The sequence below is a fragment of the Phyllobates terribilis genome, unplaced genomic scaffold (genome assembly GCF_046119375.1).
Source record: "Phyllobates terribilis strain yellow unplaced genomic scaffold, ASM4611937v1 Scaffold_1__5_contigs__length_1240528914, whole genome shotgun sequence".
Lineage (NCBI taxonomy): Eukaryota > Metazoa > Chordata > Amphibia > Anura > Dendrobatidae > Phyllobates > Phyllobates terribilis.
This window is the reverse complement of record NW_027362761.1, coordinates 329,798,486-329,870,574: the sequence shown is the minus strand read 5'-3', so window position 1 is coordinate 329,870,574 and position 72,089 is coordinate 329,798,486.

Genomic DNA, 72,089 nt, shown 5'->3' with positions numbered 1-72,089 from the left:
CAGAGACTGCCCGGTCACTTGCCGTGACCATCTGCCCGTTCATCCAGAGACTGCCCCGGTCACTTGCCGTGACCTCCTGCCCGTTCTTCTAGAGACTGTCCCGGTCACCTGCTGTGACTGCCTGCCTGGTCGCCACCCGCTCCCTTACAAGGACCGCCCCCTTTTATAGTAGCTCAGAGGTTCCGCCTCCCAGACCCGTTACAGTTTGCTCGGGCCATGGAACCCGGTGGCACCCAAGCTCCCTCGCTCTCGGACCTGTGTCTTGAACTGTCCCATCAGAGGTCCCAACAGGAGTCCATCCTGGGTCACCTGCGGAATGTCAATTCTCGCCTGGACACTCTGACTGCTCCGCCAGCAACCTCCGCCAGTGCCATGACTCGCAATCCGGCAGCTCCGTTGTCCACTAATACCATGGTATCCAACCCCGGACCCCGGCTTTCTGCACCTCCTCGCTTCGGAGGCGACTCCGCCCAGGCTCGGGGCTTCATAAATCAGTGCACCCTGCACTTTGAACTCCTGTCCCACCAGTTTAACTCCGACCGGGCCAAAATTGCCTTCATCATGTCCCATCTCACCGGGGAGGCCCTGGCCTGGCTAAATCCTCTATGGGAGAGAGGAGACCCCCTGGTGTCCGACTTGCCTGCCTTTCTCATGGCTTTCCGGAAAGTCTTCGACGAACCCGGACGGAAGACCTCATCCGCATCATCACTGCTACGCCTCCGTCAGGGAAGTCTCACCGTGGGCCAATATGCCATACGGTTCCGTACCCTTGCCTTGGAGCTGGCCTGGGATAACGACGCTCTGGTATCCGTCTTCTGGGAGGGTCTGTCCGGCCGTATTAAAGATGAACTTGCCGGTCGGGACATTCCTACCACTCTCGATGACCTAATAACTCTTGCCACCCGGATTGACCTACGGTTCCAGGAGCGTGCCAAAGAGGTCACCCGTGAGAGGAGGTTTCCACGTCTAGCTCCTAATTTTCAGAAATCCGTCTCTCCCCAGGTACACTCTCCTGAGCCTATGCAGGTCGACCAGACCAAGATGGTCAAAACCCGTCAGGACTTACGCCGTGCCGAGGGGAGCTGCTTCTACTGTGGCAGTAAGGAGCACCGGATCCGTGCCTGCCCGGAGAGGTCGGGAAACGCCTGTGTCTAGGTTCGCTCAGAGAGGTCGACCTAGACAAGAATAAATCCTCTCCATCTCTGCTGCTGTCAGTCTCAATCGTCTGCGGGGAGAACCGTTATTTCGAACTAGTCCAACTTGACTCTGGAGCAGCCGGGAATCTTATTTCACAGTCCCTGGTAGAGAAATACCGCATCCCCACCAAACCTCTGGCTGTACCCTTGTCTGTTGCTGCCGTGGATGGGGGTCTCTTACCACGCCCCATCCAACTCATCACCGAATCCATTACTCTGCAGGTGGGAATGCTGCATTCTGAGAGTATCTCCTTTCATGTTCTGCCTGGACTCTCTCACGCCCTCTTGCTAGGTCTACCTTGGCTCCAGAGACATGCACCCGTGCTTGACTGGCAGACCGGAGAAGTCCTTCGCTGGGGACAGGACTGCCATAAAACCTGTCTGGTTCCCGTCCATCCCGTCCGTCCTTCTCCTACCCCAGCTAATCTACCTGGACTTCCGATTCCTTATTGGTCTTATGCTGATGTCTTTAATAAAAAGGAGGCAGAGACACTACCCCCTCATAGACCATACGACTGCCCTATCGACCTGTTACCTGGTACTACTCCTCCCCGTGGGCGTATTTATCCATTATCCGCTGCTGAGACCCGGTCGATGTCCGAATATATTGAGGAGAATCTGGCCAGGGGATTCATCCAGAAATCTACCTCCCCGGCGGGAGCAGGCTTCTTTTTCGTCAAAAAGAAGGACGGCTCTCTCCGTCCCTGTATAGACTATAGAGGCCTTAACCAGATCACGGTGAAGAATAAGTACCCCCTTCGGCTCATTCCGGAGTTATTTGATCGTCTGAGGGGGGCTAGAATCTTCACCAAACTGGACCTCCGTGGGGCGTACAACCTGGTTCGTATCCGTCAGGGGGATGAATGGAAGACGGCATTCAACACCCGGGACGGCCACTATGAATATCTGGTAATGCCCTTTGGTCTCTGTAACGCTCCTGCCGTCTTTCAAGAGTTGGTCAATGACATCTTCCGGGACCTTCTCTACTCCTGCGTAGTGGTGTACCTGGACGACATCTTGGTCTTCTCTCCGGATCTCCAGACTCACCGGAGGGACGTTCGTCAGGTCCTGCTCAGGCTCAGGCAGAATCACCTCTTCGCTAAATACGAGAAGTGCCTCTTTGAGCAGACCTCGCTTCCGTTTTTGGGCTACATTATTTCTCAGACCGGCCTACGAATGGATCCAGAGAAACTGTCTGCCATCGAGAAATGGCCTCGACCGGAGGGGTTGAAGGCCATTCAGCGGTTCCTGGGCTTCGCCAACTACTACCGCCTCTTCATACCGCACTTCTCTTCCCGGACTGCCCCAATTTCCGCGCTCACCCGTAAGGGTACTAATCTCAAAGAGTGGCCGCCCGAAGCAGAGGAGGCCTTTCTTTCCTTAAAACAGGCCTTCTCTTCCGCCCCGGTGCTGCATCGCCCGGACGGCAACAAGCAGTTCTTCCTGGAAGTTGACGCCTCCTCCTCTGGAGCCGGAGCGGTACTTACTCAAAAATCATCTTCCGGGAGGATGGTAACTTGCGGCTTCTTCTCTAAACTCTTCTCCTCCTCAGAGCGCAATTATTCCATAGGAGACCGAGAGTTATTGGCCATCAAACTGGCATTGGAGGAGTGGCGTTACCTGCTCGAGGGGGCTCTTCACCCGGTAATAATTTACACTGACCACAAGAACTTGGCTTACCTCCAGCATGCCCAGAGACTTAACCCGCGCCAAGCCCGGTGGTCCTTGTTTTTTGCTCGCTTTGATTTTGTTCTTCATTTTCGCCCGGCTGACAAAAACGTCAAGGCGGACACCTTGTCTCGATCCTTTCTGGTGTCTGATCTTGAGGAAGATCCGAAACACATCATCGATCCCGCCAGAGTAATGCAGGCGTCTCCCGTGAGTCTAAATCGTCTCCCTCCCGGAAAGACGTTCGTATCAGTACCTGATCGGGAGAAGATCCTTCACTGGGGTCACTCGTCTAAACTGGCTGGCCACGCCGGTCAGAAAAAGACCCTCCAGCTTATTACCCGGCACTACTGGTGGCCTACCCTGCACAAGGACGTAATAGACTTTGTTTCTGCCTGTGTGTCCTGCGCCCGCAACAAGGTTCCGAGACATCTGCCAGCCGGTCGCCTCCTTCCGCTTTCTGTACCTGCTGCCCCCTGGCAGCATATAGCAATGGACTTTATAACTGACCTCCCAGTCTCTGCCGGTTGTACGGTCATTTGGGTGGTCGCTGACCGCTTCTCCAAGATGGCTCATTTCGTTCCCCTGCCAGGCCTCCCGTCTGCACCCGAGCTAGCTAAAGACTTTATTCGTCACATCTTTCGTCTTCATGACCTGCCCCTCCACATCGTGTCGGATTGTGGGGTACAGTTCACCTCACGCTTCTGGAGAGCCACTTGTAAACTGCTAGACGTCACCCTGGACTTCTCTTCCGCTTACCACCCACAGTCCAATGGTCAAGTGGAGCGGATCAATCAGAACCTGACCAGTTACCTCCGGCACTTCGTTAATGCCCATCATTCAGACTGGGTGGATCTCCTACCATGGGCCGAGTTCTCTTATAACAATCACGAGAGCGAATCCTCCTCCAAATCCCCGTTTTTTGTAGTCTTCGGTCAGCATCCTCGGATTCCTTTTCCTGTCTCCACCTCTGTGGACAACCCGGCTGCGGAATCTCTCGTTAGCAAATTTTCCTCCATTTGGGAGAGTACCCGAACCGCACTCCTTCAGTCGTCCGAACAGATGAAAAGACACGCTGACAAAAAACGCCTGGATCCTCCACAATTTCGTCCTGGAGATAAAGTCTGGCTCTCATCTAAATATGTCCGACTCAAGATACCTTCTTACATGTTAGGGCCTCGGTTCATCGGTCCTCTGGAGGTCATCAGTCAGATCAACCCGGTGGCCTATAAATTGAAACTCCCGGCCAACTTACGGATCCCTAACTCCTTCCATGTATCTCTCCTCAAACCTGTGGTACTTAACTCTTTTTCCAAGTCTACAGGTACGCCTCCTGCTCCGGTTTCTGCTGAGGACGAGTTTGAGGTAGAGAACATTCTTGCCACCAAAAGGGTAAGAGGAAAGACCTTTTTTCTAGTAGATTGGAAGGGGTTTGGTCCTGAGGAGAGAACGTGGGAGCCCCGGGAGAACATCCATGCCCCGCTCATCCTTGCTAAATTTCTGTCTGGCCTAAAAAAGGGGGGGCCTAAAGGGGGGGGGTACTGTAGCGCCGGCGTCCCTGCCCTCTGCTAGGCAGGGACGCTGTTCCACTCACCTCTCTGCTCCGTGCCCGGCGTCCTCCTCCCGCTCTGCTGGCAGCGCGCGCTCCTTCCCGGCCACTGTGCTTATGGCGCGCGCGTGCGCTCTCCCTCCCTCTTAAAGGGGCCGCGCGCGCCGTCCTAAGGAGTCCCCGGCCAATGGCCGGAGGACTTCACCATATATAAGGCACCTCCTCCAAAATGGAGGTGCCCGAGCAATGTTGTTGCACTGTTCACTACTCTGCTTCAGCCCTCAGGTCCCGTTGCCAGTTACCTGCCAGATTCCTGCCAGCTTGCTGTCTTATTCCTGCCTGATATTCTGCTACCTGCCTGCTAGCCTGAGGTCCGACGGTCTGCCTTACTACTCCTGTCAGTCTGTCTAAGGACCAGCTTGCCCGCTCACCTGGGAGCGCACATCAACTACCTGCCTGCTTGCCTGAGGTCCGACGGTCTGCCTTCCAACTCTTGTCAGTCTGTCTATGGACCAGCTTGCCCGCTCACCTGGGAGCGCACATCTGCTACCTGCCTGCTAGCCTACCTGGAGGCTCTGCCGTCACGTGCTGTGACCACCTGCCTGTCCAGTGACTCCTGCCCACTCACCTGGGAGCGCTCATCTGCTGCCTGTCTGCTAGCCTGCCTGGAGACTCTGCCGTCACGTGCTGTGACCACCCGCCTGTCCAGAGACTTCTGCCCGCTCACTTGGGAGCGCTCATCTGCCGCCTGTCTGTTGATCTTCCTGGAGGCTCCGCCGTCACATGCTGTGACCACCCGTTTATCCAGAGACTCTCGCCTGCTCACCTGGGAGCTCACGTCTACCATCAGCCGCCACAGGTCGTACCAACCCTTTACCCAGAGACTGCCCCGGTCACTTGCCGTGACCATCTGCCCGTTCACCCAGAGACTGCCCCGGTCACTTGCCGTGACCATCTGCCCGTTCACCCAGAGACTGCCCCGGTCACTTGCCGTGACCATCTGCCCTTTCATCCAGAGACTGCCCCGGTCACTTGCCGTGACCTCCTGCCCGTTCTTCTAGAGACTGTCCCGGTCACCTGCTGTGACTGCCTGCCTGGTCGCCACCCGCTCCCTTACAAGGACCGCCCCCTTGTATAGTAGCTCAGAGGTTCCGCCTCCCAGACCCGTTACACCAGGCATGTTCATGTGTGGTAATGGCCATAACCTGGTGGCGGCTGTGAAGCTTTGCAAACTCACTCAAGTATAATGCTTGGCACACAAGCAAAACTTGGTAATTCAGCGGTTTCTGAAAACCTAACAGAATTTGCCAGAGCTTTTGGTCAAAATAAGCCACATCAGCGCCCATTTCCGCAAGTCAGATATAGCTGCCATCGCTCTGTCGGTGCAGCAGCAGCAAGCGCCAGCTCACCGACTGTTGAGCGACATCACCATGCACTGGAATTCCACACTGCACATGCTGGCAAGGCATGGTGAGCATCAGAGACCAGTTGGGGAATATTAGCTCCAACACTCCGGTTGGTATTCTAGTCAGTCTCCGCACATAACAACTGAAGAGTGGGCATGGATTTCTGACGTTTGTGCAGTTCTCCAAGACTTTGAAGACTTTAAAAGGATGGTAAGCATCGATGATGCCATAACCAGTGCAATGATTGCACTTTTTTGCCAACAGTCGCTGCTCACAATTAAAGCTGAACCTTTGCATGCACACCAGGTGGAGATGGAGGAAGACATGAGACAGGGAGATACTATCCAGCGCAGCCTCATCTCTTCTGCTCAGCGTGGATTGTGTAACAATTAGGAGTTAAAGGCTGTGGAGGAAGAACAGGAGCGGGTTGCTAGGCGCAACAGAAGCTAGTACCCACACAGCCTTCATCCCCTCTCTCCTATGTGGATGGGCTGAGTAGGGGAATGAGGAGGAAGAGAGGGAAGAGGAGGAGATGGAGAGTTGTCATCATGGTGAAGACAAGGAAGTGTTGGGTGTAGGTAGTTTAACACGTATGACCGACCATTGTAGAAAATTTGTTGAAAAAATTCCCATCAGACAAAGATAGCGGCAGGGGGCAAACTGCATTGTCCAACCAAGGAGATGAGGCAAGGGAGGCACACATAAAGTACAACAGAGGCATGGGTACACTGTCAAAGGCCTGGGCCAATTTTATGACACCCTCACAGCGTCGATGCCCTCATGATAGGGTATTTTTAACAAGGAGGGAACGTTTTTAAAGATAGTCAAGCAATATCTGGCCGACCAAACCAGCGTACTCTCTAATTCCTCTGTGACCTTCAACTATTGGGTCTTAAGGCTGGACACCTGGCATAAACTGTCCCTCTATGACTTGGAAGTGTTGTGCTGCCCTGATGCTAGCGTCTTGTCTGAGAGGGATTTTAGTGCTGCCGTGGAGAGGGTCATAACAGACAGACGCTTTCGCCTGTCAACAGAAAATGCTGACAGGCTCACTATGATAAAAATGAACAAAGACTGGACTAGCCTAGACTTTTCCACACTACCAAATGACAGCAGCACATAAAGTACTTTTAAACTTCATTATTTGAATGAGGCCCAAAAGTTGTTGCCTTCAATGTTCTATGGATGACTGTATTACCATCTTTATAATCTTTTTCTGGCTTTGCACTGTGTGCAAAGTCTTTATGAGTGTAATGGTAACACAACCACACTTTTTTTATGAGGCACTCCAGTTGCTGCCTTCAAGAGTGTATGGATGAACCTGTTTGTAATTTTTGCCAAGCTTTTCACTGTCTGCAGAGGTTTTAAAAGTGTAGGATTACCACAACAACACTTTGTTCACAATATCTGAATGAGGAACTCCAATTGGAGCCTTTAAGGGTGTATGAATTAGTGTTGAGCCACCCCCGTAGTGTTCGAGTTCGGTTCGGTTCGTCGAACACCCGTGTGTTCGCCGAACTGTTCGTCGAACTGTTCGTCGAACACCTTCGAACACCGTTAAAACCAATGGCAGGCAAACAAAAACACATAGAAACACATAGAAAACACCTTCAAAGGTGTCCAAAAGCTGACAAACTGCTCAGAAGACATAACTAACACATGGAAAAGTGACAAGTACATATAGTCATGCGAAAATAAAAGAGGTGGAGGAGTAAAAGGAGGGGGAGACACAGATATAGGCATGTCATGCCCTTCTAAAATCCAAAAAGTGAGAAGCCGACACGGCCAGTCCGCTCCTGCCCGTGCCACCTCCGTGTCGCCGGGTTTGTGCCAGAGCCGCGGTGAACCCTGACGGCCAGCCCCCCTCTCCCAATACTGGTGCCTGTCCGCTGGTGGGTCGAGCGAGCCCCCCTGTGGTGGAGGCAGCTCTAAGCTTTTTAATTTAAATTGTCTCTCTAATTTGAATGAATACACTTTAAATCCATTTAGAAGGATCTATTGGAGGGCAAGTCTCATGCCAGCAGCCGCGGTAATTCCAGCTCCAGTAGCGTCCACTAAAGCTGCTGCAGTTAAAAAGCTTTTATAAGGATCGAGCTCGGCTGTCCACCGCAAGGCATCCTACTGCCAGTCCCAGCCCCTATGCCTTGGGTGCCTCCTGATGCTCTTCACTAAGTATCCCATGGTCCCGAAGCATTTCCTTTGAAAAAATTAAGTGTCTAAACTACAGGTGGTGCAGCTTGCTTAACAGCCGGGATAATCCGCTGACTAGCAGACACTGCTACTAGGCACAAAGTATTTCCTGGGCTAGATGCAGTTAAAAATTTGTAATTAGATACTCTCGTTGGATGCTGAGAAAGCATTCCATAGAGTCTCCTGGCACGCCATATATGATTCTCTTAAAAAGCTTGGGGTAGGGGTCTAGGGGACCCTTTTATAGCCAAAATCACGGCCCTGTATCGCAATACGTCACCTAGGCTGAAGATAAATGGAACTGTAGCACCCTGAGGGCTCAGTTGCTACAGACGTATTGCACCTCACCCAGAGGTGTGATATCTCACTCTCAGGTAAGGATGGAGTGTGGATCAGGACCCGACACCTGCATGCATTACACCACATTGCCGTGGGGCAGGGCGACCAATATGCCCCTGAGATGGGCACGACAGTCCCTGTCCCTGGCTGGAGTGGGGGGAGGGAACACTGAGGAAGGGGAACCCTGTAGTGCAGGAGCAGGGAGGAAGCAGTTCCTGGGTGCATTGAGAAGGGAGTATAAAAGGTGGGCACCATCTTAGTTCAGTGCAGAGAAGTCTGAGCAGAAGTGGCAGGGAGCAGGGGCTCTGCATGAGCTCTGCTCCGGAGGCGGGCCTAGTAACAGAGGCCCAGGCCTGGAAGAGGGAGAAGGAAGGAAGAGGAGCGGAGAAGGCTCCAGGAACGAGGAATGAAGGGATCCCAGGGGTGCGGACGGGCGAGTCGCCACCGCACGCCCGAATCCACCTGCGTGGAGGGGTCAGGCCAAAGGGGGAGACCGGTCCCCAAACTAGTGGAGGCAGGAAACGACCCTCAGCTAGAAACCGGAGGCTCTGACATTTTATGTGGCGCAGCCCCTCGCTACACCCGCTAGGAAGGCACCACATAGGGTCAGGGAAACTGGCGCCAAGTTTACCAATAGGAGGCCCGAGGCAGCCGGACAGAAGTGTTGGTAAGAAAGGCCAGACAAAGGACACACAAAGGGGGTCCTGTGAAGTGCTCCAAAGTTATCTGGGAGTTGTCTGAGCCCCTCACCTGGTGAGCACAGTACGACGTGGGCAGCCGTTACCTGCAGACGTGGTCTGGATAATAAGAACTGTGAGTAAAGGCCCTGAACTGCATCACTGACTCCGTGTCGTTACTGCTGCTGCCCTGCACCATCACCCCCATCCTCCGCATACACTGCCCTGAGGCTATACTCCTCCCGTGGGGAGTTATGCTACGCTCTGCTGCACCCACAACACCAGCCTCAGCGGTCTGCCCTGTAGCGGCGGTTCACTCTGACCGCAATCCATGGGTGGCGTAGTCGGACATTTAAACATCAAAACCACATAAATAGTTCCGCCACTGGTTTGACCGCCCTGAGCCACGGAACCGGGTCGCCGCCACGAAGACTACAACCACCAGCATCCACCAAAAAGGGTCCGGCTCCGGGTGTCCCAAGGCCCAGGGCGTGCGTCAGAACATTTTCATCACCTTTCACAATCACCAATGGGACAAGGCAGTGATGTCCTCTGTCCCCTCTCTTATACATCCTAGTGACGGAGCACCTGCTCTCATCAATTCGCCATAACCCCAATATTAGGTGGATTGAGGTGGGAGGCACCGAGTACAAGTGCTCTCTATTTGCTGATGATGTCCTAGTATATATCACTCAATCACATATATCCATCCATGCTGTTATGGCTGAAATAGATCACTTTGTTACATGGTAAAATTTTAAAATCAATGCAGCGAAGTCTGAGGCCCTCGATGTCTCCCTCCCCAAATCCATATAGGATTCCATCCAGTCCAACTTTCCCTTTGCCTGGCCTTCACAGGGTATCAAATACTTAGGAATTCCTATTCATAGAGACCTCTCCCATCTATGTTATCTTAATTTTGGGCCCTTTATTGAACAACTCCATACAGACCACGGTTGGCAAGTTAAAACTGTAAGATTCACTACGTGAACCACTGGTGTTTTGTGGAAAAGCACATGTACACTGCGTTCCAAATTATTATGCAAAAAGTGCTTAGGAGTGATAAGGGAAGAATTTGTTTGTTTGTCAGTTAAACTCAATCATGGTGATGTGTGTCAGGGCTCTTTATATCACTGTAAGCAATTGCAGACACTTGTGCTAATTAGTTTGGCAGGTGTGTCCAATGAAAGGCAAGACTACTTAAGAAGGCTCTCTCACATTATTAAGCAGCCTACATTTTCTGCCAAAATGGGAAAGAAAAAGGATGTGTCGGCTGCTGAGAAGCAACAAATTGTGGAGTGTTTAGGTCAAGGCATGACTACAATCAACATTGTGCGATGATCAGGATGAAGTGTCTTGGCAATCAAGAAGTATGTAGCTGATTCACAGTACACACGTGTGCGTGCTGATAAGGGCAAATTGAGGACTCTTTCCTACAGGCAATTACGTCAGGTTGAAAGAGCAGCGGCAAAAAAGCCTTGTCATAGCAGCAGACAAGTTTTTGAAGCTGCTTGTGCCTCCAACGTCCCCCGAACAACAAGATGCAGGGTCCTTCAGAGGTTTGCAGCTGTGCATGCGCCATCCTGTCGACCTCCTCTATCCACTTCACACAAGCAGAAACGGCTCCAGTGGGCCAAACATTACATGAAGACTGATTTCAAAACTGTTTTGTTCACGGATGAGTGCCGTGCAGCGCTCGATGGTCCAGATGGATGGAGTGGAGGATGGCTGGTTGATGGACACCCCACGCAAACACGGCTACAGCGCCAACAAGGAGGAGGTGGAGTAATGTTTTGGGCTGGAATCATGGGGAGAGAGATTGTCGGCCCCTTTAGGATCCCTGAAGGCGCTAAAGATGAACTCCATAATGTATGTGGATTTTCTCAAACAGCACTTCCTGCCATGGTTCAAGCAGAAGAACCGTGTATTTCACAGCAAGATCATTTTTCTGCATGATAATGCACCATCTCATGCTGCACATAAAACATCTGCATCTCTGGCTGATATGGGCATAAAAGGGGACAAACTTATGGTGTGACCCCCATGCTCCCATGACCTCTACCCCATTCAGAACCTTTGGAGCATCATTAAAAGGAGTGTCTATGATGGCGGGAGGCAGTTCACATCTAAGCAACAGCTCTGGGAGGGTATTCTCTCCTCATGCAAAACAATTAAAGCAGAAACCATCCAAAACCTGACAAATTCAATGGACGAGAGAGTTCAGAAGCTCCTTTCGAACAAGGGGTCCTATGTGAAAATGTAACATCACCTAGAATAAAGTTTTGAGTTGAAAACTGTTTGATTTCAGTTTCTAACAACCTGCTAATGCTTATAATTTCAAAAATGACCATTTTTTTGGTCTTTATTAAAATGAAAAGGTTGATCGAAAAGTTTGGGGGATCTAAGAGTGTGGCAACCCAGTAGTCATGATTACTTCGAATTCTGACAATATGACGGTCATGCTGCAGGTAGTGCAGCAAGAAGGCACTTATGTGCCTTGCGCATCTCGGAGCCCCAAAATTATTTTCCGGGCTAGATGCAGCTAAAAATTATTTTTAATTTTAAATCTGGTGAAGCTTTAGTATAGATGGCCTAATAGGATCAGTGCTGCACACTGCTACAAAGCCCAAATTATTTTCCAGTCAAGATACAGATAAACATGATTAGTAATTTGAAAGCTTAAAACGGTTGGTAGGGTGATTTTAACCAATCATCAAGCTTTTACTCTCCCCAGGATGACACAGGGGTAGAAAAGTCGTTTCGGATCCATGATTTGTTCATCTTTATGAACGTGAGTCTGTCTACATTATCAGTGGAGAGCCGCGTGCGCTTATCTGTCAGCACACCACCAGCAGCGCTGAACACACGTTCAGACAGAACGCTGGCTGCGGGGCATGACAAGATCTCCAAGGCGTAAGTGGCTAGCTCCGGCCATTTATCCAGATTGGAAGCCCAAAAAGAGCAAGGGTCCAGTGACACAGTCGTGGCTTCAATGTTTACTTGGAGATACTCCTGTACCATCGTCTCTAGGCGTTGACTATGTGTCAGACTTCTTGTCTCCTGTGGCCTTGCAAAGGATGGGCTAAAAAAGTGGTGAAATGATTCCGCAAAATTGATGTTACCAGCAGATACTGTGGTTCTGTTACGGTTTGAGTGCTGAACACTTGACGGTCCCACGGTTGGCAAGTTGGAACTGTGAGATTCACTACGTGCACCACTGGTATTTTGTGGAAAAGCACATGTAAGATTCTGCAACAGTCTCTGCTGATACTCCTGCATGCGTGCATCCCTTTCTATGGCAGGAATAATTTCTGCAAATTTACTTTTGTACCGGGGATCTAACAGTGTGGCAACCCAGTAGTCAGGATTATTTCTAATTCTCACAATTCGAGGGTCATGTTGCAGGTAGTGCAGCAAGAAGGCACTCATGTGTGTTGCGCATCCAGGAGCACCAAGTCCCTGTTGTGTTGGTGGCGAGGTAACAATCATGCTTCCTTCCTCTGTCCTCTCCCCCCAACCTCGCACAACAGAAATGTGATCAAGGTCTCCCTCATCTGATGAGTCTTCCATCAGTTCGTCCTCCACTTCTTCCTGGGCTCCTGCACCTTCCTCACTAGTTTGGCTGCTACCATGCGCCCTGGTAAAACCATCTCCCCCACCCTCACATGCCTGCCGCCTTGGTGCTGCCGACCGTCTGGACCTTGCAGATGTTAGCCCTTCCGCATACAACTCCTCCTCCTCTACTTCCTCCACCTCCTCTTGTGCCACCACCTGACTCCGAATTCTGTTTAACATGTGCTCCAGCATGTAAATCACCGGAATAGTCATGCTGATAATGGCATCGTCAGCACTAAACATCTTCGTCGCCATTTCAAAACTGTGCAGAAGGGTGCATAGGTCCCTGATCTGAGACCACTCCTCCAGCGTGATTTGCCCCACCTCTGAATCTCGTTGGCCCAGGCTATACGTCAGAACGTATTGCACCAGGGCTTGTCGGTGCTGCCACAGTCGCTGCAACATGTGCAGAGTTGAATTCCACCGGGTAGGCACATCGCATTTTAGCCGGTGAAGTGGCAGGCCCAACGACTTCTGTAGAGATGTAAGTCGCTGAGCTGCGGGATGCGAACGGCGGAAGTGAGCACACAGCGACCGTGCCCTCTGCAGAAGGCCATCTAGTCTGGGATAGTGGGCTAAAAATTGCTGGACAACCAGGTTCAACACGTGAGCCATACAAGGCACGTGTGTGACATTGCCCCGGCGAAGGGCCGCACCCAGGTTTGCAGCATTGTCGCACACGGCCTTCCCTGGTTTCAGGTCCAGTGGAGACAACCATTCATGAAATTGGTTCTCCAGAGCTGACCACAACTCCTCAGCTGTGTGACTCACATTTCCCAGACATTTCAATGTAAAAACCGCCTGTTGACGTTGAGCCCTACTGCCAGCATAGTAAGGAGGTGTGCAGGATCCCTTCTGCGCAGTTAGAAAGCTTGTGGCATGACCAGACAGGCTTTGGGTGCAGGTGGAAGACCGAGAGGAGGTTGAGGAGGCAGAAGCAGTGGAGGAACTTTGACATAAAGAGGATTGACGCACAACTCGTGGGGACGGCAAGACTTGGACAGCAGCCCCTTGTCCTGCTGTCACCATAGTTACCCAGTGCCCAGTCAGCGACATGTAACGCCCCTGTCCATGCCTACTCGTCCAAGTGTCTGTGGTGAAATGCACCCTGTCACACACAGAGTTTCTCAAAGAAGCGGTGATGTTATGTGCGACATGCTGGTGGAGCGCAGGCACACCTTTCTTTGAGAAGTAGTGCCGACTGGGCATCTGGTACTGGGGCACTGCGACGGACATAAGGTCTCGAAAATCCTCTGTGTCCACCAGGCGGAAAGGCAGCATTTCTGTAGCCAAGAGCTTGCAGATGGTGAAATTCAACCTCTTAGCTTTCTCATGGCTAGGAGGAAATGGTCTTTTACTTGTCCACATCTGAGGGACCGAGGGCTGGCTATTGTGCTTAGACGGGGTTGATAAGGGTGTCCCCGGCAAACTGCCGGTCTGTGAGGAAGATGCAGGCGGACATGTTAGGTTGCCTTGATCCAAAGGTGGTGCTATCGATGTCGGACAGCGCTCAACACCAGCTGGTGTTACCACCTCCAAAGAAAATGATGACCTGCCAATCACGCTGGCTGTTGCGGGTAAAGAGGTGGCAGGTCTGCGCCCCAAAACAGGTGTGACTGCTGTCCCCCCAGTCACAGAGGATGAAGAGGCCGCGGATGCACAAGATATGGCAGACGGTGGTTGGCCCGGCCGGCTAGGCCGCATTGTAGCACACTGAGCTTCCCACTGCAACTTATGCTTCATGTCCATGTGCCGGTTCATGCATGAAGTACTCAAACTATGTATTTTTTGGCCTCTACTTAGCTTTTGCTGACAAATGTTACAGATAACACGAGTTGGGTCATCTTTATCGATCTGAAAAAATGCCCAGGCTATGCAAGGCTTAGCACCCATGCGACCTGAAGAGCCACCACGACTTGTGGTGAGAGGCAGAGTTGTGTTTGAGGATGCAGTTGTTGACGTGCTTCCAGTACTACGTCTCTGTCCAGGAAGGCGCAACCTGACCTCGTCGTCACTAGCATCTTCCTCCACCTCCTCTGCTGACCTCATCTCTTGGCTGACTGTGGGTTGACAGTAAGTGGGATCTCCGACCTCATCATCATCACCCTGTGCGTTATCACACCCGTCGTCCTCAGAGCCAACCTGTTCCTGCCCTGACAAAAAACTAAAGTTGTCGCTCCAATCAGGTATTTGAGTCTTATTATCGTCTTCCTCATTGTCTCCACCAACAGGAGTTACAGTTTGGGAATGAGGGTCTACATTATGGTCAGAACCTTCTGCGTCTGGTCCTGGATCCGACTCATAAAGATTCTGGGCATCAGTGCAGATCATTTCCTCATCTGGATTCACAGAAGCGCTGGAGTCGACCTCTGATTCCCAGGCTATAGTATGAGTAAACAGCTCTGCAGACTCAACCATCTGTTCTACCTCATACTCAGACGGGCAGCTGGAGATTTGGGAGCTGTGAGGAAGCAAGTGCGATTGGGGTGACACCTTTGAGGACTGGAGTATTTGTGATGTTGAAGTTGATGTGGAGGAGAGCCCACTTAAAGGAGCACTTGATATCCGTTGAAGCACCTGCTGTTTTTGTGCCTCATCTGGAATTTGTAGCGATTGGCGTGGCCGTAAGAAAGGGATCTTATCACATTGTCCGCTAAAAGAAGTAGACATTTTAGTTTGGCTGGAAGATGGTCTTTCTTCTGCAGATGTTACTGTTGCTTTAACACCTACCCCACGGACACAACCTTTTTTCCCCTTCCCAACACGCCTATTCCCCTTTCCACCAGCAGCAGGCCTTTTTCCACTCATTTTGGTGGTTAACTAATTCACAACTCTGGAGTTGTTTGCACAAAAAAACAATGGATGGTAACCGAGCAGAGCTGAGTGGCCAAATTGTGGTATTAGGCCAAAACTATTGGCTGGGTTAGATGCAGAAAAAAATTATTTTGAATTTGCAACCTGATGGAGGTCAGTATAGATGGATTAATAGAACAAGACCCACACACAGCTAGAAGCCCAATATTTTTTCAGAGGGAGATGCAGGAAAAAAATATATTCAGCTTGCAACCTGATGGAGGTCAGTATAGATGGACTAATACAACAAGTCCCACACACAGCTAGAAGCCCAAATATTTTTTCAGAGGTACTGTAGATGCAGATAAAAATTAGTTTTAATTTGCAACCTGATGTAGGTCAGTATAGATGGACTAATAGAGAAAGTCCGACACACTACTAGAAGGCCAAATATTTTTTCAGAGGTAGATGCAGAAAAAAATATATTCAGTTTGCAACCTGATGGAGGTCAGTATAGATGGACTAATAGAGAAAGTCCGACACACTACTAGAAGGCCAAATATTTTTTCAGAGCTAGATGCAGAAAAAAATTATATTCAGTTTGCAACCTGATGGAGGTCAGTATAGATGGATTAATAGAACAAGACCCACACACAGCTAGAAGCCCAATATTTTTTCAGAGGTAGATGCAGAAAAAAATATATTCAGTTTGCAACCTGATGGAGGTCAGTATAGATGGACTAATACAACAAGTCCCACACACAGCTAGAAGCCCAATATTTTTTCAGAGGTAGATGCAGAAAAAAATATATTCAGTTTGCAACCTGATGGAGGTCAGTATAGATGGACTAATACAACAAGTCCCACACACAGCTAGAAGCCCAAATATTTTTTCAGAGGTACTGTAGATGCAGATAAAAATTAGTTTTAATTTGCATCCTGATGGAGGTCAGTATAGATGGACTAATAGAGAAAGTCCGACACACTACTAGAAGGCCAAATATTTTTTCAGAGCTAGATGCAGAAAAAAATTATATTCAGTTTGCAACCTGATGGAGGTCAGTATAGATGGACTAATAGAGAAAGTCCGACACACTACTAGAAGGCCAAATATTTTTTCAGAGCTAGATGCAGAAAAAAATTATATTCAGTTTGCAACCTGATGGAGGTCAGTATAGATGGATTAATAGAACAAGACCCACACACAGCTAGAAGCCCATTATTTTTTCAGAGGTAGATGCAGAAAAAAATATATTCAGTTTGCAACCTGATGGAGGTCAGTATAGATGGACTAATACAACAAGTCGCACACACAGCTAGAAGCCCAATATTTTTTCAGAGGTAGATGCAGAAAAAAATATATTCAGTTTGCAACCTGATGGAGGTCAGTATAGATGGACTAATACAACAAGTCCCACACACAGCTAGAAGCCCAAATATTTTTTCAGAGGTACTGTAGATGCAGATAAAAATTAGTTTTAATTTGCAACCTGATGGAGGTCAGTATAGATGGACTAATAGAGAAAGTCCGACACACTACTAGAAGGCCAAATATTTTTTCAGAGCTAGATGCAGAAAAAAATTATATTCAGTTTGCAACCTGATGGAGGTCAGTATAGATGGATTAATAGAACAAGACCCACACACAGCTAGAAGCCAAATATTTTTTCAGAGGTAGATACAGAAAAAAATATATTCAGTTTGCAACCTGATGGAGGTCAGTATAGATGGACTAATACAACAAGTCCCACACACAGCTAGAAGCCCAATATTTTTTCAGAGGTAGATGCAGAAAAAAATATATTCAGTTTGCAACCTGATGGAGGTCAGTATAGATGGACTAATACAACAAGTCCCACACACAGCTAGAAGCCCAAATATTTTTTCAGAGGTACTGTAGATGCAGATAAAAATTAGTTTTAATTTGCAACCTGATGGAGGTCAGTATAGATGGACTAATAGAGAAAGTCCGACACACTACTAGAAGGCCAAATATTTTTTCAGAGCTAGATGCAGAAAAAAATTATATTCAGTTTGCAACCTGATGGAGGTCAGTATAGATGGACTAATAGAGAAAGTCCGACACACTACTAGAAGGCCAAATATTTTTTCAGAGCTAGATGCAGAAAAAAATTATATTCAGTTTGCAACCTGATGGAGGTCAGTATAGATGGATTAATAGAACAAGACCCACACACAGCTAGAAGCCCAATATTTTTTCAGAGGTAGATGCAGGAAAAAAATATATTCAGTTTGCAACCTGATGGAGGTCAGTATAGATGGACTAATACAACAAGTCCCACACACAGGTAGAAGCCCAAATATTTTTTCAGAGGTACTGTAGATGCAGATAAAAATTAGTTTTAATTTGCAACCTGATGGAGGTCAGTATAGATGGACTAATAGAATGATGCTATGCCCAAAAGATTTTACTTCACTAGGTGCAGTAAAAAAATTGGTATTCTATACACAGGTGGTATATCTTGCAACACAGATAGGCTACTCCACTGACTAACACACTCTGCAATAGGCCAAAAAGGATTAGCCTTGCTAGATTCAGCCAAATGCTGTGAAAAAAACTTGCACAGCACTGGCACAGACCTGCCTGGTAAAAACTGATAGGAACTGATGTAACCTAGTCCTGAAAAGGACTCCAATTACAATTAGTCTTTACTCCCACAACCTATCTATTTAAGAGCACAGACCTCCCTGATAAAAGTCGTAGGAAATGCTGTAACCTAGTCCTTAAAAGGACTGCAATCACAACTATTCCCTACTCCCAAGCTATCTGTATATTTGTGCGAAAATTGGCTTGAAATTAACAAGGTATAGCGCACACAGCAACAGCGGTGCCGTCTAACACGCAGCTGCAGCAGTGAGAAAATGGTGGCGACGGGGAAAATGGCTTGGTCTTATAGGGCAAGGACATGTGACATACACTGCCAATGACACATGCCCTTGCTTGTGTGAAAAAAAGCACTTCGCTCCGTGTGTGCGCTGCTGATAGGCTGACAGATTGCACCTCCCCACTGCAAATGCGGGAAAGAGAAAAAAAAATGGAGATCTTCATTGTTCCTGCAGAGATCCATCCCCTGCCCCTCCCCCCACCCCGCTGTACACTCAAACTGCGTATTAACATTAATTTTCATCATTACTGAGAAAAAATCCAGTTATGATTTTGGTGCACGAACAGTTATCGAACATAACCTCGAACAGCCGAATTTTTCTCAAATTGTTCGTGTTCGCCGAACGGCTCGAACACCGCCCAAAACAGCTCGAATTTGAGATTGGCGAACAGTTCGAGTAGAACAACGCTCATCTCTAACTATTACGTGTTTTGAGTACCTGACAAAACTAGGAAGATTCACTCCGAAAGGTTGCAGGTAGAGGTAAACTCAGTTTCTAAGATTTTCACCTAAGCCCCCTATCCCCACGATAATCGGTCTGAGCGAAGGAGGGAATGGTTTTTGTGTACGTTTGGCAAAGAGTGAAAAATTGGGGTAATGGGAAATTCTACATAGAGATGTTCAGATAACTTTATATCTGCAGCACCCATTTTCATACCCTCCAAAAGCACCTCCAATAATTTCTTTTGAAAGACAGTAGAAAGATTACAATTAGGGATGAGCGAGAACTAAAATGCTCTGATTCTCGTTACTGGAACCGAGCAGTTTCTAATGCTCGGATACTCGTTTCAAGTAATGAGCATAATGGAAGTCAAAGGGAAATTGGAGAATTTTTTTAGAAAATCTTACAAGGAGGTCTGGGGGGCAGTGAAAATGTTGAACTGAATAAAAAAAATGCTGAATGGAAGGAGAACAGCACAAGGAAGACCCCTGGAAGAATCTCTGACTCTCACATCGCTAGTGAGAAGAATAGTTTCACAATTTTACTTTAACCTCTTTACCCCCGAGGGTGGTTTGCACGTTAATGACCAGGCCAATTTTTACAATTCTGACCACTGTCACTTTATGAGGTAATTACTCTGGAACGCTTCAACGGATTCCCCTGATTCTGAGAATGTTTATTTGTGACATATTGTACCTCATGATTGTGGTAAAATTTCTTCGAAATCACTTGCGCTTATTTGTGAAAAAACAGAAATTTGGCGAAAATTTAGAAAATTTTGCAATTTTCAAAATTTGAATTTTTATGCCCTTAAATCAGAGAGATACAGTGCAGACCAAAAGTTTGGACACACCTTCTCATTTAAAGATTTTTCTGTATTTTCATGACTGTGAAAATTGTACATTCACACTGAATGCATCAAAACTATGAATTAACACATGTGGAATTATATACTTAACAAAAAAGTGTGAAACAACTGAAAATATGTTTTATATTCTAGGTTCTTCAAAGTAGCCACTTTTTGCTTTGATGACTGCTTTGCACACTCTTGGCATTCTCTTGATGAGCTTCAAGAGGTAGTCACCGGAAATGGTCTTCCAACAATCTTGAAGGAGTTCCCAGAGATGCTTAGCACTTGTTGGCCATTTTGCCTTCACTCTGCGGTCCAGCTCCCCCAAACCATCTCGATTGGGTTCAGGTCTGGTGACTGTGGAGACCAGGTCATCTGGCATAGCACCCCATCACTCTCCTTCTTGGTCAAATAGCCCTTACACAGCCTGGAGGTGTGTTTGGGGTCATTGTCCTGTTGAAAAATAAATGATGGTCCAACTAAACGCAAACCGGATGGAATAGCATGCCGCTGCAAGATGCTGTGGTAGCCATGCTGGTTCAGTATGCCTTCAATTTTGAATAAATCCCCAACAGTGTCACCAGAAAAGCACCCTCACACCATCACACATCCTCCTCCATGCTTCACGGTGGGAACCAGGCATGTAGAGTCCATCTCTTGTTTCACCTTTTCTGCGTCGCACAAAGACACGGTGGTTGGAACTAAAGATTTCAAATTTGGACTCATCAGGCCAAAGCACAGATTTCTACTGGTCTAATGTCCATTTCTTGTGTTCTTTAGCCCAAACCAGTCTCTTCTGCTTGTTGCCTGTCCTTAGCAGTGGTTTCCTAGCAGCTATTTTACCATGAAGGCCTGCTGCACAAAGTCTCCTCTTAACAGTTGTTGTAGAAATGTGTCTGCTGCTAGAACTCTGTGTGGCATTGACCTGGTCTCTAATCTGAGCTGCTGTTAACCTGCGACTTCTGAGGCTGGTGACTCGGATAAACTTATCCTCAGAAGCAGAGGTGACTCTTGGTCTTCCTTTCCCTGGGCGGTCCACATGTGAGCCAGTTTCTTTGTAGCGCTTGATGGTTTTTGCAACTGCACTTGGGGACACTTTCAAAGTTTGCCCAACTTTTTGGACTGACTGACCTTTATTTCTTAAAGTAATGATGGCCACTCGTTTTAATTTACTTAACTGATTTTTTCTTGCCATGAAACAAATTCTTACAGTCTATTCAGTAGGACTATCAGCTTTGTATCCACCTGACTCTGCACAACACAACTAATGGTCACAACCCCATTTATAAGGCAAGAAATCCCACTTATTAATAGAGATGAGCGTTGTTCGACTCGAACTGTTCACCAATCTCAAATTCGAGCTGTTTTGAGCGGTGTTCGAGCCGTTCGGCGAACAAGAACGATTTGAAAAAAATCCGGCTGTTCGAGGTTATGTTCGATAACTGTTCGTGCACCAAAATCATAACTGGATTTTTTCACAGTAATCCTGATATTCAATGTTAATACGCAGTTTTTTTTCTCTTTCCCGCATTTACAGTGGGGAGGTGCAATCTGTCAGCCTATCAGCAGCGCACACACGGAGCGAACTACTTTTTTTCACACAAGCAAGGGCATGTGTCATTGGCTGTGTATGTCACATGTCCTTGCCCTATAAGACCCAGCCATTTTCCCCGTCGCCACCATTTTCTCACTGCTGCAGCTGCGTGTTAGACGGCACTGCTGTTGCTGTGTGTGCTATACTTTCAGTGTTAATATCAAGCCAATTTTCTCTGAAATATACAGTTTGCTTGGGAGTAGGGAATAGTTGTGATTGCAGTCCTTTTGAGGACTAGGTTACAGCATTTCCTACGACTTTTAGCAGGCAGGTCTGTGCTCTGAAATAGATAGGTTGGAAGTAGGGACTAATTGTAATTGCAGTCCTTTTGAGGACTATTTTACAGCATTTCCTACGACTTTTTGCCAGGCAGGTCTGTGCCAGTGCTGTGCAAGTGTTTTTCACAGCATTTAGCTAAATCTAGCTAAGCAAATCCTTTTTGGCCTCTTGCAGTGTGTGTTAGTCAGTGGAGTAGCATATCTGTGTTGCAAGCTACACCACCTGTGTATAGAATACAATTTTTTTTACTACACCTAGCCAAGTAAAACCTTTTGGGCATAGCATCATTCTATTAGGCCATCTATACTAAGCTCCTCCAGCTTGCAAATTACAAATAATTTTTATCTGCATCTAGCTCGGAAAATAATTTTGGGCATAGTAGTAGTGTGTGGTATTCACTGTATTAGGCCACCTATACGAAGCTCCACCAGCTTTGAAATTAATAATAATTTTTAGCTGCATCTTGCTTGTAAAATAATTTGGGCATATTAGCAGTGTGTGGTTCTCATTCTATTAGGCCATCTATACTAAGCTCCACCAGCTTTCAAATTACTAATAATTTTTCGCTGCATCTTGCCTGGAAAATAATTTTGGGCATAGTAGCAGTGTGTGGTACTCATTGTATTAGGCCATCTATACCAAGCTCCAACAGGTTTGAAATTAATAATAATTTTTAGCTGCATCTTGCCTGTAAAATAATTTTGGGCATATTAGCAGTGTGTGGTACTCATTCTATTAGGCCATCTATACTAAGCTCCACCAGCTTTCAAATTACTAATAATTTTTAGCTGCATCTTGCCTGTAAAATAATTTTGGGCATAGTACCAGTGCGTGGTACTCATTGTATTAGGCCATATATACCAAGCTCCGCCAGGTTTGAAATTAATAATAATTTTTAGCTGCATCTTGCCTGTAAAATAATTTTGGGCATAGTAGCAGTGTATGGTACTCATTGTATTAGGCCATCTATACCAAGCTCCACCAGGTTTGAAATTAATAATAACTTTTAGCTGTATCTAGCCTGGAAAATAATTTTGGGCTAGTAGCAGTGTGTGGTACTCATTGTATTAGGCCATCTATACCAAGCTCCACCAGCTTTGAAATTAATTATAATTTTTAGTTGCATCTTGCTTGTAAAATAATTTTGGGCATATTAGCAGTGTGTGGTACTCATTCTATTAGGCCATCTACACTAAGCTCCACCAGCTTTCAAATTATTAATAGTTTTTAGCTGCATCTTGCCTGGAAAATAATTTTGGGCATAGTAGCAGTGTGTGGTACTCATTGTATTAGGCCATCTATACCAAGCTCCAACAGGTTTGAAATTAATAATAATTTTTAGCTGCATCTTGCCTGTAAAATAATTTTGGGCATATTAGCAGTGTGTGGTACTCATTCTATTAGGCCATCTATACTAAGCTCCACCAGCTTTCAAATTACTAATAATTTTTAGCTGCATCTGCCTGGAAAATAATTTTGGGCATAGTAGCAGTGTGTGGTACTCATTGTATTAGGCCATCTATACCAAGCTCCACCAGGTTTGAAATTAATAATAATTTTTAGCTGCATCTAGCCTGGAAAATAATTTTGGGCTAGTAGCAGTGTGTGGTACTCATTGTATTAGGCCATCTATACCAAGCTCCACCAGCTTTGAAATTAATAATAATTTTTAGCTGCATCTTGCCTGTAAAATAATTTTGGGCATATTAGCAGTGTGTGGTACTCATTCTATTAGGCCATCTATACTAAGCTCCACCAGCTTTCAAATTAATAATAATTTTAGCTGCATCTTGCCTGTAAAATAATTTGGGGCATATTAGCAGTGTGTTGTACTCATTCTATTAGGCCATCTATACTAAGCTCCACCAGCTTTCAAATTACTAATAATTTTTAGCTGCATATTGCTTGGAAAATAATTTTGGGAATAGTAGCAGTGTGTGGTACACATTCTATTAGGCCATCTATACCAAGCTCCACCAGGTTTGAAATTAATAATAATTTTTAGCTGCATCTTGCCTGTAAAATAATTTTGGGCATATTAGCAGTGTGTGGTACTCTTTCTATTAGGCCATCTATACTAAGCTCCACCAGCTTTCAGATTACTAATAATTGTTAGATGCATCTTGCTTGGAAAATAATTTTGGGAATAGTAGCAGTGTGTGGTACTCATTGTATTAGGCCATCTATACCAAGCTCCACCAGGTTTGAAATGAATAATATTTTTTAGCTGCATCTTGCCTGGAAAATAATTTTGGGCATAGTAGCAGTGTGTGGTATTCATTTTATTAGGCCATCTATACCAAGCTCCACCAGGATTGAAATTAATAATAATTTTTAGCTGCATCTTGCCTGGAAAATAATTTTGGGCATAGTAGCAGTGTGTGGTGCTCATTGTATTAGGCCATCTATACCAAGCTCCACCAGTTTTTAAATGAATAATAATTTTTAGCTGCATCTTGCCTGTAAAATAATTTTGGGTATATTAGCATTGTGTGGTACTCATTCTATTAGGCCATCTATACTAAACTCAACCAGCTTTCAAATTACTAATAATTTTTCGCTGCATCTTGCCTGGAAAATAATTTTGGGCATAGTAGCAGTGTGTGGTACTCTTTCTATTAGGCCATCTATACCAATCTCCACCAGGTTTGAAATTAATAATAATTTTTAGCTGCATCTTGCCTGTAAAATAATTTTGGGCATATTAGCAGTGTGTGGTACTCATTCTATTAGGCCATCTATACTAAGCTCCACAAGTTTCAGATTACTAATAATTTTTAGCTGCATCTTGCCTGGAAAATAATTTTTGGCATAGTAGCAGTGTATGGTACTCATTGTATTAGGCCATCTATACCAAGCTCCACCAGCTTTGAAATTAATAATAATTTTTAGCTGCATCTTGCCTGGAAATAATTTTGGGAATAGTAGCAGTGTGTGGTACTCATTGTATTAGGCCATCTATACCAAGCTCCACCAGCTTTGAAATTAAAAATAATTTTTAGCTGCATCTAGCCCGGAAAAATTTTTTTCTTCCCAATAGTGGTAGCAATAGAAATATGGGGCGCGCGCCTGGCTAACAAAAATATACGCTTCATAACAAAAACGACCAACCTAGCGCTCTGCATTAATAAGATGGCATCATCGTCTCTCCCAGTGCTAGGCCTACTACGCCGGCTAGCATTCCTGTGCCTAAAACACAATGTATGGGTACGCGCTAGCCACGATGCTGAGGGGTCTAAAGCTGCTACTAACGCTTTATCACAATTCAATTGACAGATTTTCACAGAGCTACTCCCCAACGCCCACCCATCGGGCAACAGTTGCCCACCCTCCCTATGGGATCTAGTGGCGAATAGTTGATGCCATTTATCAGAGCGTCAGTTGCCCCGTCGACGTGGCAAGCATACAGTAAGGCATGGGAAGAGTGGACATGACTAGCAGCAGGCAGACGGGTTGACCAACGTGAACAAGCCAGATTACAAGTCACCATAGAATTTCTCCACCAGCTAATGATGAGGGGCATATCAGGGGCGTCAGCGCAGCGGTGTCTGACCGGAGTAGCATTTCACTTCCAACTACTGAATTGGGGAGATGAGACAAAGAGATTAATCATCAGACAATCCATAAAAGGGTGGAAAAGTGGTCAGCCAAGTCAGGAGTGTAGACGTCAAGTCCCGTGTCTCTAAAACTGATTTCTCACATCATATCCCTAACACGATTATCATGACACTCACAATTTGAAGCAACACTACTCTCTACTGCATTTGCGATCGCCTTCTTCGGGGCGCTATGCATAAGCGAATTAGTCCCTCAATCCAAAATTACCACCAGTGGAGGCTTATTACACCAGGACGTAGTCATAGCCAATAATGCAATACGTCTACGCATACGCCAATCAAAAACGGTTCCAGCGGGCAGGGGCACTTGGGTACTTCTCCAACCCACAAACGGTACACTGAGTCGGGTAACAATAGTAAAAACCATCAGATCACAAAGTAATTTCTTCCTATCACACATTGATGGAATGCCATTATCAAGATACCAGTTCCAAGCTATATTTAATAAATGCATAACATCGGCAGGGAACCATCCCAAAGATTACGGGACACACTCATTCCGCATAGGCGTGGCCATGGAAGCAGCAAGAGCAGGACTGTCAGAAACGGAAGTTCAGAGGATAGGGAGATGGCGATCCACGTGTTTGGCAAGATACATAAGACCCGACTTGTTATCCTAACGTGGTTTGTTTCTTTTACAGGTGACGCTAAGCCAACAGTGTGGGTGATAGTCCACTCGTGTATATATATTGGGCAGAAAAAAGGGCGAAAGTCCGCCCAGGCTGGAGGAAATTAGAGTTTCATAACACATATTTCAACTGGAGAGGTATTAGAGGCCTGCTATGGCCACAGGTACTAATGGAGGTAATCAAGGTAGGTAGAGAGGCAAGAGGTCCGGTCATCTTAGTTATACAGGCCGGGGGAAACGACCTAGGTCATCACAAGAGCGCATAACTAATGTCAATAATGAAACTAGACACTGAGCGCCTCAGAGAATTTTTCACAAAACTAACTATAGTATGGTCATTGAGTGTGCCGATAGTGGTATGGCAAGGTGCGCGAGACATCACGGCCATCGAACGGACAAGGCGGGTAATAAATATTCGGATGGCAAAATTTAGAAGAGACAGAGGCGGTGTAGTGATACAACACCGACAACTGGTAGCAGATAAAGCAGGCCTCATACGGCCCGACGGTGTTCACTTAATGGATATTGGACTGGACATATTCCTGTCAGAACTCCAGGACGGAGTGGAAGAAGCGGTAAGAGTGATGGATGGGGGTCAGAGTCCTGCATACGAGTACGCAGGATCCTCCGTGGCCTGGAAATAGAAAGGACATGTTGGAGAGTTACACTAGTTGGCAAACTTGCCGTTGTGGAGACCCAGGGAATGCTGCAACAAGCTGAATTATTTTAGAAATAAAATGCCTTTCTAATGGAATGAGTATAAAGAGTTAATAAAGCTGTGACCGATCCTCACCCATCCAGTTGTAAGAGTTACATTATTGTATTGTCAAGGAAAGGGGGGCGGTAGGGGGGCTGAGCATCTGGGTTTGGTTGGAGGTCCCCACAGTCTGCATAGGCTAGATGCATTTAAAAATTCTTATTCGATACACAGGCGGTGCAGCTTGCTTCGCAGCTGGGCTACTACGCCCAAAGTATTGCCTAGGCTAGATGCAGTTAAAAATTCTACGCTGACTAGCAGACACTGAAGCTTTGGAGCAGACATCTGAGTAAACAGCTCTTCAGACTCAACCATCTGTGTTACCCCAAGCCATAGTGTATGTAGTTTCTTTCAGTTAAAATGGGGGGGGGCGACCCAACCCACCTGGAATTGACGATGCCAGCGTCACGTAAAACACAGCAAGGGGACTCCAAAAAGAGTCTCCATTTTTTCCAAAAATTGTGGCACAGACACCACTTAAGTGGCATCAATTGCCCCAGAGTTGCTTAAAACGCTTGGTGAGGTGATTTTACCAAATCCTCAAGCATTTAGTCTCCCCAGGATGACACAGGGGTAGAAAAGTCCTTGCAGATCCATGATTTGATCATCTTTATGAATGTGAGTCTGTCTACATTCTCAGTGGACAGCCGCGTGAGCTTATCTGTCAGCACACCACCAGCAGCGCTGAACACACTTTCAGAGAGAACGCTGGCTGCAGGGCATGACAAGATCTCCAAGGCATGAGTGGCGAGCTCCAGACATTTTTCCAGATTGGAATCCCAAAATGAGCAAGGGTCCAGTGACATAGTCATGGCTTCGATGTTCACTTGGAGATACTCCTGTACCATCCTCTCTAGGCGTTGACTATGTGTCAGACTCCTTGTCTCCTGTGGCCTTGCAAAGGATGGTCTAAAACAGTGGTGAAACGATTCCATTAAATTGCTGTTACCAGCAGATACTGTGTTACTGTTACGGTTTGAGTGATGAAGACTCGACAGTCCCACAGTTTGCAAGTTAGAACTGTGAGATTCACTACGTGCACCACTGGTGTTTTGTGGAAAAGCACATGTAAGGCAACAGCCTCTGCTCATACTCCTGCATGCGTGAATCCCTTTCTATGGCAAGAACTATTTTGGCAAATTTACTTTTGTACCGGGGATCTAAGAGTGTGGCAACCCAGTAGTCGGGATTACTTCGAATTCTGACAATCCAAGGGTCATGTTGCAGGTAGTGCAGCAAGAAGGCACTCATGTGTCTTGCGCATCCAGGAGGACCAAGTCCTTGTTGTGTTGCTAGCGAGGTAAGAATCATGCTTCCTTCCTCTGCCCTCTCCCCCCAACCTCACACAACAGAAATGTGATCAAGGTCTCCCTCATCTGATGAGTCTTACATGCCCATTGCCAGTTTGTCCTCCACTTCTTCCTCGTCTCCTGCACCTTCCTCAACAGTTTGGCTGCTACCATGCGCCCTGGTTAATCCCTCTTCCCCACCCTCCCATGCCTGCTGCCTTGGTTCTGCCGACCGTCTAGACCTTGGAGATGTTATCCCTTCCGCATACGACTCCTCCTCTTCTTCCTCCACCTCCTCTTGTCCCACCACCTGACTCTGAATTCTGTTTAACGTGTGCTCCAGCATGTAAATCACCGGAATAGTCATGCTGATAATGGCATCGTCAGCACTAAACATCTTCGTCGCCATTTCAAAACTGTGCAGAAGGGTGTGTGGCGCCCCTGAGGGTTCAGTCGCCAAAGAGGTACTGCATCTCACCCAGAGGTGTGGTATCTCACCCTCAGATAAGGAAGGAGTATGGCTCGGGACCCTAACACCTGCATCCAACACATACTCGCAGTGGGGGTACGGTGAGATTGCTTCTAAGGGAGAGCACAGTCCCAGGTTCCTAGCTGGCGGGAGGGTCCACATGACAGGGAGAGTATAAATAGGAAGCCATCTTTGAAAGAGCAAGCCAGTCAGAGGAAGAGAAGTGACAGGAGCAGAGGCTCTGCATGAGCTCAGCTCCGGAGGCGGGCCTAGCCTGGGAGGCCCAGGACTGAAGGAGAGAAGAGAGGAGTGGGAGCAGGAAGGCTCCAGGAACCGAAGTGACCCTAGGGGTACGGGCCGTGCAGAAGGCCACCCGTATGCCCGCTGTTACCAGGAGGTAGAGGGGTCAGGCCAGATAAGGGGAACCGGTCCCTCAACGAGCGGAGAAACAGCAAGGCTCAACTAGAAACCGGAGGCTGCAGCATTTCATGTACTGCAGGCCAAAGTCCACACCAGTCTCACTAAGAAGGTAGCCACATAGGACCCAGGGGACAGAACACACGTCGCCCGCCAAGGCCCGAGGATACCGGATAGAAGTGTCACTGGGTGTGAGGTGCAGGGAGAAGGCCAGAGAAAGGACACACAGAAGGGGGTCCTGCTAAGTACTCCAGAGCTATCTGGGGGAGGACTGAGACCCTCACTGAGTATGCACAGCACGACGGGGGAGATTGCTCTGGTACCTGTAATCTGGACTGCAACAACTGTGAGGAAAGATCATGGGACTGCATCACACGGACCCTGTGTTCATTACTGACTCCCTGCACTACAACCACCATCATCCACCCACACTGCCCTGAAGCTACACTCTTCCTGTGTGGAGTAATAATACCATTGCTGCAAAACCACCAGCTTCAGAAGACTGTTCCGCAGCGGCGGCCCCTTTGGCCGCACTCCATAGGTGGCGTAGTCGGACATTATAAAACCCATACAAACAAATTACCCTTGGATTGACCACCCAGGGTCATGGACCGGGTCACCGCCACAGTGACTACAACCGCCAGCATTTACTGGCCTGGCTCCGGGTACCCCACAGCCCAGGGGGCTTGTCAACTTCATAGGTCCCTGATCTGAGACAACTCTTGCAGCTTGATTTGCCCTACCTGTGGATCTCGTTCACCCAGGCTATACGTCAGAACGTATTGCACCAGGACTTGTCGGTGCTGCCACAGTCGCTGCAACATGTGCAGAGTTGAATTCCACCATGTCAGCACATCGCATTTCAGCCGTTGAACTGGCAGGCCCAACGACTTCTGTAGAGATGTAAGTCGTTGAGCTGCGGGATGCGAACGGCGGAAGTGAGCACACAGCGACCGTGCCGTCTGCAGAAGGCCATCTAGTCAGGGATAGTGGGCTAAAAATTGATGGACAACCAGGTTCAACACGTGAGCCATACAAGGCACGTGTGTGACATTGCCCCGGCGAAGGGCCGCACCCAGGTTTGCAGCATTGTTGCACACGGCCTTCCCTGGTTGCAGGTCTAGTGGAGACAACCATTCATGAAACTGGGTCTCCAGAGCTGACCACAGCTCCTCAGCTGTGTGACTCACATTTCCCAGACATTTCAAAGTAAACAGCGCCTGATGCCGTTGAGCCCTGTTGCCAGCATAGTAAGGAGGTGTGCAAGATTCCTTCTGTGCAGTTAGAAAGCGGGTGGCATTACCAGACAGGCTTTGGGTGCAGGTGGAGGACCGAGAGGGGGTTGAGGAGGCAGAAGCAGTGGAGGAAAATCTAGATAAAGAGGATTGACGAACAACTCTTGGGGACGGCAAGACTTGGACAGCAGACCCTTGTCCTGCTGTCACCATAGTTACCCAGTGATAAGTCAGCGACATGTAACGCCCCTGTCCATGCCTACTCGCCCAAGTGTCTGTGATGAAATGCACCCTGTCACACACAGAGTTTCTCAAAGAAGCGGTGATGTTGTGTGCGACATTCTGGTGGAGCGCAGGCACACCTTTCTTTGAGAAGTTGTGCCGACTGGGCATCTGGTACTGGGGCACTGCGACGGACATAAGGTCTCGAAAATCCTCTGTGTCCACCAGGCGGAAAGGCAGCATTTCTGTAGCCAACAGCTTGCAGATGGTGAAATTCAACCTCTTAGCTTTGTCATGGCTAGGAGGAAATGGTCTTTTACTTGTCCACATCTGAGGGACCGAGGGCTGGCTGTTGTGCTTAGACGGGGTTGAGAAGGGTGTCCCCGGCAAACTTGCCGGTCTGTGAGGAAGATGCATGCGGAGAAGTTAGGTTACCTTGAGCCAAAGGTGGTGCTCTCGATGTCGGAGAGCGCTCAACACCAGCTGGTCTTTCCACTTCCAAATGAAATGATGACCTGCCAATCACACTAGCTGTTGCGGGTAAAGAAGTGGCAGGTCTGCGTCCAAAAACATGTGTGACTCCTGTCCCCCCAGTCACAGAGGATGAAGAGGCCGCGGATGCACAAGATGGGGCAGACGGTGGTTGGCATGGCCCGCTAGGCCGCATTGTAGCACAGTCAGCTTCCCATTGCAACTTATGCTTCATATCCATGTGACGGTTCATGCATGAAGTACTCAAACTATGGATTATTTGGCCTCTACTTAGCTTTTGGTGACAAATATTACAGATAACACGAGTTGGGTCATCCTTATCGATCTGAAAAAATGCCCAGGCTATGCAAGGCTTAGAGCCCATGCGACCAGAAGAGCCACTACGACTCGTGGTCAGAGGCAGAGTTGTGGTTGAGGATGCAGTTGTTGATGTGCTTCCAGTACTCCGTCTCTGTCCAGGAAGGCGCAACCTAACCTCGTCATCAATAGCATCTGTGACGCCCAGCTGCACTTGGTATCACAGATCCTAGAAGAGTGCATTGATGGAATCCTCCACAAGAGGCCCCCATAAACATTCACACATCTCCACCTTCCACCTCAGACCAGCACAGGGAGCTCGTTAGGGATATAAATAGGGAAGGTGGAGCTAGGCAGTTCAGTTCCTCTGAAGAGTTCCTGCAGTAGAGAAGCCTAAGAGAGGTCAGTCTGCAGTGGAGCTCAGTCTAGTCTAGAGAACTTAGTGTATAGTTCAGCAGTGGAGCAAGAGGCTCCTGTTAGCTAGATTCAGGGAGCCCAGTTAGAGCTTAAGGCGTGCCGGCGCCATAAGATCGGTGAAGCGCGGCAAGCTGACCCAGTAAGGTATAACCGGAATCCCTGGAGAACTACAAGTCCCTGGATCGCTAAGGTGCTGATACGTAACAGAGCCAGGAGACGCTTAGGCCCCGCATACTGGGAGTGTGAACTCCAAGACAAGGCCCTACCACAAGGTCAGCCAGCGCCGGATAGAGACAAAGTTAGGCCTATCTCCAGGAGGGTCAGAAACTTACTACGCTGAAGCAAGAAACAGGAGGCCCTACACCCGCTCATTGGGGAGGATCCTGATATGCACCCTTCACCCTACAGTGCTCCGGGATGTGCCTGAAATTCCACCAGTAAAAGGTACTGAAGTGACTACCGTGTCCGTTCCCGTTCTTGCTCTGACCCAGCTGGGTCTCGCCTGTCCTGCATTCCCCCTGCATACGCTTTTCTGAGGCCTAGCTCCACCTGTGGGGAGCTATACCATCGAGCTGCCTTATCACCGGCCTCAGTGGACTGCTGCAGCGCTGGTGCTTCTCACCAGATACCACAGGTGGCGTTACGAACTCTTATAAAATTAACAATTATCCACCCTTTTAAAGAGTGACTCCAGGGTACGGGCCCGGGAGCCGACCAGCGCGACATCCCAAAGGCCAGGCAAAGGCCCGGGTACCGAGTCATCCCCATCCCCTGGGCTAGTCACATCCTCCTCCACCTCCTCTGCTGACCTCATCGACTGGCTGACTGTGGGTTGACAGTAAGTGGGATCTCCAACCTCGTCATCATCACCCTGTGTGTTCTCACACCCGTCGTCCTCAGAGCCAACCTCTTCCTGCCCTGACCGAAAAGTCAAGTTGTCGCTCCAATCATGTATTTGAGTCTCATCATCGTCTTCATCATTGTCTCCACCAACAGGAGTTACAGTTTGGGAACAAGGGTCTACATTATGCTCAAAACCTTCTTCATCTGGTCCTGGATCCAACTCATAAAGATTCTGGGTATCAGTGCAGATCATTTCCTCGTCTGGATTAACAGAAGCTCTGGAGCAGACCTCCGTTTCCCAGGCTATAGTATGAGTAAACAGCTGTGCAGACTCAACCATCTGTGTTGCTCCATACTCAGACGGGCAGCTGGAGACTTGGGAGATATGAGGAAGCAAGTGCGATTGGGGTGACACCTCTGAGGACTGGAGTATTTGTGATGTTGAAGTTGAGGTGGAGGAGAGCCCACTTGAAGGAGTACTTGATATCCGTTGAAGCACCTGCTGTTTTTGTACCTCATCTGGAATTTGTAGAGATGGGCGTGTCCATAAGAAAGGGATCATATCACATTGTCCACGAAAAGAAGTAGACATCTTAGTTTGGCTGGAAGATGGTCTTTCATCTGCAGATGTTACTCCCCCCCACCGCGGGGGGGCTCGACCCACCAGCGGACAGGCCGTCAGGGTCCACCGCGGCTCTGGCACAAACCTGGCGACACGGAGGTCGCACGGGCAAGAACGGACTGGCCATGTCGGCTTCGAACTCCAGCGTAATCCCTCTGCCCACTCGCGCCCGTAACCTCAAAGGGATGGCCAAGCGGGTTTTCTTCCCAGGGCTGTTTCCCGCCCAGCAGGAACGTGGGGGAGCTCAGGTCGGCCTTCCACTCTACTCCCTTACCTCCCTCGCCCTCTTTCCTTCTTCCGTTCTCCATCTAACCCCTCGGCTCTGTGGTGTCCGCTCTCCCTCCAGCTCTCTCCTTCTCGCAGGTGGACTACCACGTGTATTCACACTGTGGCGAATCTTTTAGGCCCAGGCATAAGAAGTTGTCGAGGTAGTGGATAATATGTGCCCCCTTAGAAACGTCCATTACAACCCATTCGAGGAAGCAACTAAACACCTCAAATAGTGAGCAGGATCTGGAGCACCCCATGGGCAAACAGCGATCTATATAGTATGCTCCTTCCCAGAAGCAGCCCAATAGGTGGACACTTTTCGGAAGCACAGGTAGTAAGTAACCGGAACGCCGCATCAATGTCTGTTTTGGCCATTAGGGTGACCGTTCCCAACTTCTTGATCCGCCTGATAGCCTTGTCAAAGGATGTACAGTATATACTACTATACTTGGTTTCGCATCGATGTTGTCGTTTACGGACCTGCCTCTTGGATATGACAAATGGTGGATTAGTCCAAATGTATTGGGTTCCGTTTTTGGCACAACTCACAACGGGGATACCACTACGTCTTGTAAGGAAAGTGTTCTGAATGGAACCGCCATTCTACCTAAAGATATTTCTTTTTTTAATTTTCTTGTCACGACATCTGGGTGTTGGTAGGCTGATTTTAGATTTTTACTCCAGCCTTTCTTGATTTTATAAGGGCATGACATGCCTATATCTGTGTCTCCCCCTCCTTTTACTCCTCCACCTCTTTTCTTTTCACATGACTATATGTACTTGTCTCTTTTCCATGTGTTAGTTGTGTCTTCTGAGCAGTTTTTCAGCTTTTGGACACCTTTGAAGTGTTTTCTATGTGTTTTCTATGTGTTTCTATGTGTTTTTGTTTGCCTGCCATTGGTTTTAACGGTGTTCGAAGGTGTTCGACGAACAGTTCGACGAACAGTTCGGTGAACATACGGGTGTTCGACGAACCGAACCAAACTCGAACACTACGGGGGTGGCTCATCACTACCCAACAGTTCTCACTGGAACCTTCAGAAGTTTAGAAATTCTTCTGTAACTAATGCCATCAATATGTTTTGCAACAATGTTTCTTGTAACCTTGATGATAAGACGCCTTTTTATAGGCCATCAGTTGAACGAGCTGATAGGATTTTTCACTTCGTTTAAGGATCGCTTTCTAATAGCTTTTTGCACCTCTCTTTCTTCATGTGTTTAATACTTTTTCCCTGTGTCATTTCTCATTTTTACATATAACTTAATTTATGGACATCTATAGTTTGATTTCTTTGCCTGTGTGGATTGGATAGGTTGTTACTGACATCTGGTGAGAATGTCAAGTCAATTGCACCTTTAGAGATATATTTACTTAGAAAATTGGTGACATGTTTAATACTCATTTCACTCGCTGTATGGTCTCAAATAAATCCCCCTAAGGAAATATAATGATATACTCACTGTACTGTATTGTTGTGTATGTCATATATGTAGCACACATATATGACATGTGTGCTACATGTTTGCACTTCCCATTTATTCTTGTATAATTAAAGGGGTTGTCCGGTCAAAAGTGATAAGTCTGAGGTCACTCTCTGTGACTGCAGACTTATGAAATCCCCCAGCGCAGGCACTGTGTGCTGCGGGGACTGGAGGCTATGTATACGTTATGCATACCTCCGGCCATTCAGCGCCGCCATGCCCCATCTACACTTTTTCTCTGGGTGTGGCATGCACGCCGTGTACCAGCACGTTTTCAAGAACATCAGCCGTGCCCTTACCAATGCACTTAATGAGATTGTCTACTAAACAACCGACATGTGGACAAGCGCTTGTGGCCAGGGACGCTACATTTCGCTGTCGGCACTCTGAGTGAACAATATGGAGGCTGGGGCCAAGTCTCATCCTGGCACAGCACATGTGCTTCTGACACCAAGGATTTCTGGCCCTACTTCTATCAGGGTTTCCTCCACCTTCTACATCAGTTACTCCATCTCTGATGTGTTATCTCAGAGCACGTCGTTCACATCAGCCGGAAGCTGGAATCTCGGCAACGCTGCCTCAACGTAGCAGCAATACTCTCTGCTGAAGCTTATTTGTCTAGAAGACAAACCGCACACCGTGGTAGAGTTACTTAAAGGAAGAACAGACATATCTGGCTTTTGCCGCAGAGCATCCAACCAGGCATGTTTATGTGTGATAATGTGCAGCTATGATGCTTAGCAAGCTCACACACGTACCATGCTCAGCACGTGCTCAACTTGGTAGTTCACCGGTTTCTGAAAAAATACCCAGATTTGCCAGAACTTCTGGTCAAGGTACACCGTGTCAGAGCCCATTTCTGAAAATCGGCTACAGCTGCTGCAGCTCTGGCAGTGCTGCTGCAGCACATGAAAGTACCAGCTCACCAACTAGTGTGCAACGTAACCTTGCGCTGAAATTCCACACTGCACATGCTGGCAAGGCTATGTGAGCATCACAGTCCTGTTGTGGAATACCAGCTCCAACATGCCCATTGGTATTCTGGTCAGCCTCTGCTCATAACAACTGAAGCGTGGGCATAGTTGTCTGCCATTTGTGTGGTTCTCCAAGACTTTGAGGACTCCACAAAGATAGTGAGCGGCAATGACGCCATAATCAGTGCAACAATCCGGCTTCTGTGCCTGTTGCTGCTCACAATTAAACATGAAGCTATGCATGCAGACCAGATGGAGATGGAGGAAGACATGAGACAGGGAGATACTACCCAGCGCAGCTTCATCTCATTTGCTCAGCACAGATTGGCTAACAATGAGTAGGTGGAGACTGAGGAGTAGGAGGAACAGGAGCAAGTTGCTAGCGCAACAGAAGCTAGTACCCACACAGCCTTCATCCCGTCTCTTCTACGTGGATGGGCTGAATAGGGGAATGAGGAGGAAGAGAGGGAAGAGGAGGAGATGGTCGTCATCACAGTGAAGACAAGGAAGTGTTAGCTGTAGGGAGCTTTTGCGCATACTGTATGTGCGACATTTTGTTCCGCTGCCTTTTCCGTGACCCTCGCGTTATATTTATCTTGGCCAAAAAGAGTACTGGTTATTCACGCTTCAATACCCACACTACAAGGAGAATTTTGCATTTCTCCTTCCTGAGGCAGAGAGGTCTTCTAAAATTGTGCTATACCTGAAGGCCATTGTGAAAAATATGTTGAAAAAATTCCCATCAGACAATGCTAACAAGCTTCCTTGCCCAACCAAGTAGGAGAAGCCAGGGAGATACACAGCAGAGGCAGGCATACACTGTCAATGGTCTGGGCCAATTTAATGACACCTTCCCAGCATCCAGGGCCTGATGATCGGGTATTTTTGAAAAGGAGGGAACATTTTTTAAAAATGGTAAAGCAATACCTGGCCACCAAACCTGCATATTCCCTAGCTCCTCTGTAACCTTCAACTATTGGGTCTCACAGCGGAACACCTAGCATGAGCTGTCTCTCTATGCCTTGGAGGTGTTGTGCTGCGTCACCGCTAGCGTTTTGTCTGAGAGGGATTTTAGTGCCCCCACTTTTCAACACCACCAGATGAGAGAAGCACATAAAGTGTTTTTAATCTCCAATATTTAAAGGAAGCTCTCCAATTGTTGCATGCAAAGGTGTATGGATGACTCTCCGTATCACTTTTTCCTGGCTTTGCACTTTGTGCAAAGCCTTTATGAGTGTAGCAGTATATCAACTACACTTTCAAAATATTTGAATGAGGCCCACCAGTTGTTGCCTATCAGGGGTCTTTGGATGGCTGGATGACCCTCCATATATTTTTTCCTGGATTTGCACTGTGTGCAGAGCCTTTATGAGTTTAGAAGTGCTACAACTACACTTTTTTATTTTTTTATGAGGCATTACAGCTGGTGCCTTCAAGGGTGTTTGAATGTAATTTTTGACAATTTGAACAGAAGTTAAATGAGGCCCTCCTTTATTTTCTAATACAGGGTGCATCGGAGTCCCTCTTCCATCAATTTTTTGGCAGTTCTTGATATTATTCTTTTTAAATCCTTTTTAAATTTTGCCTTACAAAAGTCATTATACAGCATAGAAGGTTTTTTTAACATTTTTTCCTGTAAACTACAATTTCTCATTGATTTTGATTGTTTTATTATCAGTACTTAACCCCTTTACGACACAGGGCGTATTAGTACGTATCTGTGCCCTGGGCCTTATGGACCAGATATGGATTAATACGCCCTGGCGATTTCGCCCGCACACAGGCTCTGCTGGCACGATCGCCGCCGGGTGTCAGCTGATTGTCACAGCTGACACCCTGGGCTATGTGCAGGGAGCGGTCACGCACCGCTCCCGGCACATCAACCCCCGCAATGCTGCGATCGAAGTCGATCGTAGCATTGCGGTGGCTAAGGGGAGGTGATCGGTGTACTCACCTCCTCTTCCGGCCTCCAGCGCTGTCTGCCGCGGCTTCCTGGATGTTGCCATGACGACCCGATGTCGTTATGACACCATCCGGGTCACCAGACAGCAGGAAGATTTTTTGGACATGTGCAGTGCATTTCCAAACTATCTTCTCCCTGTCCAGCGCTGACAGTCTGCATGGCACAGGGATGGTGCTCCATTCCTGTGCCATGTAGGCGATCAGAGAAAAAAAAGTGAAAGTCCCATAGTGGGAAAAAGTAAAAAAAATTGTCATAAAGTGAAAAAATAAATAAAAAAAAAATTGTAAAAAAATAAAAAAATAAATAAAAAAAATAATCCACCAAAAATAAAAATATAATGCACCCATCAATAAATATTATTATGAAAAAAAAACCAAAAAACAATAAAAGTACACATGTTTGGTATCGCCGCGTCCGGAATGACCTGACCTATATAACTGTCCCAATAGTTAACACCTTCAGTGAACACGGTAAAAAAAAAAAAAAAACAAAGCAAAAAACAATGCTTTATCACCATACCGCCAAACAAAAAATGGAATAACACGTGATTAAAAAGATGAATATAAACAAAAAATGGTACCACTGAAAACAGCATCTCGTCCCGCAAAAAAAATGCTGCCATACAGCTCCATCAGCTGAAAAATAAAAAAGTTATAGCTCTCAGAAAAAAGCAATGCTAAAAAATAATTTTTTCTATAAAATTGCTTTTATTATGTAAAAGTGCAAAACATAGAAAAACGATATAAATGTGGTACCGCTGTAAACCAACTGACCCAAAGAATAAAGCTACCTTATCAATTTTACCACACACGGAACGGCATAAAAAAAAAAAAAAACAATTCCTGAATTGTTTGTTTTTGTTTATTCTGCCTCCCAAAAATCTGAATAGAAAGCGATCAAAAAATGTCACGTGCCTGAAAATGGCACCAATAAAAAGGTTAACTCATCCCGCAAAAAACAAGCTGTCACATGACTCTGTCTGCCAAAATCTGGAAAAATTATAGCTCTCAAAATATGGCGATGCAAAAACTAGATTTTACAAAAAATGCGTCTTTTAGTGTGTGACAGCTGTCAATCAAAAAAACCCCATATGATTCTGGTATCGCAGTAGTCGCACCGACCCGAAGAATAAAGTTGTCTAATCACTTATACCGCACGAGGAAAGGCATAAAAAATAAACTCTCGGGTTAGGGTTGGGCTAGGGTTAGGGCTGGGGTTGGGGTTAGGGTTGTGATGGGGTTGGGATTTTTTTCAAAAGTAAGAAAAAAAGATGACGATATGGCGACTAGTGTTGAGCGCAAGTGCCCACTACTTGAGTTTGCATCGGGTGCTCTGGTATGCTTTGAGTATCGTGGGCATTTGAGTGACATGCTCGAGTCTCCGCCATGTTTTTTTTGGGTGTCTAATAACCATGAAACATGCGGGGCAGGGACTCGAGCATGTCACTCGAGCACACGCAGTAAATGGTGCATACCTGAGTACACGATGCAAACTCAAGTAGCGAGCACTTGCGCTCAAGACTAATGACAACTTATTCAATATGATGACCTAATGTTATCAAATTCTGTGTCGTACCTCTGGGTTCAAAATGTTCACTATACCCCTTTATAAAATCCTTGAGGGGGAGCTCCAATGTTTAAGCACACAGGGGCTCTCCAAACGCAACATGGTGTCCGCTAACAATTTGAGCCGATTTTCCATTCAATTTGTTAGCGGACACCATGTTGCGTTTGGAGAGCCCCTGTGTGCCTAAACATTGGAGCTCCCCCACAAGTGACCCCATTTTGGAAACTAGACCCCCCAAGGCACCTATCTAGATGCATAGTGAGCACTTGGAACCCCTAGGTGCTTCACAAATTGATTCGCAAAATGAAAAAGTGGAAAAAAAAAACTTTTTCATTTTTACAAATCAATTTGTGAAGCACCTAGGGGTTCCAAGTGCTCACTATGCATCTAGATAGGTGCCTTCGGGGGTCTAGTTTCCAAAATGGGGTCACTTGTGGAGTGTTTCCACTGTTTAGGCACATCAGGGGCTTTAATTATTCAAGCAAATTTTACAATCAAAAAGTCAAATGGCGCTCCTTCCCTTCCGAGCCCTGCCGTGCGCCCAAAGAGTGGTTTTTCCCCTCATATGGGGTATCTTCGTGCCCAGGGGAAATTGCACAACAAATTTTGGGGTCCATTTTTTCATGTTACCCCTGCAAAAATAAAAAAAATTGGGTCTAAAGTAACATTTTTGTGAAAAAAGTAAAATGTTCATTTTTTTCTTCCACGTTCCAAAAATTCCTGTGAAGCACCTGAAGGGTTAATAAAGTTCTTGAATGTGGTTTTGAGCACCTTGAGGGGTGCAGTTTTTAGAATGGTGTCACTTTTGGGTATTTTCTGTCATAAAGACCTCTCAAAGTGACTTCAAATGTGATGTGGTCCCTAAAAAAATGTTTTTGTAAATTTTGTTGGAAAAATGAGAAATCGCTGCTCAATTTTAACCCTTATAGCTCCCTAACAAAAAAAAAATTTGGTTCCAAAATTGTGCTGATGTAAAGTAAACATGTGGGAAATATTATTTATTAAGTATTTTGTGTGACATACAGTACAGACCAAAAGTTTGGACACACCTTCTCATTTAAAGATTTTTCTGTATTTTCATGACTTTGAAAATTGTACATTCACACTGAAGGCATCAAAACTATGAATTAACCCATGTGGAATTATATACTTAACAAAAAAGTGTGAAACAACTGAAAATATGTCTTATATTCTTGGTTCTTCAAAGTAGCCACCTTTTGCTTTGATAACTGCTTTGCACACTCTTGGCATTCTCTTGATGAGCTTCAAGAGGTGATCACCAGAAATGGTTTTTACTTCACAGGTGTGCCCTGTCAGGTTTATTAAGTAGAGTTGAGCCACCCCCATAGTGTTCGACTTCAGTTCGGTTCGTCGAACACCCGTATGTTCGCCGAACTGTTCGTCGAACTGTTCGTCGAAAACCTTCGAACACCGTTAAAACCAATTGCAGGCAAACATAAACATATAGAAACACATAGAAAACACATAGAAAACACTTCAAAGGTGTCCAAAAGCTGAAAAACTGCTCAGAAGACACAACTAACACATGGAAAAGTGACAAGTACATATAGTCATGCGAAAAGAAAAGAGGTGGAGGAGTAAAAGGAGGGGGAGACACAGATATAGGCATGTCATGCCCTTCTAAAATCAAGAAAGGCTGGAGTTAAAATCTAAAATCAGCCTACCAACACCCAGATGTCGTGACAAGAAAATTAAAAATAGAAATATCTTTAGGTAGAATGGCGGTTCCATTTAGAACACTTTCCTTACAAGACGTAGTGGTATCCCCGTTGTGAGTTGTGCCAAAAACAGAACCCAATACATTCGGACTAATCCACCATTTGTCATATCCAAGGGGCAGGTCAGTAAACGACAACATCGACGCGGAACCAAGTACAGTAGTATATACTGTACATCCTTTGACAAGGCAATCAGGCGGATCAAGAACTTGGGAAGGGTCACCTTAATGGCCAAAACAGACATTGATGCGGCATTCCGGTTACTTACTACCTGTGCCTCCGAATAGTGTCCACCTATTGGGCTGCTTCTGGGAAGGAGCATGCTAAATAGATCGATGTTTGCCCATGGGGTGGTCCAGATCCTGCTCACTATTTGAGGCGTTTAGTTGCTTCCTCGAATGGGTTGTAATGGACGTTTCTAAGGGGGCACATATTATCCCTTACCTCAACAACTTCTTATGCCTGGGCCCAAAAGATTCGCCACAGTGTGAATAAACGCGCTAGTCCACCTGTGAGAAGGAGAGAGCTGGAGGTAGAGCGGACTCCACAGAGCCGAGGGGCTAGATGGAGAACGGAAGAAGGAAAGAGGGCGAGGGAGGTAAGGGAGTAGAGTGGAAGGCCGACCTGAGCTCCCCCACGTTCCTGCTGGGCGGGGAACAGCCCTGGGAAGAAAAGCCTCTTGCGCTTCCCTTTGAGGTTACGGGCGCGAGCGGGCAGATGGATTACGCTGGAGTGCGAAGCCGACACGGCAAGTCCGTTCCTGCCCGTGCAACCTCCGTGTTGCCGGGTTTGTGCCAGAGCCGCGGTGGACCCTGACGGCCAGCCCCCCTCTCCCTAAACTGGTGCCTGTCTGCTGGTGGGTCGAGCCCCACCGCGGTGGGGGGGGAGTAACATCTTCAGAAGAAAGACCATCTTCCAGCCAAACTAAGATGTCTACTTCTTTCGTGGACAATGTGATATGATTCCTTTCTTATGGACACGCCCATCGCTACAAATTCCAGATGAGGCACAAAAACAGCAGGTGCTTCAATAGATATCAAGTGCTCCTTATAGTGGGCTCTCCTCCACCTCAACTTCAACATCACAAATACTCCAGTCCTCAGAGGTGTCACCCCAATCGCACTTGCTTCCTCACAGCTCCCAAGTCTCCAGCTTCCCGTCTGAGTATGGGGTAACACAGATGGTTGAGTCTGCACAGCTGTTTACTCATACTATAGCCTGGGAAATGGAGGTCTGCTCCAGAGCTTCTGTTAATCCAGACGAGGATGCCCAGAATCTTTATGAGTCGGATCCAGGACCAGATGAAGAAGGTTCTGAGCATAATGTAGACCCTCGTTCCCAAAACTGTAACTCCTGTTGGTGGAGACAATGATGAAGATGATGATGAGACTGAAATACATGATTGGAGCGACAACTTGACTTTTTGGTCAGGGCAGGAAGAGGTTGGCTCTGAGGACGACGGGTGTGAGAACACACAGGGTGATGATGACGAGGTTGGAGATCCCACTTACTGTCAACCCAGTCAGCCAGTTGATGAGGTCAGCAGAGGAGGTGGAGGAGGATGTGACTAGCCCAGGGGATGGGGATGACTCGGTACCTGAGCCTTTGCCTGGCCTTGGGGATGTCGCGGTGGTCGGCTCCTGGGCCCGTACCCTGGGGTCACTCTATAAAAGGGTAGATAATTGTTAACTTTATAAGAGTTCGTGACGCCACCTGTGGTATCTGGTGAGAAGCACCAGCACTGCAGCAGTCCACTGAGGCCAGTGATAAGGCAGCTCGATGGTATAGCTCCCACAGGTGGAGCTAGGCCTCAGAAACGCATATGCAGGGGGAATGCAGGACAGGCGAGACCCAGCTGGGTCAGAGCAAGAACGGGAACGGACACGGTAGTCACTTCAGTACCTTTCACTGGTGGAAATTCAGGCACAACCCAGAGCACTGTAGGGTGAAGGGTGCATATCAGGATCCTCTCCAAAGAGCGGGTGTAAGGCCTCCTGTTTCTTGCCTCTGCGTAATAATTTTCTGACCTGCCTGGAGATAGGCCTAACTTTGTCTCTATCCGGCGCTGGCTGACCTTGTGGTAGGGCCTTGTCTTGGAGTTCACGCTCCCAGTATGCGGGGCCCAAGCGTCTCCTGGCTCTGTTACGTATCAGCACCTTAGCGATCCTGGGACTTGTAGTTCTCCAGGGATTCTGGTTATACCTTACTGGGTCATAGAGATCCTGGTAAGCTCGGATCCGGTGTACGATAAATGCTTTGGGGTGAGCTGGTTAAGCTCCTCTGCCCCCTATGTACTAACTCTCCACTCGCCTTCGGCCTACTCGCGCCCTCACTAGGCTATACACACTAACGGCAGTTTGCCGCGCTTTACCGATCTTATGGCGCTGGCACATCTTAAGCTCTAACTGGGCTCCCTGAATCTAGCTAGCAGGAGCCTTGTGCTCCACTGCTGAACTATTAACTGAGTCCTCTAGACTAGACTGAGCTCCACTGCAGACTGACCTCTCTTAGGCTTCTCTACTGCAGGAACTCTTCAGAGGAACTGAACTGCCTAGCTCCACCATCCCTATTTATATCCCTAACTGTCTCTCTCTGCTGGTCTGAGGTGGAAGGTGGAGATGTGTGAATGTTTATGGGGGCCTCTTGTGGAGGATTCCATCAATGCACTCTTCTAGGATCTGCGATATCAAGCGCAGCTGGGCGTCACAGATGCTATTGACAACGAGGTTAGGTTGCGCCTTCCTGGACAGAGACAGAGTACAGGAAGCACATCAACAACAGCATCCTCAACCACAACTCTGACTCTGACCCGAAGTCGTAGTGGCTCTTCAGGTCGCATGGGCTCTAAGCCTTGCATAGCCTGGGCATTTTTTCAGATCAATAAGGATGACCCAACTCGTGTTATCTGTAATATTTGTCACCAAAAGCTAAGTAGAGGCCAAATAATCCATAGTTTGAGTACTTCATGCATGAACTGTCATATGGATATGAAGCATAAGTTGCAGTGGGAAGCTCACTGTGGTACAATGTGGCCTAGCAGGCCGGGCCAACCACCGTCTGCCCCATCTTGTGCATCCGCGGCCTCTTCATCCTCTGTGACTGGGGGGACAGCAGTCACACATGTTTTTGGACGCAGACCTGCCACCTCTTTACCCGCAACAGCCAGTGTGATTGGCAGGTCATCATTTCATTTGGAAGTGGAAACACCAGCTGGTGTAGAGCGCTCTCCGACATCGAGAGCACCACCTTTGGATCAAGGCAACCTAACTTCTCCGCCTGCATCTTCCTCACAGACCGGCAAGTTTGCCGGTGACACCCTACTCAACCCCGTCTAAGCACAACAGCCAGCCCTCGGTCCCTCAGATGTTGACAAGTAAAAGACCATTTCCTCCTTGCCATGACAAAGCTAAGAGGTTGAATTTCACCATCTGAAAGCTGTTGGCTACAAAAAAGCTGCCTTTCCGCCTGGTGGACACAGAGGATTTTCAAGACCTTATGTCCGTCACAGTGCCCCAGTACCAGATGCCCAGTTGGCACTAATTCTCAAAGAAAGGTGTGCCTGCGCTCCACCAGCATGTCGCACACAACATCACCGCTTCTTTGAGAAACTCTGTGTGTGACAGGGTGCATTTCACCACAGACACATGGGCGAGTAGGCATGGACAGGGGCGTTACATGTCGCTGACTGGGCACTGGGTAACTATGGTAACAGTAGGACAAGGGGCTGCTGTCCAAGTCTTGCCGTCCCCACGAGTTGTACGTCAGTCCTCTTTATCTAGAAGTTCCTCCACTGCTTCTGCCTCCTCAACCTCCTCTCGGTCCTCCACCTGCACCCAAAGCCTGTCTGGTAATGCCACCCGCTTTCTTACTGCGCAGAAGGAATCCTGCACACCTCCTTACTATGCTGGCAGCAGGGCTCAAAGGCATCAGGTGGTGTTTACTTTGAAATGTCTGGGAAATGTGAGTCACACAGCTGAGAAGTTGTGGTCAGCTCTGGAGACCCAGTTTCATGAATGGTTGTCTCCACTGGACCTGCAACCAGGGAAGGACATGTGCGACAATGCTGCAAACCTGGGAGCACCCCTTCGCCGGGGCAAGGTCACACACGAGCCTTGTATATTCTGCATACCTGGTTGTCCAGCAATTTTTAGCCTACTCTCCCGGACTAGATGGCCTTCTGCAGAGGGCACGGTCGCTGTGTGCTCACTTCCGCCGTTCGCATCCCGCAGCTCAATGACTTACATCTCTACAGAAGTCGTTGGGCCTGCCAATTCACCGGCTGAAAAGCGATGTGCCGACACGGTGGAATTCAACTCTGCACATGTGGCAGCGACTGTGGCAGCACCGACAAGCCCTGGTGCAATAGGTTCTGACGTATAGCCTGGGCCAACGAGATCCAGAGGTGGGGCAAATCACGCTGCAGGAGTGGTCTCAGATCAGTGACCTATGAAGTTGATGCACCCCCTGGGCCGTGCGGTACACGGAGCCGGGCCGGTAGACACTGGGGGTTGTAGTCACTGTGGCGGTGACCCGGTCCGTGACCCAGGGCGGTCAATCCAAGGGTAGTTTGTATATATGGGTTTTATAATGTCCGACTACGCCACCTGTGGAGTGTGGCCAAAGGGGCCGCCGCTGCGGAACAGTCCTCTGAAGCTGGTGGTTTTGCAGAAATGGTATTATTTCTCCCCACAGGAAGAGTGTAGCTTCAGGGCAGTGTGGGTGGATGATGGTGGTTGTAGTGCAGGGAGTCAGTAATGAACACAGAGTCCATGTGATGCAGTCCCAAGATCTTTACTCACAGTTGTTGCAGTCCAGATTACAGGTACCAGAGCAATCTCCCCCGTCGTGATGTGCGTACTCAGTGAGGGGCTCAGTCCACCCCCAGATAGCTCCGAGTACTTAGCAGGACCCCCTTCTGTGTGTCCTTTCTCTGGCCTTCTCCCTGCACCTCACACCCAGTGACACTTCTATCCGGTATCCTCAGGCCTTGGCGGGCGACGTGTGTTCCGTCCCCTGGGTCCTATGTGGCTACCTTCTTAGTGAAACTGGTGTGGACTTTGGCCTGCAGTACATGAAATGCTGCAGCCTCCGGTTTCTAGTTGAGCCTTGCTGTTTCTCCGCTCGTTGAGGGACCGGTTCCCCTTATCTAGCCTCACCCCTCTACCTCCTGGTAGCAGCGGGTGTACGGGTGGCCTTCTGCACGGCCCTTACCCCTAGGGTCACTTCGGTTCCTGGAGCCTTCCTCCTCCCACTCCTCTCTTCTCTCCTTCAGTCCTGGGCCTCCCAGGCTAGGCCCGCCTCCGGAGCAGAGCTCATGCAGAGCCTCTGCTCCTGTCACTTCTCCTCCTCTGACTGGCTTGCTCTTTCTAAGATGGCTTCCTATTTATACTCTCCCTGTCATGTGCTCCCCTAAGCTGCTTTCTCCACCCACACCCACTACATAGGACCCTCCCGCCAGCTAGGGACCTGGGACTGTGCTCTCCCTTAGGAGCAATCTCGCCCTACCCCCACTGCGGGTATGTGTTGGATGCAGGTGTTAGGGTCCCGAGCCATACTCCTTCCTTACCTGAGGGTGAGATACCACATCTCTGGGTGAGATGCAGTACCTCTGTGGCGACTGAACCCTCAGGGGCGCCACAGACCCTTCTGCACAGTTTTGAAATGGCGACGAAGATGTTTAGTGCTGAATATGCCATTATCAGCATGACTATTCTGGTGATTTTCATGCTGGAGCACACGTTAAACAGAATTCAGAGTCAGGTGGTGGGACAAGAGGAGGTGGAGGAAGTAGAGGAGGAGTCGTATGCGGAAGGGATAACATCTCCAAGGTCCAGACGGTCGGCAGCACCAAGGCGGCAGGCATGGGAGGGTGGGGGAGAGGGATTAACCAGGGCGCATGTTAGCAGCCAAACTGTTGAGGAAGGTGCAGGAGCCGAGGAAGAAGTGGAGGATGAAATGGCGATGGGCATGTAAGACTCATCAGATGAGGGAGACCTTGATCACATTTCTGTTGTGTGAGGTTGGGGGGAGAGGGCAGAGGAAGGAAGCATGATTCTTACATCGCTACCAACACAACAAGGACTTGGTCCTCCTGGATGCGCAAGACACATGAGTGCCTTCTTGCTGCACTACCTGCAACATGACCCTTGGATTGTCAGAATTCGAAGTAATCCCGACTACTGGGTTGCCACACTCTTAGATCCCCGGTACAAAAGTAAATTTGCCGAAATAATTCCTGTCATAGAAAGGGATTCACGCATGCAGGAGTATCAGCAGAGGCTGTTGCAGAATCTTACATGTGCTTTTCCACAAAACACCAGTGGTGCACGTAGTGAATCTCACAGTTCTAACTTGCAAACCGTGGGACTGTCGAGTCTTCATCACTCAAATCGTAACAGTAACACAGTATCTGCTGGTAACAGCAATTTTTTGGAATCGTTTCACCACTTTTTTAGTCCATCCTTTGCAAGGCCACAGAAGACAAGGAGTCTGACACATAGTCAAGGCCTAGAGAGGATGGTACAGGAGTATCTCCAAGTGAACATCGAAGCCATGACTGTGTCACTGGACCCTTGCTCATTTTGTGATTCCAATCTGGAAAAATGTCCGGAGCTCGCCACTCACGCCATGGAGATCTTGTCATGCCCTGCAGCCAGCGTTCTCTCTGAATGTGTGTTCAGCGCTGCTGGTGGTGTGCTGACAGATAAGCGCACGCGGCTGTCCACTGAGCATGTAGACAGACTCACGTTCATAAAGATGAACAAATCATGGATCCGCAAGGACTTTTCTACCCCTGTGTCATCCTGGGGAGACTAAAAGCTTGAGATTTGGTAAAATTACCTCACCAACCGTTGTAAGCAACTCTGGGGCAATTGATGCCACTTAAGTGGTGTCTGTGCCACAATTTTTGGATAAAATGGAGACTCTTTATGGAGTCCCCTTGCTGTGTTTTACGTGACGTTGGCATCTTCAATTCCAGGTGGGTTGGGTGCCCCCCCCCTATTAACTGTAAGAAACTACGTACACTATTGCTTGGGGTAACACAGATGGTTGAGTCTGAAGAGCTGTTAACTCAGAGGTCTGCTTCAAAGCTTCAGTGTCTGCTAGTCAGCGTAGAATTTTTAACTGCATCTAGCCTAGGCAATACTTTGGGCGTAGTAGCCCAGCTGCGAAGCAAGCTGCACTGCCTGTGTATCTAATAAGAATTTTTAAATGCATCTAGCCTAGGAAGACTGTGGGGACCCTCAACCAAACCCAGACGCTCAGCCCCCCTACCGCCCCCCTTTCCTTGACAATACAATAATGTAACTCTTACAACTGGATGGGTGAGGATCAGTCACAGCTTTATTAACTCTTTATACTCATTCCATTAGAAAGGCATTTTATTTCTAAAATAATTCAGCTTGTTGCAGCATGCCCTGGGTCTCCACACCAGCAAGTTGGCCAACAAGTGTAACTCTCCAACATGTCCTTTCTCTTTCCAGGCCACGGAGGATCCTGCGTACTCGTATGCAGGACTCTGACCCCCATCCATCACTCTTAACGCTTCTTCCACTCCGTCCTGGAGTCCTGACAGGAATATGTCCAGTCCAATATCCATTAAGTGAACACCGTCGGGCCCTATGAGGCCTGCTTTATCTCCTTCCAGTTGTCGGTGTTGTATCACTACACCGCCTCTGTCTCTTCTAAATTTTGCCATCCGAATATTTATTACCCGCCTTGTCCGTTCGATGGCCGTGATGTCTCGCGCACCTTGCCATACCGCTATCGGCACAATCTGTGACCATACTATAGTTAGTTTTGTGAAAAATTCTCTGAAGCGCTCAGTGTCTAGTTTCATTATTGACATTAGTTATGCACTCTTGTGATGACCTAGGTCGTTTCCCCCGGCCTGTATAACTAAGATGACCGGACCTCTTACCTCTCTCCCTACCTTGATTACCTCCATTAGTACCTTTGGCCATAGCAGGCCTCTAATACCTCTCCAGTTGAAATATGTGTTATGAAACTCTAATTTCCTCCAGCCTGGGCGGATTTGCGCCCTTTTTTCTGCCCAATATATATACGAGTGGCCTATCACCCACACTGTTGGCTTAGCGTCACCTGTAAAAGAAACAAACCACGTTAGGATAACAAGTCCGGTCTTATGTATCTCGCCAAACACGTGGATCGCCATCTCCCTATCCTCCGAACTTCTGTTTCTGACAGTCCTGCTCTTGCTGCTTCCGTGGCCGCGCCTATGCGGAATGAGTGTGTCCCATAATCTTTGGGTTGGTTCCCTGCCGATGTTATGCATTCATTAAATATAGCTTGGAACTGGTATCTTGATAATTGCATTCCATCAATGTGTGATAGGAAGAAATTACTTTGTGATCTGATGGTTATATATGTTTTTACTATTGTTACCCGACTCAGTGTACCTTTTGTGGGTTGTAGAAGTACCCAAGTGCCCCTGCCCGCTGGAAATGTTTTCGATTGGCGTATGCGTAGACGTATTGCATTATTGGCTATGACTACTTCCTGGTTTAATAAGCCTCCACTGGTGGTAATTTTGGATTGAGGGACTAATTTGCTTATGCATAGCGCTTCGAAGAAGGCAATTGCAAATGCAGTAGACAGTAGTGTTGCTTCAAATTGTGAGTGTCATGTTAATGTTGTTAGGGATATGATGTGAGAAATCAGTTTTAGTGACACGGGACGGGCCAAATACACTCCTGACTTGGCTGACCCCTTTTCCACCCTTTTATGGATTGTCTGATGATGAATCTCTTTGTCACATCTCCCCAATTCAGTAGTTGGAAGTGAAATGTTACTCTGGTCAGACACCGCTGCGCTGACGCCCCTGATATGCCCCTCATCATTAGCTGGTGGAGAAATTCTATGGTGACTTGAAATCTGGCTTGTTCACATTGGTCAACCCGTCTGCCTGCTACTAGTCGTGTCCACTCTTCCCATGCCTTACCGTATGCTTGCCACGTCGACGGGGCATCTGACGCTCTGAATAATGGCATCAACTATTCGCCACTAGGTCCCATAGGGAGGGTGGGCAACTGTTGCCCGATGGGTGGGCGTTGGGGAGGAGCTCTGTGAAAATCTGCCAATTGAATTGTGATAAAGCGTTAGCAGCAGCGTTAGACCCCTCAGCATCGTGGCTACCGCGAACCTATACATTGTGTTTTAGGCACAGGATTGCTAGCCGGCGTAGTAGGCCTAGCACTGGGAGAGACGATGATGCCATCTTATTATGCGCTAGGCTGGTGGTTTTTGTTATGAAGCGTATATTTTTGTTAGTCAGGCGCGAGCCCCATATTTCTATTGCTACCACTATTGGGAAGAAAAATTATTTTCCGGGCTAGATGCAGCTAAAAATTCTTATTAATTTCAAAGCTGGTGGAGCTTGGTATAGATGGCCTAATACAATGAGTACCACACACTGCTACAAGCTCAAATATTTTTTCAGAGCTAGATGCAGATAAAAATTATTTTTAATTTGCAACCTGGTGGAGGTTAGTATAGATGGACTCATAGAACAAGTCTCACACACTGCTACAAGCCCAATTATTTTTTCAGAGCTAGATGCAGCTAAAAATTCTTATTAATTTCAAAGCTGGTTGAGCTTGGTATAGATGGCCTAAGACAATGAGTACCACACAGTGCTACAAGCCCAAATATTTTTTCAGAGCTTGATGCAGATAAAAATTATTTTTAATTTGCAACCTGGTGGAGGTTAGTATAGATGGACTAATAGAACAAGTCCCACACACTGCTACAAGCCCAAATATTTTTTCAGAGCTAGATGCAGATAAAAATTATTTTGAATTTGCAACCTGGTGGAGGTTAGTATAGATGGACTAATAGAATGATGCTATGCCCAAAAGGTTTTACTTGGCTAGGTGCAGTAAAAAAAATTGTATTCTATACACAGGTGGTGTAGCTTGCAACACAGATAGGCTACTCCACTGACTAACGCACACTGCAAGAGGCCAAAAAGGATTTGCTTAGCTTGATTTAGCCAAATGCTGTGAAAAAAACTTGCACAGCACTGGCACAGACCTGCCTGGCAAAAAGTGATAGGAACTGATGTAACCTAGCCCTCAAAAGGACTACAATTACAATTAGTCCCTACGCCCAACCTATCTATTTAAGAGCACAGACCTGGCTGATAAAAGTCGTAGGAAATGATGTAAGCTAGTCCTCAAAAGGACTGCAATCACAACTATTCCCTACTCCAAAGATATCTGTAGATTTGTGCGAAAATTGGCTTGAAATTAACTCTCTAAGTATAGCGCACACAGCAACAGTGTTGCCGTGTAACACGCAGCTGCAGCAGTGAGAAAATGGTGGCTACGTGGAAAATGGCTGGGTCTTATAGGGCAAGGACATGTGACATACACTGCCAATGACACATGCCCTTGCTTGTGTGAAAAAAAGCAGTTCGCTCCGTGTGTGCTCTGCTGATAGGCTGACAGATTGCACCTCCCCACTGTAAATGCGGGAAAGAGAAAAAAAAATGGAGATCTTCATTATTTATGCAGAGATCCATCCCCTGCCCCTCCCCCTGCCCCGCTGTACACTCAAACTGCGTATTAACATTAATTTTCAGCATTACTGAGAAAAAATCCAGTTATGATTTTGGTGCACGAACAGTTATCGAACATAACCTCGAACAGCCGGATTTTTTTCAAATCGTTCGGGTTCGTCAAAAGGCTCGAACACCGCCCAAAACAGCTCGAATTTGAGATTGGCGAACAGTTTGAGTCGAACACCGCTCATCTCTACTGTTGGGGTCATAATCTGGAAGTGGAAAGAACATCATTTAACCTTAAACACAAACAAGTGTTCCTCCCAAGATTTTAGACAAAGAAGTAAAAAGAATTATCAGAAGAGTTGTCCAAGAGCCAAGGAGCACCTGTGGAGAGCTATAGAATGACCTGGAAGCAGCAGGTACAATTATTTCAAAGAAAACTATAAGTAATGAACTCAACCTCCATGACCTGTATGCACGCTCACCACACGTGACTCCATTGCTGAACAAAAAGCATTTTAAAGCTAGTTTAAAGTTTGCTCAACAACATTTAGACAAGCCTTTGAGTACTGGGAGCATATAGTCTGGTCAGATGAGACCAAAATTGAACTCTTTGGATGCCATAATACACACCATGTTTGGAGGCCAAAATGCACTACATGTCATCTTAAAAATACTATACCAACAGTGAAGTTTGGAGATAGAAACATCATGGTGTGGGGCTGTTTTTCAGCATACGGCACCGGCAAACTTCATATATGTGAAGGAAGGATCAATGGACAAATGTACCAAGACATTTTTGATAAAAATCTGCTGGCATCTACCAGGATGATGAAGATAAAACGAGGGTGGACATTTCAGCCAAGCAATAATCCTAAACACGCAGCCAAGAGAACTCTCAATTGGTATCATAGAAAGAAAATAAAGCTGCTAGAATGGCCCATCCAATCACCTGACCTAAATCCAATAGAAAATTTATGGAAAGAACTAAAGATCAGAGTTCATAGAAGGAACCTTCAGGATTTGAAGAGAGTTTATGTGTAAGAATGGGCCAAAATCACACCTGAGCAATGCATGCGACTAGTTTCTACATAGATGAGGAATCTTGAAGCTGTTATCACCAAAATGAAGCTTTTATACGAAGTATTAAATACATTTCAATAAATGTGTCATTTCTCATTATTACACATAACTTAAAGGGGTTTTTCCACGAACAAAAGTTCATTTTAAAAATTTGCTGTGTCTGACTGTGTGCAGAACATGCCACAGCTCCTGGGCAGGGGAGGAAGCAAAAGAGTGTAGAGATATTACAGCAGGGGATCGCAGGGAATTCATTTGTGAGGTAAAATATTGTTTAACCGGTTCCAGACCTCCCACTGTAGATAAACGTCGGCGCTGCCTGGGCTCTGTGCAGCACCGATGTTTAAAAATGGTGGGTGGTCCCACAGCGCTCAGGACCCCCAGGGTCCTGCAAGTGCTGCGATTCTGGTGCAGAGCATTAGCTCTGACAGGGGACATCATCGGGACCTGATTGGATCAGGTCCCAATGATGTTAACCCTTTGCTATGTTCTATATGCCGTGATCTATAGTGATCATGGCATATAGAATATAGTGAGAGGAGAGGGGGTCGTATACTTACCTCTCTGACGACCCCTGATACCTTCCAGGACCTGGCATTGCTATGGCAGCTGGAGGTCACATGACCGCCTCCAGATCTGTCATATATGGTGTCCTGCTAGGCTCAGCCTGCAGCTGAAGCCTGGCAGGACACCCTGACTGGGAAACAGTCAGCAAAGATCTCATCCAATGTAATACATGTGATTAGAAAAATAAAAATTAATGTCCCATACAGGGACTAAGTAAAAATGTACAAAAAGTAAAAAAAATGTTTTGAAACTGTTAAAAAAAATCACAAAATAACTAAAAATAGATAATTAAAATATTAAACCAATAAATCCGTATATTTATGCAAAACCAAAAAAAGTACACATATTTGGTATCGCCGCGTCCGAAACAACCCGATCTATAAAACTGTCACGCTAATTAACTCCTTCTGTGCACACCGTAATAAAAATAAATAAAAAACGGAGCAAAAAAATATGCTTTTTCATCATATCGCCAAACAAAAAGGGGAAAAAAATGCGATCAAAAAGCAAAATGGAAATAAAAATGGTACCGATGAAAACGTCATCTTGTTCTGAAAAAAAAAGCTGCCATTTTGCTCTATCAGCCGAAAAATAAAAAAGTTATAGCGCTCAGAATAAAGCAATGCAAAAAAAATATTTTTCTATAAAATTGTTTTATTGTGTAAAAGCGCCAAAACATAAAAAAAATATACAGTAAGTGTAGTATCGCTATAAACATACTGACCCGAAGAATAATGCTGCCTGATCACTTTTACCACACGCAGAACAGCATAAAAAAAACCTCAAAAAACAATTCCTCACCACACATCTAGATAAGTTCCCTAAGGGGTCTAGTTTCCAAAATGGTGTCACTTGTGGGGGTTTCCACTGTTTAGGCACATCAGGGACTCCCCAAATGCAACATGGCGTCCGCAAATTATTCAAACAAATTTTACATTCAAAAAGTCAAATGGCGCTCTTTCCCTTTCAAACCCTGCCGTGCGCCCAAACAGTGGTTTGCCTCCACATATGGGGTATCGGCATGTTCAGGAGAAATTGCACAACAAATTTCATGGTGCAATTTATCCTATTACCCTTATGATAATGCAAAATTAAGGGATGAAAATGTTTTTGTGGGAAAAATGTGAAAATTTTATTTTTACAGCTCAATATTCTAAACTTCTGTGAAGCACCTTGGGGTTCAAAGTGCTCACCACACATCTAGATAAGTTCCCTAAGGGGTCTAGTTTCCAAAATGGTGTCACTTGTGGGGGGTTTCCACTGTTTAGGAACATTAGGAGCTCTCCAAACGCAACATGGCGTCTGCTAATTATTCAAACAAATTTTACATTCAAAAAGACTAATGGCGCTCCTTTCCTTCCGAACCCTGCAGTGCGCCCAAACAGTGGTTTTCCCTCACATATGGGGTATCATCGCACTCAAGAGAAATTGCACAAAAAATTTTGGGGTCCATTTTTTCCTGTTACCCCTGCGAAAATAAAAAAAATTGGGTCTAAAGTAACATTTTTGTGAAAAAAGTTAAATGTTAATTTTTTTCTACCACATTCCAAAAATTCCTGTGAAGCACCTGAAGAGTTAATAAAGTTCTTGAATGTGGTTTTGTGCACCTTGAGGGGTGCAGATTTTAGAATGGTGTCACTTTTGGGTATTTTCTGCCATAAAGACCCCTCAAAGTGACTTCAAATATGATGTGGTCCCTAAAAAAATGTTTTTGTAAATTTTGTTGGAAAAATGAGAAATCGCTGGTCAACTTTCAACCCTTATAGCTCCCTAACAAAAAAAAATTTTGGTTCCAAAATTGTGCTGTTGTTAATTAGACATGTGGGAAATGTTATTTATTAACTATTTTGTGTGACATATCTCTCTGATTTAAGGGCGTGAAAATTCAAAGTTGGAAAATTGCAAAATTTTCAAAATTTTCACCAAATTTCTGATTTTTTCACAAATAAACGCAAGTGATATCGAAGAAATTTTACCAGTATCATGAAGTACGATATGTCACGAAACAACAGTCTCAGAATCAGGGGCATCCGTTGAAGCGTTCCAGAGTAATTACTTCATAAAGTGACAGTGGTCAGAATTGAAAAAATTGGCCCAGTCACGAAGGCAAAAACAGGCTCTGGCGCGAAGTGGTTAAAAACAGGCAGTGAAATATTTTACCTCACAAAATGAATCCTCTGCGATCCCATGCTGTAATGTCTGTATTGTCTTTTGCTTCCTCCCCTGCCCAGGAGATGTGGTATGTTTCGTACACGTTCAGACATAGCCAATTTTTAAACTGAACTTTTGTTTGTGGGAAAGCCCCTTTAACCCCTTTACCCCCCAAGGTAGTTTGCACGTTAATGACCAGGCCAATTTTTACAATTCTGACCACTATTGCTTTATGAGATACTTACTCTGGAACGTTTGAACGGATCCCCCTGATTCTGAGATTTCTCATTTTTTCAACAAAATTTGCAAAACCATTTTTTTAGGGACAACATCACATTTGAAGTCACTTTGAGGGATCTTTATGACAGAAAGTACCCAAAAGTGACACCATTCTATAAACTGCACCCCTCAAGGTGCTGAAAACCACATTCAAGAACTTTATTAACCCTTGAAGTGCTTCACAGGAATTTTTGGAATGTGGAAGAAAAAAATTAACATTTAACTTTTTTCACACAAATCTTATTTTAGACCCAATTTTTTTTTATGTTCTCAGGAAAAAATGGACCCCAAAATTTGTTGTGCAATTTCCCCTTAGCACATACATACCCCATATGTGGGGAAAAACCACTGTTTGGGCGCACGGCAGGGTTCGAAAAGGAAGGAGCGCCATCTCACTTTTTGAATGTAAAATTTGCTTGAATAATTAGTGGACGCCATGTTGCATTTGGGGAGCCCCTGATTTGCCTAAACAGTGGAAACTCCCCTCAAGTGACACCATTTTGGAAACTAGACCCCTCAGGGAACTTATCTAGATTTGTGGTGAGCACCTTGAACCCGCAGGTGTTTCACAGAAGTTTATAACATTGAGCCTTAAAAATAAAATATCACATTTTTCCCACAAAAATGTATTTCAGCCCCCAATTTTGCATTTTCATAAGGGTAACAGGAGAAATTGCACAATGCAGTTTGTTGTGCAATTTCTCCTGAGTAAGCAGATACCCCATATATGGGGGAAAATCACTGCTTGGGCATATGGCAGGGTTCGGAATGGAAGGAGCACCATTTGACTTTTTGAATGTAAAATTTGCTTGAATAATTAGCAGATGTGCCCCTGACATGCCTAAACAGTGGAAAACCCCCACAAATGACACCATTTTGGAAGCTAGACCTCTCAGGGAACTTATCTAGATGTGTGGTGAGCACCCTGAACCCACAAGTGCTTTACAGAAGTTTATAACATGGAGCCGTGAAAATAAAAAAATCAAACTTTTTCCACAAAAATTATGTTTTAGCCCCAATTTTTTTATTTTCACAAGGGTAAGAGAAGATGGACCCCAAAAACTTTTGTGAAATTTCTTCTCAGTACGCAAATACCCCATATGTGGGGAAAATACAGTGTTTGGGCGCACGGCAGAGTTCAGATGGGACGGAGCACTGTGTGACTTTTTGAACGCAAAATTGGCTGGAATTGAGAGCGGACACCATGTCACGTTTAGAGAGCCCCTGATGTGCCTAAATAGTGGAAACCCCCCACAAGTGACCCCATTTTGGAAGCTACACCCCTCAAGGATTTTATCAAGGGGTATAGTGAACATTTTGAACACAGAGGTACGACACCGAATTTGATAACATTAGGTCATCATATTGAATAAGTTGTCATTAGTCTTGAGCGCAAGTGCTCGCTATTTGAGTTTGCATCGGGTACTCAGGTATGCACCATGTATCGCGCGTGCTCGAGTGACATGCTTGAGTCCCCGCCCGCATGTTTCACGGTTATTAGGCACCCAAAAAAAACATGCGGCGATTGCTCGTGCATGGCAGGCAATCCCCGCAAGTTTTTTTTGGCCATGAAGCATATGGGCCGGAGACTCCAGCTTGTCACTCAAGCACCCGCGACACTCAGTGCATACCCAAACTCCCGATGCAAACTCAAGTAGCAATCACTTGCGCTCAACAGTAGTCACCATATCGTCATCTTTTTTTTTACTTTTGAAAAAAATCCCAACCCTAACCCCAACCCTAATACAATCCTAGCCCTAGTCCAACCCTAACCCTAGCACAACCTAACCGTAGAGTTTATTTTTTACGCCGTTCCTCGTGTGGTATGAGTGATTAGACAACTTTATTCTTTGGGTCGGTGAGATTACAGCGATACCAGAATCATACAGTATCAGGTTTTTATGATTGACAGCTGTCACACACGAAAAGATGCATTTTTTTGCCAAATCTAGTTTTTGCATCGCCATATTTTGAGAGCTATAATTTTTCCATATTTTGGCTGACAGAGTCATGTCACGGGATGAGTTGACGTTTTTATTGGTACCATTTTCAGGCACATGACATTTTTTGATCGCTTTCAATTGCAATTTTTGGGATGCAGAATAAACAAAAACCAACAATTCAGGAATTTTTTTAAATTTTTTTATGCTGTTCCGCGTGTGGTAAAATTGATAAGGCAGCTTTATTCTTTGGGTCAGTACGTTTACAGCGGTACCACATTTATATCGTTTTTCAATGTTTTGGTGCTTTTACGCAATAAAAGCTATTTTATAGAAAAAAATTTTTTTTGCATCGCTTTATTCTGAGCTATAACTTTTTTATTTTTCGGCTGATGGAGCTGTATGGCAGATTGTTTTTTGCGGGACAAGATGACGTTTTCAGAGGTACCATTTTTATTTATATTCGTCTTTTTGATCACGTTTTATTCCATTTTTTGTTTGGCGGTATGATGATAAAGCATCGTTTTTTGCTTTGTTTTATATTTTTATTTTTTACCATGTTCACTAGGGGTTAATTAGTGGGACAGTTTTTTCATAATAATATTTATTAATGGGTACATTATATTTTTATTTTTGGTGAATTATTTATTTTATTTTATATTTTTACCAATTTTTTTTATATTTTTTTCATTTTTAAACACTTTTTTTTTACTTTTATACTTTGACCCACTATAGGACTTTCACTTTTTTTTACTCTGATCGCCTGTATAGCATAGGGATGGATCACCATCCCTGTGCTATACAGGCTGTCAGCGCTGCAGATGCAAAAGATACTTTGGTCATGCTCTGCACATGATCAAAGTATCTTCCTGCTGTCTGATGACCCGGATGTTGTCATGACGACATTCGGGTCACCATGACAGCCACGGGACCCGGCCTCAGACAGCATGGGGCGGCGGGGAAGAGATGAGTATTGGCGCTTACCTCCGCAATGCTGCGATCGACTTTGATCACAGCATTGCGGGGCTTAATGTGCCGGGAGCTGTGCGGGACCGCTCCCAGTACATAGCACTGGGTGTCAGCTGTGACAATCAGCTGACACCCGGCGGCGATCGCGCCCGCACAATCTGTGTGCGGGCGAAATCAACAGGGCATACTAATACGTACCTGGCTCTTAAAGCCCAGGTTGCAGGTATGTATTAGTATGCTTTTAAAGGGTTAATTAAAAACATGGGTTTGTTAGCCCATAGTGGCAGTGGCAAAATTTCTGTTCCGAGGTATGAATCTTTCTCAAGCAGTAGTAGGATGCAAATGCCATATATTTAGACTCTCACGTATTACTGCTAGTGCTAGACCTTTTGTATGACTTATTGAAGTGTATAATGAGACTACATAAAATGAAGCAAGAATAATATCACAATCCAATTTTACTGTCTATAACTTACATGAAAAAATCTGTGGTGTCCAGTATGAATGATGTCACCTTTCTGACAAGTGAACTCAAAACTAAAAAAATCGAATAATGCTTAATATGGAGCCATTCTCCAATATATTTTTTATAACATTCTATAATCACCTTTCTAATCACTTTGACGTTAAATATATGGCATTTGTCTTCTTTCACTGCTTAAGAAAGGTTCATACCTCAAAACCGAAACTTTGCTTCTGCCACTACAGGCTAATAAACCACTGTTTTTTTGCCATATTGCTTGGTATGCGGCCTCCAGTCATCACTCCTTAATTGATGGACATCAATGGTTTGATTTCTTTGCCTGTGTGGATTGAATGGGTTGTTACTGTACTAGTGATGAGCAAGTGTATTCGTTACTATTCGCTAATTGCACGGATAGTACGGTATTCGGGGTAACTCGTTATATGGCGAGTATTTGTGTACTCCCCTCGCTATATTCGGATGTCCCGCCCTGCAGTTTTGGCGCCTCCTTTGCAGCCACTAAACATGCTGGGCTTCTTAACCAATCACAGCAATGCCGCAGACATCTTGGTTGTGGCATTACTGTGTTTGGCTGGCCGCCCAGTGACATAGGGTCTATTTAAGCCCTGCCGCCATTTTGTGCACATTGTGTCTGGAGCCTGAGTTCTACAAGCATAGGGAGAGATCGCTGAGCTTCCTGGGAGAGTGTTTAGGCTTCTTGATAAAACAAAAGCCCTTTTATAAGGGCTACCTGCAGTGTGTACTAGTTCAGTGTAGAGTAGAGAGGGAGAGATACTCGAGCAGGGACAGTTCAAAGGAGCCGCTCACTAGCTCCATAATACCACCAAAAAATAGCTCTTTTCAGAGCTGAAGACACACAACAAAGTCAGAGTGTAGGGAGGTAGAGATTGTGTATTAGGTAGGGAAAGGTTAAAGTGTTCTTCCAGTGTCCATCTTGAAACAGCTCTTGTCAGAGGCAAAGCAATATTTTTCCAGCACACAGAGTAGTAGCATTTTGTGCTGCCTTTTTTTTTAAAAGTACCGGGCTATTTTCCCCGCTGTTTTAGGGGTCAGAGCCTGGCTTCTGCTGTCCACATTAGTCCGCATAAAAAGGTGGTTAGTGCCCAGTGCAAAGCAGTAGTCCAAACATTTCCTACTGCCTGCTACCAAGCACGCACCAGGCCATTTTCCCCGCTGTTTTGGGGGTGGCTGCCTGCCTTCTGTCCACATTAGTCCACTTAAAAGGCATTCAGTGCCCTACACAAAGCAGTAGTCCAAACATTTCCTACTGCCTGCTACCCAGCATGCACCAGGCCATTTTCCCCGCTGTTTTTGTGGTCACATCCTGCCTTCTGTCCCCATTAGTCCACTTAAAAAGGTGTTTAGTGCCCTATGCAAAGCAGAAGTCCAAACATTTCCTACTTCCTGCTACCAAGCACGCACCAGGCCATTTTACTCACTATTTTGGAAGCCACCATCCCAAGGGCCACCAATCACAAATAGTAGTTAGGCTGGAATAGGAATACTGTCCTGGTGTGTCCACTGCACAATGTGCATAGGGTTTGTAAAAATTAGCCCTATGGGCTGAGTCATGGTTGATGAAGGAAGGAAACAAACGGGTTTTTATGGGAAAGGGGTGATGTTAACAGCAGTAGCATGAATCTGCATTTTTGGTGAATTTAGTTTGGCTTGCTGTCATCTGGAGGGATTACAAAGTGTGTAGAGATCCAGTTCTTGTTGAATTTAATCAGAGTAGGTTTGTCTGCATTTTCCATGGAGAGGTGTGTGCGCCTATCAGTGATGATTCCCCCAGCAGAACTGAAAACACGCTCTGACACCACACTAGCAACCGGGCAGGCCAGCACCTCCAAGGCTTATAAGGAGAGGTCGGGCCAAGTGTTCAGCTTAGACACGCAATAATTAAAGAGAACGGAAGTGACAGAAAGGACGCACGTATGGTCGCTTAAGTAGCCCTTGACCATGTTCTGCAACTTATCCCTCCTTGGCATTGTTACAGGCACAGATAGCCCTTGCTGTTTTGCTGGTTTATTCAAAATTGCCCAATTTGTGCACATTTTCCCCCAACCTCTGTTGGTGCTTGTGTTCGTGTCTCTCCCCATTATACCTTGGTGTTGAAAAGAGCCGGTACCTCTGCCACCAGCATTGTCTGAGGGTGATGTTTTCAGCAACTGATCTACAACGGCCCTCTTGAACGATTCTATTGTAAAACTCTTTGGTGACTCCAAAAGGAGAGAAGGAAATTTCTCCTTGTACCATGGATCGAGAAAGGTGGCCAACCAGTATAGGTCGCTCTTGTCACCTGCACCTTAAAAATATCTCCAGAATCTGACCTTTTCTCACCTTTGAAACTGCTAAAATTCTTACTGTCGCTCTTATTCACTCTCGTCTGGACTACTGCAACTCTCTGCTGATCGATCTCCCTCTTACCAAACTTTCTCCTCTCAAATCCGTCCTGAATGTGGCAGCCAGTTTCGTATTTCTGTCCAGCCGCTTCACTGATGTCTCCACAGTTCTGCACCGCCTTACATTTCTCCTCTCTTACCTCTGTCTATCGCTCAAATGACCTAAGACTAACATCCCCCATAATCCGAACCTCGCACCTCCGTCTCCAAGACTTCTCTCTTGCTGCACCAGTTCTCTGGAATGCTCTACCCCAGACTATCCAGCCTAGCCTCCCCCCTGTCTTCAAGTGCGCTTTAAAAACCTTCTCTTTAAACAAGCCTACCACCTCAACTACTCAGTAAACTGACTTTTCCCTATTCTCTCCTTCTAAATATTATTCAGAATCTGCACCTTACTATTGATCTGCCTCCACACCTTCCATGCACATGATAACTGCACTCAATACTTGATTATTGCACTTAAGCATACTGACTGATGACCGGATCATGCAGCTTTATATGAAAAGCCCTACTTATTATAATTGCCAGACCTGAAATAACAAGCACTTTTCACATATTGTGTCCACCCATTTCCTTGTAGAATGCAAGCTTGTGAGGAGGGACCTCACTCCTAATGTAACTGTTTAAACTGTCTTACCTTGTATTGAATTTATTGTATGTACATGTCCCCGCTTAATTGCAAAGTGTTGCGGAATATGTTGGCGCTATATAATTAAAAATTATTATTATTATTATTATTATTATTATTATTGTTGGATAAAATGTGTATCACTCGACGGTCTTGCCACAGAACTGTGCCATGTGGGCCAAGCTGCAAAAAGACAAATGTGCTGTGTCCCCAACAGTAGAAATGGTACCCATCCTCTCCTCACGCTGACTTGCCTCCTACTCCTCCTCCTCCACCTCCTCCTCTCTAGCCCATCCAGGCTGGACAGTCATGAAGCTTGGGTTGGGTGTCCCCTCTGTAGCATTACAAGTCCCCTTGGTAGCACAGAAAAACAAGTCCTCTCCCTCCTCATCATCCTCATCTTCCTCCTCATCACCCAATGTTGCCTCAGAATATTGGCTGGGCTTGGTTGTATCACCCATTGGGAAATCTGGCTCCATACCAACATGCTAGGTACTCAAAGCTTCCTCTTTGAGATAATGCAGTGATTGTTTCAAGAGACACAGCAGCGGGATGGTTAGTGATAATAGCCTGATCACCGCTCACGAGGTTGGTGCAGTACTCAAAGTTCTCAAGAACCTCATAAATGTCAGCAATCCACACCCACTCGACAGTTGTTATGTGTGGTGGCTGACTCTCAGTCTGACGGGCATGTTGAAGCTGGTATTCAGCTACTGCCCTCTGCTGTTCACTAATCCTCACCAACATATCATAGGTTGAGTTCCACCACGTGGGCAGATCACAAATGAGTTGGAGACTTGGCAAATTCAAGCACTTTTGCAGCGCTGTAAAAGCAGCAGAAGCGGTAGAGGAATGGCTGAAATGGGCGCTAATATGACACACCTTCTCAAGTAGGTACGGCAAGTCAAGGTAAGTTTTCAGAAATTTCTGAGCAACTAGGTTCAGCATGTGAGCCATGCATGGCACATGTATCAGCTTGCCGACCTTTAAAGCCACCACCAGGTTACGCCCATTATCACAGACTACCAGACCAGGTTGGAGGTGCAGCGGGGAGAGCCACTGATTGGTCTGTTATTTTAAAGCTTGCCACAGCTCTGCTGCAGTGTTTGCTTTCTGACCTAAACAGATCAGCTTCAGCAGAGCGTGTTGCCTCTATTTTGGCTGTGATAGCTAGCTTGGCTTGTGCCATCAACATCTGAAAATCTATCAACAAAACCCCAAAATGCCAAAAAATCCTGTTAAGGGACGTGGATATGGTGTTGGTGTCAGGTCAGAAGAAGCTTGATATATCCACTATGTTCCTTGAAAAATTTCCCGGTCTGGAACGTAAACGTGTGTGGAAGCCAGAAGAGCCAGAGCAGATTCTGTCTTGGATAGCAGATAAGGCCTCTACGCATTTGTCAAGCAGCAACAAATCTTTCCCGACCACACAGTCTTCTGTGGATACACAGAAGGCTGGCCCATCCAATCCTGCAGCTGGTTCTCCTTCCTCCCACCATTATCAGTCACAGGAGACATATGACCGCAAGCTTGGCCACTCCGAGGATGTTTGGTATGTATCCTTTGGTTGGCTCTGGCCTATCACCATGCAGCATTGAAGAGGGACAAGAGGAGGTGGCGTGCGTTGATGCTCAAATATTTGAGGACCAGAAGAATGCCACTTGGAGGAAAGTCATTTACTGTCTCCAGAGGTGGAGGCTGATAATGATGAGACACAGATGCAATCAGGTCAGAATACAATGTAAACTAGGAAGAAGGATGAGATGAAAGATGAGGTGGTCGATGAGGAGTTCACTGATCCACCTGGACCGTTGGCACGCATAGCCATGACAGCAACACAGAGGAAGATGGATATGTAGCACCAACACAGGCACCAAGGGATCGTGGTTTACCCAGAATGAGAACTGGGTCAACTGTTCCCAAGAGCACCCCCACTGTGCACCAATCAGGGCTAGGGGATGTTCAGATGCTGTGTGGAATTTTTTTTCTGAAAGTCCTTCAGAGAAAAACATTGTAGTCTGTACCATCTGCCATACCAAATTGAGCAGACGCCAGGGCAAAGGCAACCTGAGCACCACCAGTGTGCAAAACCACATGGCAGCCAAGCACCCCAGTAGGTGGGCAGAACACCAGGGTACCAAATCCGCATCTGCGGGTCAAACCAATGCCATGTTGCCTGGGCTCTGTCCTTCAGAATCTGCTGTTCAAGAAGCAGGCGCTCATACCTCCTGTCCAAGCTGCAGTTCCTCACACACAACAAACATCAACCACATCCACTTCCTTGTCCCACTGGACTAAGTAGCACAGAAAAAAGAAGTCGTCTCTTGCTATATAATCTGGGGAATATTGACAATCAAAATCTCTGAGGCCTTGTCTGCTATCCAAGACAGAATCTGCTCTCGCTCTTCTGGCTTCCACACATGTTTACGTTCCAGACCGCTAAATTTTTCAAGGAACATAGTGGATATATCAAGCTTCTTCTGACCTGACACAGACTGAGTGCCTTCTCACGCACCCCTGCAACACAACATCCACGTCCCTTAACAGGATTTTTTGGCATTTTTGGGTTTTGTTGACAGATTTTCAGATGTTGATGGCACAAGCCAAGCTAGCTATCACAGCCAAAATAGAGAGTCAAGCATGACTCAGCCCATAGGGCTAATTTTTACGAACCCTATGCACATTGTGCAGTGGACAAACAAGGACAGTATTCCTGCTCCAGCCTAACTACTATTTTTGATTGGAGGTCCTTTAAATGGTGGCTTTCTGCATCAACCATGACTCAGCCCATAGGGCTAATTTTTACAAACCCTCTGCACATTGTGCAGTGGACAAATCTGGAATGTACAATGGTCCTACCAAAGTTACATTTGTCATTGGAGGCCCTTGTCACAGGTTGTGCCACATTGTGACTGAGATAGGGAATACATATTCAATAGAAATGTACTGTCAGTCACTCTATTTGGCAAAAAAACATTCCTTGCTTGTGCCACATTGTGACTGAGATACATTCAATAGAAATTTACGCTGACTGTTGATGACCAACTGATGAATTTGGATTGAGGGCCACAACTACAACAGTACTCCATCATAGGTAATGTTTGTCAAGGGAGGCCCTTGTCATGGAATCTTCCTGCACCTATGACACAGCCCCCAGGAGTAATTTTTGGAAATGCGATGCACATTCTGCACTGCACTAAGTAGTACAGAATCAAGAAGTCTTCTATTGCTATATAATCTGGGGAATATTGACAATCAAAATCTCTAAGCCATTTGGAGAAGCTTTTCCAATCCATTCTGGAGGGGGGCACCATATATCCTTTGTCCTTTAACTTGCACAAGTTATATATTAGAGCTCAGTTCAGCCATACCTGAGGATCGCAGGCTGCACTACTACCTTCTAGTACTCCATGTCTCCTGGCCTTTTTCTCTGTAGTCTCTGCAATTAAATGAGTTAAATAATAGAGTGAGGGCCCTAGAATATAAATAAGTGAGGGCACTCTCAAATGTACACAAGTGGGACCTCAAAAATTTCTATAGGAGTGCACTTAAAAATGTATGTTACAGGGCCACATGAGGGCTCTCACAAAACTCAGCTTTCCTGCCTACTGCAGGCCCTCTGAACATTTGAATTTAGGGAGGATTGTCAAGCCCAACGCTACAATGGGCACATTGTAAACTGCTATGGAATATGTATTCCACTGTCTGAATGTCAATGATGGAGGGACCGCCCAAATGTCTAAGTAACAGCTGTCCCTCCAAAACGCATGTTACAGAGCCACCTGAGGCCTCTCAGGTCAAAGATCAACATACCTACTGGTGCGTTCTAGCTGTGCTTGTAAAGTGCTGGGGAATAGCAAAATAAACATGATGTATGAGGGACCTACAAAATGTATAAGTCAGGGCCCTCCCAATAGTAAAAGGCGAAAAAAAGCCACAACAGTATGTGTGAACAAACGCTAAAAGGGACATTTTTTTTTGTTTCTCTGGTTTATTTAGCCTTATATACAAGTGATTATGCAAGAAAAACTGTTTCTTAACCTTTTTGGCCTGTTAAATGCAATTTAGGTTAGGTGTGGTAGTTGTTCTTGTGTGTCTGTAAAAGTGGCGTAATACTGCGACAAACTTATTCCCTGAAACCATATGTGAGTCAGAAATGCATGCAGGCATATTCTCCAGGCTCTTCCCATTCTGTTTCATCACTTTCCCATCCATTCCAGCCTTTTCCTCAGGCCCCCAGACTCCTTTGTAGGGTCCAGCTGAAAATTACTCACATTTCCCATTGACTTAAATTGTACTCGCTATTCGGATGGAATACGCGATTATTACAAAGTACTCGTTACGAGTATAGCGATTACGAATATTACGGTACTCACTAGCAACAACTAGCGAATGTGTTCGCCACTGCTCGGTATTCGCCCGAGCATCACGGTGCTCTACAAGCTCGGCACTCTGCGAGTATTTCCGGGTTGCTCGGGTGGGAACTCGGGTCCCCTCCCTGCATGTTTGGTGTCTTTAGAGAGCCAATGAACATGCAGGTATTGCCTGCCATGCACTGTAATGCCATAGCCATGTTCGTTGTGGGCATTACAGTGATTGGATGGCCGCACAGCATCATCAGGTCTATATAAGACCTGGCTCCGCTATGCTCGTCACAATCTACCCCAGAAACAGGCAGAGTAGGGAGAGGTGCTGCTGCGTCAGGGAGAGATTTGATTGTTTATAGTTAGCGTAGGTATTCCACAACATAATATAAATATATACTGTACAGACCAAAAGTTTGGACACACCTTCTCATTTAAATATTTTTCTGTATTTTCATGACTATGAAAATTGTACATTCACACTGAAGGCATCAAAACTATGAATTAACACATGGGGAATTATATACTTAACAAATAAGTGTGAAACAACTGAAAATATGTCTTATATTCTAGGTTCTTCAAAGTAGCCACCTTTTGCTTTGATGACTGCTTTGCACACTCTTGGCATTCTCTTGATGAGCATGCCAAGGGTGGGGTTTGAGAGTTTCTATCTTCCCTTCATGGGAGCCTACCCCTACATTCAAACAATGGACCCTTAAAATGTTCCAATATCATTATCAATATGTTGTTGGAACACGACAGAGCACAATTTATAGCTACTAAGACATCTATCAAGGAGCTAGAAGCTAAACTCTTGGGGTTAAACAGTGAACAAGTTACCCCCTTTAAACCTAAGCTTAAAGAAATCCTGGACAAATATGGAGGAACAGGAGGTGAGCCATAATAAACAAAGCAAGTTTTTTCATGATCGTACTGACTTTGACAAGCAGGCAGTCTTTAAATGGAGACACCATGGTCATAGACGCCAGACCAGGGGATCTAGATCTATTCCTACCTCTTCACACAATGAGCTATCGGCTCCCCCCAGTTCTAGTGAAGGTTTTTTATCCTCAAGCTACTCAGACGCTGCATTAGGCGTGGGGGCAAACATAGGACAGCGACCTGTGCGAATAACCAGAAACAAGGGTTACACATCTCCGTTCTGGTACAACCGGAATCAGAATTTCAAACGCAAGTGAATGATCGACGCCCCTCCGCCCTTATTCACGATGATACTATTATTGACACCCACTATGAGAACATCAAACAGGTAAATACTCCAACTCTACAGGTTATCAACCTCATCTAGCTATACTTTGTCTGCATGTGAAATTTCATTATTGGAAAGGGGACTTACCTTTTCACCCACACAAGGGCTTGACAAATTTTCATTTACTAAACACTTGTATCTATTCTGCAGAAAATTGATCCTTCAGGTGATCCACAGAAAACCTGATATTACCCTGAACTTACCGGAGGATGAGCGCCAGACCTTCAGAGATCTACTGAACCTACTTAATGAAAATGAATCAACTACAGGTAGGCGATGTTTCCACAAAAGGCTAAATCTGCGGTTAGTCCATCTTTTGCCTTAGTACCTGCTGTAAAAATCTTTTTTGACCTTGTTAGGAGGGACATTATGAAAATGTCAGCACGTACATATTTTCCCTCTAACATTACACCAACCGAGAGGAAGGCATTGTTTCGATTTAAAAATAACAATAGTTTTCTCATCAAGGAGGCAGACAAGGGGGGCAACGTCGTCATCTGGCCCGCACACCTCTATCTGGAGGAGGCTTCGAGACAACTCAGCAACCCTCGGTTCTATGAGAGATTGCCCCTGGATCCAGCACAGGTATATCTCAAACGATTACGGGGGCTACTAAATCAAGCCTGTGATCTCGGGGTCATCTCCCCAAATGAAAAGAAATTTATTAAGGTAGAACATCCTGTAACACCTACCTTTTGCCCAAGGTGCATAAGGATATCAAGCAGCGACCAAGAAGGCCCATCGTTTCTAGCATAGGGAGCCTCTGTGAACATGCTGGTTCTTATGTGAATTTCTTCTTACAGTCTTTGGTCATTTTCTTACCCTTGTATATCAGGGATTATTCCCACTTTATCAAAATATGCTGTGACATCACCCTTCCAGACAAATCATTAATCTTTTCTTGCGATATAGAATCATTAAACTGCAATACTGCTCATAAGGAAGGTGTTACAGCTCTCACCTTCTTTCTTGATCGAATGGATGGTCAAAATCGCATGCATAACTCTTTTATTATTGATTTGCTGAATTTCATACTCTGTCATAACTATTTTTTGCTTGATAGACAATACTACCATCAAATCTCAGGCGGTGTGCGCCCATATATGCAGATATCTTCTTAGGATGGAGGGAGGAAATGGTGGTGTCTCAGATGCTGGCCTTCCAACAATGGGTATCCCACTGGCACAGTTATATAGACAATGTCTTTTTTGTTTGGTCGGGCACAGAGGAATATTGCTCACAATTCATCTGTGACTTGCACCATAACACCCATAACATCTTCTTAACCCACTCTATTTCGTCTAGTACCGTCACATTTTTGGACCTAAGGATTACCATCTCGGATGAGAGACTGATCTTTTTCACAAACCCACCTCTACCAACAGCTTGCTCCGATGTAACAGCTTCCACCCATCACAAACTAGGAAAGGGATTCCTGTCGGTCAGTTCCTGCGTATCCAACGGAATTGTACCCAAGACGCTGACTTTTATAAACAGAAGAGGGAGCTAATGGAGAGGCTCAAGCAAAGGGGATACCCCAAAAAGATCATATTGAGGGCTTTCCAGAGGGCCAAGATTCAAAACCAGGAATCCCTCTTGACACCACTCATCGACCATTCGACACTGCCCCCAGGTTCATTACCAGTCACAGTACGGGTTGGAATCAAGTGAGGAATATTTGAAATCAACATTGGTCTGTACTCACCTTTGATACACAAACTTCTTCTATTGTTAGTCCTAAACCCCTGATGGCTACCAGGATGGCCCCCAATCTTCGTGACTTGCTCACATCCAGCCATTTTGTTAGACCTACTGTCAGGCTGAACCGTAGTTTCTCCTTGAGTGGTTCCTTTCCTTGTGGTGATTGCAAGGTCTGCCCCTACATGTGTCCCACAAGAAATTATTTTTGTAATCCTTTGGACAATCAGCATCATCCACTTAGTTCGTACATTAATTGCAAGATGAAAAATGTCATCTATGCAATTATTTGCTCCTGTCCTAAAATATATGTGGGCCAAACATCCCAAGAACTGAGGAGGCGGGCTCAGAAACATCTATCTACTATACATTTAGCATCTTCGAATTTTAGGAAAGAAAAAACACTTACCCCCTATAGCCTCACACTTCTTGACCAAACATGGTGGCAAATCTCATAATGTTTCTATCTTTGGCTTACAGAAAATCCACAACAACAACAGAGGTGGTAGTAACCATAAATTATTATTACGCATGGAATCCAGGTGGATATTTACACTACGCTCGGTTGCTCCATTGGGACTCAACGAAGAACTCCTCTACACTAGCTTTCTGGGTTAACCTGGATCAGGACTATGGATCTGTCTCCTCATTCATCTTTGTTGTCTTCTTGCTCTTTTCTTTGGATTTCTCTCTGGATAAGACTACCTTATTCTATAAAGAACGGGAATCAAACTCCTCGACAATTGTTGCAACATCACAGTAATGCCTTATCTGACTGGCATAAATTATCTTAATCATCTCACACTGCATATATGCACTGGGTAATGGACTCTATTAATAAGGACATTTCCGGAAGATCATATCATGTCGTTAGAGCTTCTCCTAACTTGATCTGTTGCTACAAAGAATTGACAGGGAGACAATCTCATTACATTAAAAAATATATATTCCCTCTATCCTACTATTCATGCGGTACCTCTTTGGTACCCTTTTTTCTTGGGGACATACCGCCCCCAACCAATTATGGGCCGTGATATGTGGCCCTGAATAAATCTTAGCATCTCTATATATACATTACTAAACATATTTGTCCTATTATGTTTTATTGGTGGCTTTTCGTCCTCAGGGATTTAAACATGCACATGTACATAATAATGTCGCTGTGCATGTTGCACGTTACATTCTCTGATGTGCACGTCCATGTGCACCTGGACGCATACATCTTTCTCTTCATATTCATTATTTATTTTTTATTTTTATCCCTTTCAATACATGGATCTTCAATGATGACTATTTGGGTTAAATATCCCATATCTTATTGGGCTATACATTAGTTATCTCTGATCGTTCTTTCTTCCCCTTCCTTTTCCTCTTTTACTCATTATGCATACTTTCACATCTGTTGGTTTGCAGTTAATCTTTAATATCCTGCAGGAGAATCCATGCTCGCATTGACATATGCATTCAATCCCTTGTTCACCGATGCTCCATATTGTGTGTGGGCGTTTTTGCCCACACTTGTTTTTCCATTGGTCTGTGCAGGCGCTGACAGCACTTTGCCTTATGGGTAGGTGTCATGTGATACCTCTCATGTGACTTGTTCTTCCACTTACTTCCTCTTCCTGCTCTGGAGGTAGTGCGCCCCGCACAACGGATTGTGAAACCAGATAATCACATTGTTTATGTATATGTACATTGACCCTCAAGCATCAGGACCTGCCCTGATGAAGCCGTATTGAAGGCGAGACGAGAGGGCTTTGCTCACTCCTATGGTCCCTCTCCCATTTTCCCCACTACATCCCAAAACATGAGGATCTATATGAGTACCACTGCCTTTGACAGGTTGGAGTGGCTACACTAGTGTATTGCACGCGCCCGGACTGACTGGCGTGTGCGTGTATATGTAGAGATTCCACTGGACCGTACCGGAGAGTGAATGCCTGGAGGGGTGTAACTAAGTATCCACCCGATCCGACCAAGGTCGCACGACGGCATACGACGCCAGTGCACCAAGGAGGGACCGAGCAGAGGGACCAGGTGCTACTCCAGGTCAGACCCCGGACACGGCTATTGACCCACACCGGGGAATACAGGAACAGGCAGATTAGGCTGGCACACAGACGGGTGGATGCTGGCAAGCACGACTGGTATGCAAACATGGAGGTACTGACAGGTACGGCCGGTATGCAGGCAGGTGGATGCTGGTAAGCACGACTGGTATGCAGGCAGGGAGGTACTGGCAGGTACGATAGGTTGGAACACAGAGTGGATAGGTCCCAGTACAGACTGGGACTCAGGAACACAACCGCAGATGCGGTGGACAAACACAGCAGAGTGAGGCCGCCCGGAGCGGCGAGCAAGAGCAGAGCGAGACGAGACCGCCTGGAGCGGTGAGCGAGAGTGGAGCAGGACGAGACTGCCGGAGCAGTGAGCAAAGGGTCAGAGCAGAGCGAGACTGCCGAAGCAGTGAGCAAAGGGTCAGAGCAGAGCGAGACTGCCGGAGCAGCGAGCAAAGGGTCAGAGCAGAGCAAGACTGCCGGAGCAGCGAGCAAAGGGTCAGAGCAGAGCGAGACTGCCGGAGCAGCAAGCAAAGGTTCAGAGCAGAGCGAGACTGCTGGAGCAGCGAGCAAAGGGTCAGAGTAGAGCGAGACTGCCGGAGCAGCGAGCAAAGGGTCAGAGCAGAGCGAGACTGCCGGAGCAGTGAGCAAAGGGTCAGAGCAGAGCGAGACTGCCGGAGCAGTGAGCAAAGGGTCAGAGCAGAGTGAGACCGCCTGGAGCGGTGAGCAAAGGCAGAGCAAAGCGAGACCGTCTGGAGCGGTGAGCAAAGGCAGAGCAGGCAAGAACCACCAGAGCGGTGAGCAAGGCAGAGAAGACTAGAACCGCCGGAGCGGTGAGCAAGGCAGAGCAGGCAAGAACCGCCGAGCGGTGA